General features: G+C 44.9%; 2 protein-coding genes across 5 annotated transcripts; both read right to left on the bottom strand.

Moving 5' to 3' along the window:
- Positions 1 to 12,240: 12,240 nt before the first annotated feature.
- On the bottom strand, positions 12,241 to 39,957 carry SLC37A3 (solute carrier family 37 member 3). Of its 4 annotated transcripts, none has more exons than XM_075855908.1 (16): positions 39,783 to 39,957; positions 39,171 to 39,296; positions 32,345 to 32,508; positions 30,491 to 30,605; positions 30,139 to 30,231; positions 28,989 to 29,072; positions 27,726 to 27,871; positions 26,426 to 26,522; positions 25,912 to 25,996; positions 25,645 to 25,829; positions 23,667 to 23,808; positions 21,959 to 22,060; positions 21,413 to 21,460; positions 20,232 to 20,383; positions 19,059 to 19,124; positions 12,241 to 17,942 (listed from the first exon to the last, which is right to left on the bottom strand). In XM_075855908.1, exons 3-16 carry the CDS (start codon positions 32,443 to 32,445, stop codon positions 17,850 to 17,852), a joined length of 1,509 nt encoding a protein of 502 aa, XP_075712023.1. In that variant the 5' UTR covers positions 32,446 to 32,508; positions 39,171 to 39,296; positions 39,783 to 39,957; the 3' UTR covers positions 12,241 to 17,849. The 4 variants fall into 4 exon arrangements, with proteins under 4 accessions (XP_075712023.1, XP_075712025.1, XP_075712024.1 ...); XM_075855910.1 differs by having other exon boundaries at positions 39,807 to 39,957; XM_075855909.1 differs by lacking the exon at positions 39,171 to 39,296.
- Positions 39,958 to 43,824: 3,867 nt separating this feature from the next.
- Positions 43,825 to 53,578, bottom strand: LOC142750838 (hemagglutinin/amebocyte aggregation factor-like). The gene is made up of 6 exons (XM_075859814.1): positions 53,492 to 53,578; positions 53,336 to 53,365; positions 51,018 to 51,114; positions 49,529 to 49,720; positions 46,589 to 46,741; positions 43,825 to 43,963 (listed from the first exon to the last, which is right to left on the bottom strand). The coding sequence occupies exons 1-6, from the start codon at positions 53,532 to 53,534 to the stop codon at positions 43,924 to 43,926; spliced, it is 555 nt and encodes a 184-aa protein (XP_075715929.1). The 5' UTR covers positions 53,535 to 53,578; the 3' UTR covers positions 43,825 to 43,923.
- Positions 53,579 to 72,089: the final 18,511 nt, after the last annotated feature.

Below are 72,089 nucleotides of genomic sequence, written 5' to 3'. Positions count from 1 at the left end.
GCTTTACTTGGAGACTTCGTCAGCAGTTCCGTCATGTACGACATATGGACACCGCAATGGAATCCCAACAGACCCCATTATAGCCAATGAGCACTGTTGGACGTCGTGGTGTCTGTTGTGTGACTGATGCGGCAGGACCGCCATGGTTTCCATTATAACGGAACAGAGCCTTACAATAGCTGTAGGCCAAATGCTTGTTCGGCCGGCAGCTATTCCACACGACTCCCCCATACACATGCACGCTAGACTCAGTCAGACTCTTCTGGCAGCGGCTTATCTCCTGCGAGAACAAAGGATCGGGCGAGTTGAAATCCATGCCGATCCTTCTTACCCCCAACGTCTGCCATCGTGGGAGGGTCGGCACGGGAAGAGCCGTAACTAGGCTTGTTGCCCTAGCCCTATACTTAAATATCCTGTCCAAGGCAAAGTGGCTTGTTGGCATACCCCCTGGCACTCAGCACATTCTCCGGTAGCCCCCCTAGCTACACCGCTTGGGATCGGACACCCCCATACACATCAGAAATCTGAAGCTTTCATCTAATTTGTAGGGGCACCCTTAGATTTTCCATTACTTTCCGGCCAGCTAGTAAAGAGACACAAGCTGTTTTATGATAAACTGTAGCCGGTGCCACTCACACACTACAAGTTGTCTGCTGACAGTGCTTGCTAGGAAGGAAAGTGACATTTGCTCTGCAGGTTTCTATTGGTTGCTCACACTAGTTAAAAGAACTTCCTTTCTGTGTGGTGATGTCACCTGAGCAGGCCAGCCAATCACAGGCTGCTGCAATGCCACGACAACCATTGTGATGTCACTCCAGTGGGCCATGAGTAGCCGTCCCACTCAAAAGACGTATTGTCACTATATACATCACGCCATTATGCACACATATAGATGAGATATGGTGGGGGGACCCGAATAGGTCCTTATATTAAGAAGTTTATTATTTTATCATTTTGTGCTGAATGAAAAGTTTTTAAAGAGGCTCTGTCACCGGATTATAAGTGCCCTATCTCCTACATAATGTGATCGGCGCTGTAATGTAGATAACAGCAGTGGTTTTTATTTTGAAAAACAATTATTTTTGAGCAAGTTATGAGCAATTTTAGATTTATGCTAATTAGTGTCTTAATAGACACCTGGGCGTTTTTTACCTTTTGACCAAGTGGGCATTGTAAAGAGAAGTGTATGATGCTGACCAATCAGTGACCAATCAGCGTCATACACTTCTCTCCATTCATATTCATTTGTACTCAGCACAGCGTGATCTAGTGAGATCTCGCTGTGCTGTCACATACACCCACATTAACTTTACTGAAGTGTCTTGACAGTGAATAGACATCACCTCTAGCCAGGACACGATGTCTATTCACACTATCAACACTTTGGTAAAGTTTGTGTGGGACTTAATCACACAGCACAGCGTGATCTCGTGAGATCATACTGTGAATGACAGCACAGCGAGATCACGCTGTGCTGTGTGAGTATGTCCCACACAAACTTTACCAAAGTGTTGATAGTGTGAATAGACATCGTGTCCTGGCTGGAGGTGATGTCTATTCACTCTCAAGACACTTCAGTAAAGTTAATGTGTGTGAGATCACGCTGTGCTGAGTACAAATGGACATGAATGAAGAGAAGTGTATGACGCTGATTGGTCACTGATTGGTCAGCGTCATACACTCCTCTGTACAACCCCCACTTGGTCAAAAGGTAAAAAACGCCCAGTTGTCTATTAAGAAACTAATTAACATAAATCTAAAATTGCTCATAACTTGCTCAAAAATTATCGTTTTTCAAAATAAAAACCACTGTTATCGACATTACAGCGCCGATCAGATTATGTAGGAGATAGGGCACTTATAATCTGGTGACAGAGCCTCTTTAAGGCTTGTAGGTTGATCTTTAGGGGTTCCAACAACCAGACCTGCGGAGATCAGCTCATCACTGGGGTTGCGGCTGAATGAAAAGGGATTTTGCGGGTGATAAGCTAACAACATGCACCGACATGATCAAAAATACAAAAAAGGAACAAAAAAAATTGATTCTCAAAAATTTATTGTGCATTTGATTTTGCAGATAAACCAAAAACAGACCCTCTATTGTCCAGACACAGAAAAGAACTAAAACCCACAGACTAAACATAGACTCACGGATATATATACAAAGATAGGCCGAGACCCCACCAGGTACCCTCAGTCCCATATGAGTGCATTTTATATCTCCGTCCTGGAGATAACGTTTAGGAAACAATGACCTGTACAATAAATGAGTGGGGACATAACATGACTACTAAAGCTGCGACTATCACCCGGTGGCCATACACCTAAGATAGTTGTCAGCCAGCGCTCCCTCGGCTGACAGCTATTCATCCCGAGCCCCATACACATGCACTCTCGAATCGGCCAAACGTCATGTGTTCACAATAGGGAGAGGGGAATAAGCAGGTATCAGACACCTCTGGGGGCGGCTTATCGCGTGAGAACAAAGTATCGTCATGTTAAAATCCAATATTCCCTATCCTTCTTTCCCCCGACATCTGCCGTTGGGGGAGAATCGGGACACTCCCATACACATTAGATGGTCGTCCGCTCCCGCCGATATCTACGGCCTAGTTATCCCTGCTGACCACTGTGTTCCCGCTATGTCACAGAGGCAACTAAAACAGCTCTACAGCGATAAGACATCCAACAGCCCCCATAACTCAGTTTCCTGGACCCATTTGATTTTTATGACTGACATGGTAGTGAATTATTGGTAATTTTCAGGTGATGAATCGTTCGGCGGGGGTCCCGGGAGTCGGACCCCCACTGATTTGATATTGATGACCTATCTTATAGGTCCTTTTATACGGCCTGACAAGGGCTGTGTAAACGAGCACCGATCAACGAGACAGCCCATTGATCGGCGCTCGTTTGCTCCTTTCAGGAGGAGCTATGTATGGGGACGAGCGCTCATTGCTCCGATCACTCGTCCCCATACATTTCTATTATATCGGCAGCACATTGTTCACACAGGGGGATGTGCTGCCGAAAACTATAATATTTTCGGGGGCAAAAACGATACAATCAGCCGATGAACGAGCGTTTACACAGGGCAATGATCAGGAATGAGCATTTTGTGAACTCTCGTTTGCCCGATAATTGGCCGGTGTAAAAGTGCCCAAAGGATAGGCCATCAATATGAAATGACTGGAGATTCCCTTTAAGCAAGTTTAACCCTTTGTGAAATATATGAAATCATTTACCTAAAAATGTGAACACAGAAATGGAGGCGGTCATGATACGCTGGCTTTTAGCTTCACCTCCTATGGGGGATAGGGATTAGCCGAATGGATTAAAAAATAAATGTTTAACACTTTTTTTTAATGTGGCGGATTATTGATCCTGGAAATTAATCCAATTGCCACATCTGAGATCAACGTGGACGTGTTTCCCTCCTGTTGTGTTAACGCCGCTGATGTCACACTAGGGAAATTGGCCGCTTTTCTGTGGATCAATGCAGAGCGAATATAGGAAAAACTCAACATGGTCAAACATGGAAACACTACGCCGACCTGCGCATAGGCAAAGGTTATGCCGGAAGTCCTTCTTTACCTAAATTCCCTTCATTGCATAACTCCTCCCATTTAAAGGGAAGCTCCGGTTTGGGGAATCGTAAAAATATTTACGTTTTCTCCATTTAAATTATTTATTAGGTAGGGTTTCAGACAGCTCTGATGTTTGGGCCGTTGATACAGAGGCTACATCCATTGGGTGACACCACAGGATCTCCATAATCTCATGAAGATCCACATTGCAGAGTGCAAGGGCTGGGGGCACAGTCTCAGCTGCCGGAGAGAGGTAGATGGCCATACCGGACACTACTAGATCATGGAATTTTTGTTTAGGAGGGTCATCAGAGCGGACAGACATGGGGACTTTGTGTCTCCCCACCATAGTGTGTTTATAGGGTTTCTCCTATTTTAACAACTTATTTCCATGTTCATTATAAGGGCATGTGGACGTCATAGAGTTGTAGAGTCCCCCCTTGCTCGGGATCCCCCTCTATGAGCCAGAGCAGAGGGCTGCTGCAAAGTGTAGACTCAATACGACTATGTATTACATGCTCGCCCATTGATTTGAATGGGCACTATGTCATACTAATGATTGTCCCCCCAGAGATAACAGCTGATCGCTAGGGGTTAAAGAATCTGGACCCATGGCGATCAACTGATTGCCGAGCCAGCTTCATTCTAAGGAGATGGCGTCCATGTGAGTTAGAGGGGTTCTACAGGATTAGAAAAACATGGCTGCTTTTTCCAAAAACAGCACCACACTTGTCCATAGGTTACGTGTAGTATTGCAGCTCAGGCCAATTTACCTTAATGGAGCTGAACTGTAATACCAGACACAACCCATAGATAGGTGTGGCGCTGCTTTTGGAACTAATCCTGTACAACCCCCTTTAACTATTACATAAGGGAATTGTATTATGAGCCATTCCCCAGAATAACATCATCCGAATCTCTCTCTCTATAAAAGAGATTCTGATAAAAGAGCAGCAACGGCAAAAAACGCTGATCCGTCTCGCTACCGACTGCGTTTAGACATCTAAGCGCAACTTTTTCTTGTAGTGTGCCCCTGTTGCTGGAGCTTTTCGGCCTTATTATACAACACAGATTATAAATCATCTGAGCTGGTATATGAAAACGTACTAGATAGGGTGCGACGTGGGGTTTGATTATGCGCAACACGTGTCAACAAAGGGTTAAGTTATCCAATCTATGCACATGTCAGGATCGGCCCTATACTGATAGGAAGTGGCAGCACCCGCTTTGGCTTCTTGAAATATCACCAGTGAACCGGAGATGTTGGCATCATGTCAAGTAGGCAAAGCATGCCAGGAAAGTGAGTTCTATAACTTTGATACCCTAAAGATAAAAAGGTGGCAAAAAAAAATAATATATATATAAAAATAATAATAATGTTTTTTTGGCACAGAGTTAGGTGAGGGTGGGTGACTCCTATATTAAAATCCAGAGCAGCCATTATATGCTTTTTGACATTTCTCTCCTAATTATAGTCAGTACTGATGTGATATGGAATGGTTTCTAGCGACATAATTGCACAGATTACCGTTCGCTGCTTGGAGACCTCAAGTGACTGTGAAAATACTTGTGAAGATTGACTTCAGGTATTTTTTCAATTTTAAATTGGGATAAAATTACAGGATTGGATAGATAGATAGATAGATAGATAGATAGATAGATAGATAGATAGATAGATAGATAGATAGATAGATAATAGATAGATAGATAGATATGAGATGAGATAGATAGATAGATAGATAGATAGATAGATAGATAGATAGATAGATAGATAGATAGATATGAGAGAGATAGATAGATATGAGAGAGATAGATAGATAGATAGATAGATAGATAGATAGATAGATAGATAGATATGAGATAGATAGATAGATAGATAGATAGATAGATAGATAGATGTCCCCCATCCTTCCACTGGGACTCAGATCCTACCTGACCCCTTATCGCCCACAAAAGTGCTTATCCCTCTCCACTGAAGTCTATGGAAGTTACAGGGACAGCTGAGCCAGCAACTCCCTTAGAGTTCAATGGAGAGAGCTACAGGGCTCCCCAATGCCCAATTTGGTGAATGGCACCGTGCACGTGCCCCTTGTACCCTTCTTATAATCTGTCCCTGAGATAATAGATCCAAGATGCCCTAACATTAGTAGGTTCGACCACCGAGCGCATCCAATCCATCAAACATCCATGTAATCTCGATAGACGCACAGAAGTAAAAAGTACTCAATAACTTTCAGCATGGCACTGTTACCAGAGGCCACCGGACGCAAGATCAATACAAGAACTGTTCATGGGGACTTCATGGATTGAGGTTTCCATAGAACACTCCCACACAGGCCTGGGATCACCATGCCCAATGCCAAGTGTTTCCTGGAGTACACAGTTATTGGACCCACCCGTGTAGCGCCAACCAAGTTTGATGAAGGAGAAATAGTGATTCATGTTTTTTTTTTAATGGTTCGGGACCCTTTATTGCAATAAAGGGAAATTATTCCTGAGGGCCATGTTCCAAAACCTCATGGAAAGTCTTCCCAGATGATTGGGCTCCCAGGCTGAGACTAGTCATGTCACCAGGCCTTCTTTGACCATCAACTGGTGTCAAAAACTTCTCCACTGACACTATAAAGCCGAGACCACTACACATTTTTGTGATTGGATGGAAATGGGGCTTGGAGATCTACCCAACTGCTTGATCTTTGGACCGACCCGACTGTCTTTGAAGAGCTTCAACCTTTTCCCCTTCTTAAATCTACTTCCTAAGAAAAGGCACAAGTAAAGCTAGTGTTAAAAAAAAAACCACTGCACCACCAGTGATGTCATGTACAGCTCCAAGCGATGACATCACTCTTGTATAGGATCAATATACACTGTAGACATGAAGTATGTGTACAGTTATATAACTCCATCCACTTCCTTAGATTGAAGATCTGTCTTCTCCAACCCGTGGCGACAGCTATTACATGGTGCCCATTAATTTGTCGTGTCGAGTCTGCCAGAGCAGGAGCTTTTCGCAGCCCCCGCTGTAATTACCATATAGCCTAATAGAGCATATGGGCAGAGGGCACCTCAGCGCTGACCCCTCCAGCTCCTGTAACCCTTTTTGCTATGCTGGGTGACAACCAATATGGCTGCCATTGCAGCTACTTCAGGGGTTGTCACCAAACTTTCATAGGCCAGTTTCAGACCCCTAATGTGACGATATGTAACCCAATAGGGTTCTATAGTAGTTCAGTAGCAACGTGGTGGGTCAGATTGTTGTGGCCATACTACAGACACTGGTGTCGCAATAGGGACATCAGAAACTGGCCTTCATGTACGGAAGCAGGGGATGTACACAACAAGGCAAATTTTCCGTTCAGTGGTCTAGGAAAGCTGAGTGATAATCCCTAGGCTGGACAAATTGGGTAAAATCATGTTGCAGCATTGATAGGGCGACTATACAGAATGAATAGTTAAGCCCCTGTACCCAAGAGCTTGCAGTCCAGTTGGCGATACAGTTTTGCACTGAGCAGCCTCCCAATATGTGTCTGGATTTAAAATCTTCCCAAAAATTTGAAGCCCCCTCCCCCAAATAAAGTCTATTAATAATATATCTTTATTTCATAAGAACGTTGCCTACAATCTGTCAGCTCTCCCTCCACTGCTGCAGGAGCTGGCATAATGTGCAGTAACGACATTTCGGCATGCAAGGAGTTAAGTGCCGGAGGCATAGAATTTGATAACCAGCCATGCCCAGTGACAGGCACGGAGCCGGATAATATTATTGCCACAGCAGTTTTGCAGCTGTCTAACAAGCGTGGAAGCCCGTCTCACCTGCCTGTAAAGACTGCGAAACAAAGGGGGGGGGGGGGTGATCACTGACGAGCTCAGGCACCGTTCCAAGTCGGGGGATTGGCATCAGGATCGGCGGATACATTACTGGCGCGCTTTATTCTACAGATAATTATTGCTGACTGTATAGACGATGGTGTCGTCTGCGGAGTTGAGCGCCGTCTCGTTTAGACATGCAAGTGACAATCGGGGGCCCCCCCAAGACTCATCTACATTAAAGATGTCATGTCACCCAAGAGACTGTTCCGTGGCATTGTCTCATTAATCATACATCTGACGGGCGCTGGAAGAGGCCCCAGTGAGAGGAGGCTTCTCGCCATTCTTTGAAATAAGCCCCTCCAGTGCTAGATGCCTCTGATACTTTGATTGCGATGTATTGTGCGCCGCAGAACACGGGCGTACAAGGACGACGATCTAATCTTTCATGTTCAGGCCTAATTACTGTTGTAAACGAGACGAGGAAATTTGTTTCGACCCTTGTTATCTCTTCTTACGGCAAACTTTTCTTCTTTTTTTTTTAAAGTTATGGTCATAGAGGAATAGGAAAAATATTGGGGTGTGGGCAAGGGGCGATGGTCAGGGGCGGACACAGACAACATGGGCCCTTCGCTCTCCATCATCTCACTCAGGATCTTGCGTCGCTGCCTTATGTCAGGCCACGCTGGTAGTTACCCAGTTTATCCCGAAACTAGGAATCCACTGAGAATAACTTAAAGGGGAACTCTTGTCATAAAAACCATCCGTGTGCTGTCCGCATTTTGCATATAAGTTTTTAGGAAACACCTACAAAATCCGATCACGTGATACAGACCCCAAAATATGTATGACACACGGAAACAACACGACCGTAATATGTGGACATACGGAACGGTTGCGGAAGGATCTCGGAGCAATTACGGACCTAAATACGGACACTAGGATGTGTAGTTTGCGGCCCGATCAACGGCAAAGGTCGTGTTCATGAGGACTTAGGACACCCACCTACACCTCACTGGTGGACCGGTGCTACTGTAATACGCTGCGGAATTGCCACAAGGAAATTCTGCAGTATCTACGCTACGTGGAAGTTATAGTAGTAACCAAGCGGATTCTCCGGAAAGTGGGCCGACCACCTATCAGACTCTCAGGGCATAGATTTTTGTCATCAGAATACCACTTTAAGGATATTTACCGGTGATATATTTCAGGGGAAATGCCCTTTAAATGGAGACAAGCATTATAAACACTCTAGGGGTAAGGTCACACTAGCACTGACCCAGCCACTCTGGCACAATGTTCGGTGCGGCAGTCAAATCCCCTGTTAATGGCCATGCGTTTGTTGTGGATAAAACGGCCCTTAACCTGCAAATTCGTGTGGCCATTAATGAATACACCCTGCGTGGCCACCGATTTTGCAGGTAAACAGCCATTTTTCCCGCCACAATGCGTGGCTATTAGCCATGTGACAGCCGTGCTGAACATGGTGCCAGCGAGGCTGTTGGTCAGTGCCGCTCCATGTGGCCTTACCCTAAGAAAGTTATGTAACTTTTTTGGTAACCAACCAATATGGCTGCTCTCCTTTGGGTTATTACCATGGCCGGACTGGGACTTACAATCACCCCTGCTGTTTTTAAGCACACAGGCCCACCGCAGACCAGACGCTGCCGCCAGTGTCGGGCTGGGGTACGTGGGGGGGCACCTTTCAGCTATACAAAGATACCGGGGGAGATTTATAAAAACTGATGTGAATAAAAAATGGCATGGGGAACGGCGCCAAAAGCTGAGCCAACGTGCTATGAAGTCAATTTATTTTTTACAGTATTTTTCTTGCGGCCCCCATGTCTTCATTTCAATGAAGGAACCAGGTGGTGACAGCGTCTGTTTTCATGGCTGTGGTCTGGATGGCGGTTGTTTTGCTTTGTCCTTTTTGCAATCTGTGAGGAGCGGCCAACATTTCTCCCTACATCATCCCCTGTCCCTCCGGGACCCCCTTTGTGTGATTACTTACAGGTGTGGCCGCCTCAGCTGTCAGGGTTTTCTCACAGGCCAGACACCTGCAAAGAGGCAACCGAGAGGGCAGGAATGTGGCAGAATGGCCTCGTCTGGGTCATGGCAGAGCACAGGTGGGGGGTTGGGCATCCAGGTGGCCCACGTCTGCCGCTGGGATCATTGAGGGATTGTTTTCCCTCTATTCTTCTATATGTGTGTCTATAGCGGCCCGTGTACACAGGTCTGCGATTTTTCACAGTGTCACATTACGGAGGACATGAGATACAGGTATCAGACATGGGCCGATACGACCTCGTGACCCGACAGTGCCGATCATTTTTCAGTTTTAAAAAGTCTTCCGATCACTTCTGGATTCATTATGTTAAAAAGACAATAAATATCTCTATTTGCTGTGCGGGTGAATGGAATCTATTGTTCTCTGTTATCAGCCAATGCTTGGGGAGACGCTGACTGTCACGTTTTTTAGGCTGGGTTTTCTCGCTGCGTTTATGGCAAAATTGTGGCAAAAATGCAGCAGAACCGCAACGTGAAAACCCAGCCTTAGTTCAATGACCGACAGGAAGTCCATCTCTGCCCCCATGACAACTATTACTGGACAATCCTTCGCAAAAGTGGAGACTCTTATTGTGACATTTTATACGTAGATCTGGAGTGGATTTACATGTGGTGTAATTTCACGCCACAGGATTTGACCGCAGCAAATCCGTCGCAGATCTGCCACGGATTTAACCCTTTGCAATGCAAATTGAAAAGCAAGAAGTCCAAAGTAAAGTATAAATCCTCGTCATCCAGTTCAGCCAAATTCTATTCAGTCGTCTTTTTGTTTATCTCTTTCTGGGAAAGCTGGGTGGTAGCCAATATGGCCACCATTACAAGCCGCTGCCCTAAACTCCTGAATCATAAATATACTTCCCAATACAGTGTTACAGAAATAGGGGATGTAAAGCTACACAATGGGGCAGATCTATCATTATGGAGCCTGGGAAAGCTGGGTGACAGCCACTATGGGAGATATAATGGCAGCCATAATGGTTGTCACCTAGCTTTTCGAGAAAGAAACCACTAAATCTTTAACCACTTGACAGGACAAAACTCCATATGGCCGTCTTTTCAGGTCCTATATGTGTTATCACCCAGCTTTCCTAGAGCCCTGAATGGTAAAAATGCCCATCGGCTCTGGTATTACATCTCGGTAGAGTTGCCATCTTTAAAGCCCAGCCAAGACGTTCCTTACAGGACAAATTCTACATTTTAAAGTTGACAACCCACATAACAAATCCGCCATTCGTCGCTTGCGACAAGTGTCCTGTAGGCAGAACGACCCCTCTGTCAACACATCTGGGCATGATGTGGTCTGGTGCCCATTTCCATGTTTCCTGAAGCACTTCCACAAACCCTAAGGATACTCTGATAAACAAACACAGGGGACGGAAGGCATCCATCACCGGCTGCAGAGATCCTTGTCCTCAGTCTGTTCCCCTGTCTGGACCCAGAGGTCACAGGGATTTATTTTAGGAAGCTGCATAGAGCCGGTCAGAAGGCGATCCATCCTCTTAAGATTTTCTGTGTTTGTCTTCGGCCTCTGTTTGGACTGCGCCTCCCACCTTGGAAATCAGTCTGGGCCCTTAATTGCAGGCAAAGAAGAAACTGGTATTACCAGCTAAGTGGCCGTCAATGACCTCTACAGACTGATGTTTATGTCTTGGGTACTTCCCCCAGTGTCCAAAACCTGAAGCGGATACCCCAGGTCAGTCTAGGTAGGGAGAAAAAAAGAAAGAAAGTATCGGTCAGTATTTTCTTAGAAGTATTTTGCATAGTATCATCCCTCTGTTATTCCTCCTGGAAATGTATGACTAAATTGACAACTGGGTGTTATCATTCCCCTTGTCAATGAGGTGTGTCCCAATATACACGGACACTGTCCGATATGTGCCGATAGTGTCAGACTGTGCAAGGGGGGGGGGGATATTAACACCAATTTGTCAATTTATTTATATATTTACAGGAGGAATAACAGAGGAACGGCAACAGAGTTTGAAGAAAAGATGATCCAGAATTTTTAATTGTATGGGAAATGCAAGTATTTACTAAAACAGATATCAGGAGGGATGACGGGTCTTCTTTAAAGGGGTTGTCGGTTTAGAACACCCAATCTTCAAATAGCGTATTTGGGAATTCTGCGTTAATAAAGTGGGGAGGCCCGTTCAGGACCCTCTCCTATTAGACAGAGCGGAGGGAGGGCTGCTATAAAGAAAGTCTTTCACTCTGGAGGACCTGATTTTTCAATGCATTAGCCCTTATGCAGATGGGGGTATGGTACCCACGTTGAATCCCCTCCCCCATCAGTTTTACTTACCTTACAAGAAAAAAAAAATGGCGGCATGCTGTAAGATAAGGAATGAATTGGGAGGCATACATTGGTACAGTTGGGGCCTATAGATCGCTATAGATGCCTTATTGCGCCAAATTGGAGGTTGTACACAGTCCGTAATGTGCAAACACTCTAAAAGCGGTTAAATACAATAACGTGTAGTCAATGGCTTAGGTGCCAGATCCGGCTATAACCTCTGACCCAACGCCGTAATGCACAAAATAACGAGTTTTTATTTAGATTACATTCGAATCGTATTGGATTTGTCACTAGAACAAGCAAATATCTGCTCCCGATGTAATACTCCCTCTACTGGCCACACCGACCAACTACACACACATTAAACTCAAATCCTTTGTTCTCGTGTGACAATGGTCTGGAACAGAATACATGAGAGATAAACACACGAAGTGCACCGTTATATTATCACCCTGGATAAGAGACGGATACGGTACAATCACAGTATATAAAATATATTTTTATTGAATATTTCATGATTTCCATTCACATACAGTCATTTGTTAGCAACCAAAAGGAAAAGGCAGCACGGCGGCCGGGAGACAGTGAATAGATATTACATATCAAATATGGACGTACATTGTGGATGGCATGAGACAACTAGGATTACACTAGATGTGGTTTATAACGAGGAATATACGGTAAAGCTTTGATCAAACCAAACGATGCATATATACGAGGCACATCCAATCTCGGCTGAGAGCTTCTGCCCCTTCGTTTCAGCGATCGGCGGGGGTCTCAGCACTTGGTCCCCACCGATCAAAATGACGGGTTACTCTTTAAATAAATAAAAAAATAGATTGTTTTTTTGTCTACAGCTCCTATGCAGACCTATGTGTCTCCATGGTAACAGACTACAAACAAACCCTGTGTAGTCTAATCCTGCAGTCACATAACCATCCAGCGGTCCCAAATTTCTTGCTAACCTACCGAATGTTTGTTAGTAAGAAGTAGGGGGTAGATTGAAGAAAATGTGACTACAATATCAGACTACACAGGGTTTGTTTGTAGTCTGTAACCATGGAGACACATAGGTCTGCATAGGCGCTGTAGACAAAAAACGATAGGATATTTTCAAATTAAGACCATTGGGAAAGTAGCTTAATTATTTTTTAAGATGCATTGAAAAAAAGTTGGATGCGATGGTAGACCGTCCCTTTAAATTAGTCATATATAGCGGACATTGTGGCCTGACTCAATAATCGGGTCAGAAGTGGGTGGTTTAAAAAGGAAATACCAACAAGGGTTTCCGATTGAAAGGTCACGCGCGCTCCTCTTAGGGTCTATTCACGACATGGCGTGACTGCTGACAAGTTGTTTTTCCCCTGGTGCCGATCCGGACTGGTTGCTAGGGATACACGGCCTAAGGATTTTATATGGGATTGTCAGGCATATTATTCCTAGCAACCAGTCTGTCTCAAATTATACAAGTCTTCAGCTCAAGGGCCACAGCACTAAACTGAGGGGAGAGAAGGGACTTCTTACTCAGGCCACAATTACCTCTTATAAAAATAAACATAGGTAGAGAACCCCTTTAATAATGATCAATACAAACAAACTAGAACAAGCTCGAGATTAGCCTTAGTGTAAACTGTGGTCAGGAGTGGGGTTCCCCTTTACACAAGCAACCAGTAATGTTACAGGAGAAGCAGTATGGCTGTCCCGGGTGACTTCTGAATCTATACTGTAATGTATTATAGAGCTACAATCAAAGTTAATTTGAAGGGTGTGCACACTTTTGCAATTTTTCTATTGCATCCATGTATCTAAAATCAAAAACGAAGAAACTTTTCAAATAGTTTTGATTCAAAATCCATTGTATTGTGCATACAGCTTCTATGCAGACCTATGTGTCGCCATGGTTACAGACTACATACAAACCACGAGTAGTCGGATTCTGCAGCCACACTCCTGTCTCCTAGCGAAGGACATGAAGACAATACCTTTTCAGATTGAAGCTGCCCCGGCAATCAGGTCATCTTTGCAGGTACAGCTTCAGAAACCTGCGGGCAGCAAATACAGTCCTGTCAGCGGAGCTCCCTGCCAGCTGCTTTGCAGGAAGCTGCAGCACTGATTTCATTGGCTCCTATGGGAGAATGTAGTGAGCATGCTCTGTAACATGAAGAGGTTACTGTGCTAAGAGGGGGAGGAGCTGAGCCGCTCCGATTACATATAGTCAATGGTGTGAACCTGGGTTATCTGCCTCCAGCTTTATAACAGAAGTGGTACCTTTAATTTTAACCCCCGCCCTCTGATAATGAGATGACGCACTGACCCTGCCCCCTGTGTACACAGAAAAAGCCGAAAAATGACAAAGTGTTAGCCTATTGGGAGGGCTCAGTGGACAGCATGAAAACTGCAAGATTTCGGGATTCTTTTTTTTTACAATTTTGAAATACAGACATTGACATTCTAATAAAAAAATTTAAACAATGGGTCATTTTCTGGCGATAGATTCCCTTTACGCTATAAATATGACACCTTTCACTTTTTATTATTTTTTTTTTATATATTTTTTAAGCAAACAATAGAACGGACTTATAAAAAGCATAAAAAATGTGTTTATAAATCTACACGTCGTAGACCCTTCTCCATGTTCCATACAAGTCTATAGTCCAGACAGACCCATGTCAGTTTACCGAGGTATAATACACAGCAGACGATAAATTCTAGCATTATAAGGACAGCAGACGTCACCACAGTAAAGGGTTTGTCCAGTCAAGTGAAATCTTCAGGATAGGCGATCAATATCCGACTCCGGGCACCCCCGATGATCAGCTGTTTTGAAGGGGCCGCGGCTCTCATATGAGCGCTGCTTCCCCTTCACTACGGTCACTGCTCGTACTGTGAATCGCCGACACACTTGTAGCGGCGGCTCGCAGTATTAGGCCCTGTTCACACTGAGTTTTTTTGCAGGTGGAAAAATCTGCCTCAAAAACGCTTTCCCTGCCTGCCATTGATGTCAATGGGAGGTCAGTGACAAACGCTTGCCGCTTCTTTTTCAAAAAGCACCTCAGCCTCCCATTGAAATCAATGGGAAGTGTTTCTGGAAATTTTTTGGCACGGCTTCAGACTGTTTCCTCGTCAAAAAAACCTCTTGTATGAACAGGGCCTAACAGTCTGTACACTTGAACAGGAGAAGGATGTAATACTGTGAACCGCCACTACGGGTGTGTCTGCGATTCACAGTACGAGCAGATAAGGAATGAAGGGGAAGCAGCGCTCGTGCCCGCGTGGCAGCCCCTTCAAAACAGCGGATTATGGGGGATGCCGGGAGCCAGACCCCCTCCGATCAGATATTGATCGCCGATCTTGAAGATAGGCCATCAATTTCTTATGACTTAGACAATCCCTTTAACCGTTTGTGGACTCATGACACATTAATCAGAAGCTGAACGCTCCAACGATCGCCAGGATGGGGTTCTGTTCCTCGTTTTCAGTAAATATACTGTTCATTGAAATAAATGAGACAGATTTGTTGGTTCAAGTCCCAATCATTTCAATAGGGAGTGAGTGTAAATTTGCAACTACAGAGCCCGAATATTTCACTGGATAGTTGGGAGGTTCCAGCTTCTGAGCTTTCACACATTAAAACTTTGCGAAAAAATGCACGCAAAAAAAAAAAAAATGTAAACATTTTTATTTTAAAGGAATACTCCAGGCAAGACTAAGGCCATGTTCACACGCTTAACAAAAAACGTCTGACAATACGGAGCGGTTTACAAAGGACAACAGCTCCTGATTTTCAGCAGTTTTTTAAGCAACTCGCGTTCTTCGAGCTGTTTTTCTATTGAGTCAATGAAAAACGTCTCCAAAAGCGGCCGCGTAAAAAAAACGCCCCATCGGAACAGAACAGTTTTTCCCACTGAAATCAATGGACAGATGTTTGGAGTTGTTCTGCCTCCGATTTTTCGGCCGTTTACGGCCCCAAAAATAAGCCGTGTGAACATAGCCTAATACGGTGTTATGCCTAGTGCAGAGCCTGAGGGGGCGGAGCATGACACAAAGATTCAAAGAACGCTAAATAAGAAAGTCATACTCCACCCCGTCAGGCCCTGCAACTAGGCATAACGCAATGTATCAGGTTTTAATGGAGTGATCCTTTAAGCCCGGGTTTAGATTTTTATGTAAATGATTTCACGATGTAAGGCCCATCAGTGTGATTGTGCGATATTGGCCAAATTACCGATTGATCTGCTGTATCCTTAACCCCCCCCATTTAGGAAAATACAGCTCTCCCCATGATTTTCAGTCAGTGACACAAAAAAAAAAAAATATATACAAAAACATAATCCCTTGTATAATAGAAGACAGTGATGATCTATATTCCCTTTAGCTGCTGACTATATACAGTATATAGACTCATGATTGTATGTGTGCGGCTTCACAAATACCGGCCATAGACATGAGATAAACGCCGGCCAAAATGCCAGATTCGATACGGCTTTCTTGCCATCATCTAATAACCGATAAATAATCGGCCGAAATATCGATCCGTCACATTGGACTTCTTTTCAGTCGGCCATAACCGCAGTCAAATAACAACCAGACTTACTTTTTTAAAACGTGGGGTTATTTTTGTTTTTTTCCCCCTCCACACGGGATCTGACAATTTTTGTCGTTGCTCGATTGTGAAAGTCTGTAATGCTACCGGCCAAAATGAACGATCGGCGGTTGAAATCTCATGTCTACGGTCCGTTTTACAGTTTCGGTAGAATTCAAATTGTTTATGTAAATCAATAACTCTCTACTAGTGTAATCACAAAAAGATAAAGGATTGTCCAAGTGTTAAAAAAACATTGTTTCAATTAAACTGGCAGTAGTAAGTTTTATTTAAAAAAAAAACAAAAACAATAAAAAAAACACACAACGCCACAACTACTACAGTTGGATCCCTTGCCACTCCAGTGCCAATGCTCCTGTGGGCTTTGTTCACACTCAATAAGGGATGACATGCCGTACTAACACATAATTGCTGCAGCCAATCACAGATGGTACCTATTGGCTTGACCACTGAGGCCGGTGATTGGCTGCAGCGGTCACGCCATTGCTCCTGGAAAGTAAACAAAGACCATGGCAAAAGTAAACCAGCGGCAGATTTAACAGGAGAGTACTGGGATTTCTTTTTTTTTTTTATAACAACATTTGGGTTCCCAGTTTTTTTTTATTGTTTTTTGTAGTTTTTTTTTTTTTTAACTCTCAGACGACCCTTTAAATATGCAAAACTGTTTTGTTTTATTTTTGACTTTACAATCAAAAATTAATACATTTGTCTGTCTAAAGATGTGATTTGTGATGTGCAATGAGGTAATGGAATAAAAAAATAAAATAAAATAAAAAGGCAAAAGGCGAAAAAAGGCAAAACTTGGCACAACTTATGATGGTTGTTCCTCCTCCTCCTCCACCGCATACAATTTGATTTTGTAGCTTTATAAGAAAATGTATAGAAAGCGCGCAGGTCACTTAACAGTATAGAAGTCAGTCCAATAGACCAATCCAACGTCAGAGTCACGGTCTCGTACCAAAGGTGAAACATTTAAATAAAGCATCGCTGAGAACTCGTTCCTTCCAGAGCAAACAGAATAGTCAGTAAAAATGGGAAAAATATAAAGTTTCAATAATTCAACAAAAAAAAACACCTGTCAGAAGTTTCGTTTTTTTTTTCTAAATCAACTTGTGTGTCTCCAGGCACAGAATTTAGGATTTAAAGTCTCAGGAAATTAGATCCCAAAAAATTCCAATCCTACAGGAAGAGAGTCGGCAATGAAAGAAGATCAACTGACCGGAAAATCCATTCTCTGATCCATAGACCACGAGGAAAAATATAAAATAAAAATTGAGAAAAAAAAAAAAGTAAAAAAATAAAATTAAAAACAAAATCTGGACGGCATCAACTTATTTTCAAAAGAACCATCCGATAATCTGCTTCCCAAACCGACAAAAATAATCCGCAATTCGTCATCCGTTTTTCCTTTCTGCGACTTTTGACTTCACCTCAATAAGGACTCCGGTCGTCATTTATTGGTATTGACATCAGTCATTGAAAGTAATTGTCACCCTGCCAGCCGAGACATCCGCCGGTCGCTCCCTGCCGGCCTCATCTCCCGGACAATAAGTGGAATGATGAAGAGGATAGTCAGGAAAGTCTGTCAAAATTTACAAAAAAGTTGCGAGTCATTCACAGGCTGTAACACAGTTCTAAAAAAATGTCAAATAAACTAAGCCAACCATATAGGGGCGGGCGCCTGCAGCCGGTGGGCCCCAAAATCTGCCATATTGTTATATACATAGTTCAGATGCACCCCTGGGGAACCTTTAAGAAAAATATTAAAAGGGGTTGTCCAGAATTAGGAAAACATGGCTGCTTTCTTCCAAAGTCCAGCGCCACACCTGTCTGCAGGTTGTGTGTGGTATTGCAGCTCCGCTCCATTAAAGTGAATGGGGTTAATACCGGACACAATCTCTAGACAGGTGGGGCGCTGTTTTTGGAAAAAAAAGCAGCTACGTTTTTTTTAATCCAGGACAACCCCATTAAGGAATTCCTTAAAGGGTTTTTCCAGTTTTAAAAAAAACCTTTACAGTTCATAGATCATATAAAAAGGGGTTCAAAAACGCTATTAAGGCATTCTCCTCCGCAACTTCCATCAAATAGCCGATGTAGAGAGCAGCTCCAAAAGAGTGTCTTGCTTTTTAGGACCCAACAGGTCAGTGCTTCATATACACCGCATGATATTACATGATTTCCCAAGTGGTGGCGCTGCAGGAGAATTGAACATTAGTCAGGATCCCTTGCAGATTACAGCGGATGACTGAGGATCCCAGAAGCGGGACAACCTGTGATCAACTTATTTTTGAGGGAACAACCCCTTAAGACACCTGACCAGTCCAGGCTGCAGAATACCAATGTCTTATGTGTGTGTTTATTACGGCCAGAGGTCATGGACAAACGTGGTCAGGTGATGACATCACATGACTGGTAAATGATGACATCATATGGATGGGATCCAGGCTAAACTAAAACCCCACAGACTACTGGAGGGAAATTTGAAGAATTGATATTCCATGCAGAACTATATATTATTGGGTTGTCCCCACAGTCAAAAGCAGAAATACTGGGATAATATTATGGAATCGGTACTTCAGCAGTTCCCAGCTATTCTCGGATAGGTCAACTAAGTAACCAAGTCTGAACGGATCTGTAGGGAATAAAAAAAAAAACATAAAATATAATAAAAATGGTTAATAATAAATCCTCCTCTTACCATAAGAATAAAGAAATAGAAGACCCACATCCAGCCCAGGCCTCCCTGGATCACAGACACCAGGACCTGCAAGTAATAGCAGAATCATATAACCAGAACAGTCCACGTTGCGACATGACAAGAGACATAAAAAGCTACGAAAAAGTAGGGACCAATCACATTTTGCCGTTTTAGTAAAAGGACAGCTGTATTCTGATTGGCTGTCGAGGCTAACCCCATTAGCACTAGTTTTTAGGACTTTAGTTGGCTCAGAGGAGTCTTCAACTAAAAGCTTACTCAAGCAGGCAAGTCATTAAAGTGCTCGTCCATCCCCTTTACATATACCCTATTAAAGAATACGGAGGTAATAGAGGAGGGAGGCGCCCCCAATCTGGACCACCACAATAGCCAGAGCAGCTGTGCATTACACAGATTGATGGGCAGTTCCCCCAGTGATCGTAGCTAATCGCGGGAGATCACAGTGATCAGCTAGCTGCCGGAGGACCTACCACTAAAATGGGAGGGTAGAAGTATTACAGGAGGGGTGTCCAGTTGCAGGAACTCCCACAATTTCAGAGTACAAGTAGGACCCTTTTTTACATATTCTATTCTCATGTGCCTTCTCTTTGTTTACACCCCATAGCTCTTGAAAGGTACGGATTCTCCTTGCGGCGATCCACTTGGCAGGGAGTCCTAAGGGCAATGCCCCCTGGGAAAAAGTATGCAAAATAGCTCTTCTCTAGTGCCACCTACAGGTGACTACCCTGTATGTCAACATCTGACCCTTTATACAGCCTTGAAACATGACTCGGGTGAATAGTCAAACCATAGACACACATCAGTAGACAGCACTGTTTCAGAGTTGTTGCTCCTCATCAGTACAGAATAGGGTTCTGATTCAGCCAATCTATAGGTGGCACAAGATACATTTTTCTTCCTTATGGAGGAGACCATACATTTGTTTACACCCCATACATGGTTATAATGTGCAGGTTAGGAGGGGTTAAATGGCATATTTATTGCATATTCCATAGCATTGATCACGAAGGTTGGTTTGCCGAAGCGGGTGTTATCGACCACTGTAACGATTGCTTGCTATGGCATTTCTCTACAGATTGGGACCTTAAAGTACGGTCACAGACACATGATTTTACTTCAGAGAACATCTCATCGGCCCTATAGACATGAATGTACCTGGCCTAGAGCGGCTCCAACGCTGCCGGTTCCGTCCACAATGCCGGTGACTGTGGCCAGGGCCTCGCTGCTGCCTCTTACCATCTCCTGGCGCCCGAGATCCGCAGAGATTGCCGAACTGATCATGTTGGAGGGACCCCCGATGAAAAACCCTATGAACACAAACACACTTGTAACCAGGATATTGCATGTAATGTCGATGCTTTAGCTGCTGGGAAACTACAACTCCCAGCATGCCCTGAAAGTCTGAGGATGTCTGGTTGAAGACCACCGGTCTATAGTGCACTGGACTGCAAGCAGAACAACAAAAACATCAACGTGAAACACGGCTGACGTAAAGGATTGGGACTCCCTAGGATACGTCCTATGTACGCCTGTCCTTACCACAGGGAATAGTCCTACGTAGTTATGAACGTACCTGCATAGGACGAATCCAAGGGACGCCGGACCGATCATTGCCTTCACAACACTGAACTACCTCGTTTTATTAGATGGCGGACTGGAGTCGTCTTTGTATTAGATCTGAATGGTCGCCATGTAATACTACATCTTGCCTGGCTGGCCGTGGCATCCCTTTAGCAAAATGTTTTCCGGGGGTGTAAAAAAATGGAACCTGGGGCGATCAGCAGATCGCCGTAGGGGCCACCAGCAGATCGCCCCAGGGGCCACATTCTGAAAGAGACACCAGAGATGACCCCTTTAATAGGATGACACGTATGATGTAACTGGACAACCTGCTCAGCTTCATGGTACTAAGACTGGTTACATATCATCTCACCCATTGCACCAATCTGAAGGGCAAATCTGATGGCAATTTTAGGAAAGCCATGGGTGGGCATTAGGGTAATACTGTATTTTTGCTGCCCTAGGCCTGCATTGAAATACTGTGTCGGAGAGGCTTGCTGGCAACCTCCTCCTCCAAATGAGCAGTCAGGCCCCCTACTACACCCCTGGGTGTACCCCTGAAACATGCACAGCCAGCCCTGTCCCCTTCTCTACACCCCTGGCACTCACAGCCAGCCCTACACCCTTTGCCACATGCATCAGCCCCATCACCTTCACTACACCCCTGGCACATGCGCAGTAAGCCCCCCACCCCCTTCACTAGACCCCTGGGCATGTGAAAAGTTGGAGGCAAACAAAATCTGGAAGCCCGGGGAGGTGGGATTGGGAAGCCGTACCTGTAATAGCCATGAGGACAGCGTTGATTGGTTTACTGTTTGGAGAACCTGCACACAGAGAAAAACCCATAAAAAAACTGCAATTCACTTTTGATACAAACAGCAAACAATGTAAATACGAATATCTAATACAAGATCTACACAACCAATACACTACAAGATAATGACACGCTGAACCAAACACACAGCCTAGGTAGGAAGTCATTCTCACGGCTCTAGACAGACCTAACAGAGATCAGGCACTAATGGGTTAAACCACAAAGTGAGTGACAGGTGCAGAGACTTCTCCGTCACCCAAATCAGATCACAGCAATTCCTAATCTCTAGAGAAACGACAACCGGCCCTAGACAACAGGCCCTAGACGTGATCTGCTTCCCTTATCTCGTTACCTCAGCAAAACACACACAGACATGGACACGGAGAACAATTAGTGATTTCACCAATATCAACCAGTTTGCCCGTACGATACCAGTATCCGATCCGTTGTCCGGTTACCGGGACACCTCCGACCACTAAGTACCAACCCAGCGGCTCAAAAAACTCACGGCTGTATCCAAACAGAGAGCCCAAGGCAAACAGCAGACTTATGGCCAAGACAGGGGACCTCTTCTTCATCAAGTCGGAGATAAATCCTTGGATAGTGCCACCTGCAGGAGGGTAAACAAAAAACAGGGCATTTTTTTTTCTATTCCGAATTCCTTATATATGTGAATGTACGCAGTTTACATCCAAATATAAAAAGGAAAATTCCTTTAATCTGAAATCAACAGGACCACGAGGTGCCGGATTATGCTGGATGACTGGAATAATTAGGAATATAAAATCCATGTAAAATTAAAGGGGTATTCCAGCCTTTAGCATTTTTTCACATATCCACTGGATAGATGAAAAATGCTAGATCGGTGGGGGTCCGACTGCTGGGACCTCCAACGATCGCCAGAACAGGGGACTCCGGTCCCCGTTCTCCCCCAGCCGCAAGATGGCGGCTAGGAAGAGTCTGAATAGGAGCAGAGTTGAGGTACTGAAGCACGACTGCTATACAGTGTACGGAGCCATCTTTTTTTGACATGACCATTGCAGAACATAAGGTGCCCGGAGACAGCCGGAACAGCTGATCGGTGCAGGGTCCAGGTGTCAGACCCCCACCGATCATATACGGATGACAAATCCTGTGGATAGGTCATAAGTATGGACAACGCCTTTGAGCACTGGTAATTTTTTGATGATTTTAGGGGGAAATGCTCTTTAAAAAGGGGATGTCCTGTTTAGAAAAAGTATTTTCATGCACCCTATTAGGGAATTGTGAGTTATTAGAGGGGGAGAGGGGGGTCCTCTGTTCAGGATCCTCATCTCTTGTCCAGAGTGCAGAGCAGTCACATAGAGGACCTGTCCTGTCCTGCATTACACAGATACATTGATTTCAATGGATACTGTATAATGCTCAATTTCCCCTGTGGTGGCGCTGCAAGAAAATTGAACACTTGCTGCCAGGTTCCACACAGATCACAGCTGATCGCTGTAATAGTTAGTGTAGGAATATTTATGTAAAAACAAAAAAAACATCCCAAAAATGTTGAAGTCATATTTTAGTCCTATAATCCATAAATTAAAAAAGGTCTAGTACGTATGAGCAAATATCTGCCCCCCTCTCCAGAGAGTCGCTGAGCAACAATCACCTTACAATTAGTCTGGGGTAGTCAGAGCAGATGCTGTGTGATGACAGACGACATCGGTATGGCCCACCGGAGCAGTCTATGCCATACAGGGGAGTGTGTTATGACTACTACCCAACAACTCATATGGGAGGCTGTCTGGTATGGCAATATTTAAATGAATAGGACTAAACTGCAATACCAGACGCAGCCTATAGTCAAAAGTGGCGCTATTTCTTAAAAAAAACAAGTTGCTTTCCTGTCTAATCTTTTATAACTTTTTATTGAGGATCGTAGCATTAGACATAGGACATGTACATTACTTTTACCTGGCAATCTATGGCATGTACGGCCCCTTAAAACAATCGTATTTAAGGGGAAAGGTTGTAAGAAAAACGCAACATTTGACCGACCAGCGCTGTGACGTCCAGCTGTAGGGGAACGAGAACCCGCTAGGTTGAACATTTACTGGTCAGATTCAGAGGTGTCTGGCAGCCGCTTATCTCCCCCCCTCTATTAAAATAATATACATGTGCGGCCGCACAGACCCCTGTTCATGGATGATCGTTTGATTGAATGCCGGATAATGATCGTCACTCACCTATGATTCCTCCAATGTCGTACCAGATAGACAGCTGGTCGGCCTCGGCCTCCTTCCAGTGGAAGTTAATGCTGAGGTAGAAGGGGAGCCAGAAAAAGAAGGAATAGTTGACCAACTTCAGACAGGCGTAGGCCAGAGAATACTGCCAATGACACGCAGGAGAACAGTGAGCAGAGGACATTATACATATTGGATTATACATATTGGACGCTGGTTCAGATCATGGAACCAGCCGAATGCAGTTGTCACTTAAATGGTTGTCCAGGACTAGAAAACAGCGCCACACTTGTTCAAGGGATCTGTCCGGTATTGCAGCTTCAAGTGAATGTGGCCGAACTTCAATAGTGACACCTAAATTATATCCATAAGTATAGGAACAAAGCTGAGTGATGACTCTTGGGAACTGTAATGGCAGCCATATTGGTTATCACTAATAATAGGATAGCCTGTATTACATCCCTATGGATCTGCCTAACAGCTGCCACCTGCTGGTCACTGAATGAACACGGAGAAAGATAGGAATTCGGAATCTTCGTTAACCTTGGTTGCAGTATAGACTTCTGATACATCTAGAAAGCTAACCCTGGCTGTACACATAACTATAGGTAGATCCTGACAAATCAATGGAATCTGGTACAGGTTGACCCCCCCCCGCCCCAACATCTCCCCTAGTGAACAAAGGTTGGATATTATCCTGTCCGATCACTTGTTTCCACTTGGGGAGTCATCCTCATTGAAATATTATGTACACTCAGCCGAGTTGAATGTGCAGGTTTATGGGGGTGGGGAGGAGTGCGAGAACATAATTATAAACTCAGGATTAGCAGAATAGTGAATGCAGCTCTGGAGTATAATACAGGTTGTAACTGATATTACATTACTAATCCTGTACTGATCCGGAGTTTCAGCCTGTACTATACTCCAGAGCTGCGCTCACTATTCTGCTGGTGGAGTCACTGTGTACATACATTACATGACTTATCCTGAATTACATCCTGTATTATACTCCAGAGCTGCACTCACTATTCTGCTGGTGGAGTCACTGTGTACATACATTACATTACTTATCCTGTACTGATCCGGAGTTACATCCTGTATTATACTCCAGAGCTGCACTCACTATTCTGCTGGTGTAGTCACTGTGTACATACATTACATTACTTATCCTGTACTTATCCTGAGTTATATCCTGTATTATACTCCAGAGCTGCACTCACTATTCTGCTGGTGTAGTCACTGTGTACATACATTACATTACTTATCCTGTACTGATCCTGAGTTACATCCTGTATTATACTCCAGAGCTGCACTCACTATTCTGCTGGTGGAGTCACTGTGTATATACATTACATTACTTATCCTGTACTGATCCTGAGTTACATCCTGTATTATACTCCAGAGCTGCACTCACTATTCTGCTGGTGGAGTCACTGTGTACATACATTACATTACTTATCCTGTACTGATCCGGAGTTACATCCTGTATTATACTCCAGAGCTGCACTCACTATTCTGTTGGTGGAGTCACTGTGTACATACATTACTTATCCTGTACTGATCCTGAGTTACATCCTGTATTATACTCCAGAGCTGCACTCACTATTCTGTTGGTGGAGTCACTGTGTACATACATTACATTACTTATCCTGTACTGATCCTGAGTTACATCCTGTATTATACTCCAGAGCTGCACTCACTATTCTGCTGGTGGAGTCACTGTGTATATACATTACATTACTTATCCTGTACTGATCCTGAGTTACATCCTGTATTATACTCCAGAGCTGCACTCACTATTCTGCTGGTGGAGTCACTGTGTACATATATTACTTATCCTGTATTGATCATATGTACATTACATAAGTAATGTAATGTATGTACACAGTAACTCCTCCTTTTATGTAGACTATTGTATATAAACTGTAAAATGGAGTACAAAGGTGGCCATATCCTTATATAAAACAAGAGTCACCCTCACCAGTAACACTCCCGGCAAGCAGCAGGCCTGTACAAAGCCGATCGCTTTGGTTTGACTGGTGTGGTCAGGAGCCTGAATGGAATAACTTGGCTCGCTGTCCCCCTCATTGTCTCCACTCATCAGGGGCCGGTTTGCTTCCTCCTCCTCCTGTTCTACGCTCTCTTCTTCTCCAGCATCGGGCAGACCTGTGAATACACGGACAAGATTTAAAACGCTGCACAGTAACATACATTGCCAGTCAGTGGTCAGAACTATTTCACCACTTACCCAGTTCTTTGGGTGAAGTCACCAGACCAAAGAAGATCACCAACCCCCCAGCAAACTGCACTGAAGCCGTCACCAGGAAGGCATACTGAGGAGACAGATACAACCGCATTGTCACATATACATTCCCCCTGATCACAGCCGCATCCCAAGTGAACATTTTGGATTTCCTTCCCCCATGTGACCATTTTGGATTTCCTTCCCCCATGTGACCAAAGACGCCGGACTACATGTTCTATTACCCTGTGTTTCTCAGATATCAGCTTTACAAGTATACACGGGCGGCACAGCTCCATGCTACTGAGACAGTCCATCAATGTCTGACCTCAGAGGAAAGAGGGATTGGACAGGTTTAATCTTGACCTGCCCGATCCTTTGGAGATAAGCGGCACAATATGCGTCTGGCGGCCACTTATCTCTGTTATTTAAATAAACCACACACTTGGGACTATACGAACGTTCAGGTGTATGGTGTTGGGGCCACATGATTGCTGAGAGGAAGGATACGTCTACGTACCTCATACCCGTATTGTAGTACCGATGATGCAAGGAAGGCCCCTAAAATATTTCCAACAGAAGCACAGGCGCTCCACAATCCAAACACCACGCCTCGCCTGCATGGGAAGACAAAAAATAGAAGACTATTCAGGAAAACGTCACCTACTCACACTACAGGTAGCCGTTTTGTTTGCCGGATCATAAGCGACGAGGGCTACGAATAAAAGTTCTATTCAGCCATTTTCTTAGATCTGTTTCTGGGAAAGCTGGGTGCAAAACTAATATAGATGCCCACAGAACCCAGAAACGGTCTAGATAACAGGGTATTCTAGTCATTGGATCGACCAATGACGAGGCGGTGATCCTCTCTGGAGCACTATGGCTCCTTCAGAATCATGTTGTGTACAGTGCCACTGCCGGTCAGGCGCTATACAGGTACTGGATCTCAGCCACATTCATTATAATAGGTCTGAACAACTGAACGGGAATGGCCCTGTGCGGAGAAAAGGCCGAAAGGGCCTTGGCCCCTCCATTCTTGTGATGGGTCGGAGTCCATTGTTCAATAAGCGGCGGTAGGTCATAGTGAAACGCTGTCACTTAGGCCCCTTGCACACAACCATATTTTTGATCCATCCGTAAATACGGAAACCGTAGTCATCTGCAAATCATCCGCCTATACGGAAGGGTGTCCGTAAATACAGTCCGTAGTGGATTCATATCCGTAGCGGTCTGTAATTACGGAAGTCCCCATAGACTTCTATGGGGGGTTCGTGCCGCCATTACGGACAAAAACAGGACGCGTTCTATCATTTCTACGGTACGGAGACCCATTCGTAAAAATACGGAAAGGTGTCCGTAGCCCATAGAAATGAATGGGTCCGTAATTACGGATGAAAAATACGGTCGTGTGCAGGGGGCCTTACCGTAACAGCTCTTTAAAGGGGTTGTCCGGTTGACAAAACCCATGGTCACACACCCTATTAGGGATTTCGGGTTAATAGAGGGGGGTCCTCTGTTCAGGATCCTCATCTCTTGGCCAGAGTAGAGAGCGGTTATAAAGAGAGTCTCCCTCGCTCTGGAGGACCTGTCCTGTATTGCACAGACTACACACTGATATGAATGGGCACTGTGTAATGCTTCATTTCCCCTGTGGTGGCGCTGCAGGGAAATTGAACACTTACTTCCCCACAGATTACAGCTGATCACAAGGGGGGGTCCCAGTAGGGGGGACACTTTCTGATCTTGTTGTTGTCAAGGTACCCTTCTAACAAGTAGGGATTGTCCAAAGTGGAGAACCCAAATATTAGATGAAAGCATACCCGGATTTTCCGAACCAGTTCCCCATGACGGCCACTACGCAGGGCCATCCTGTCGATTGCAAAAGCCCATTAACCACCCACAACAGGCAGTAGAAGATCTTGTTGTAGAATTGCAGCCATTCAGTGACCGTGCCGAACACAAACATCTGAAAAAGAAACGGAGAGATCGATAGCCAATCAGAAACCAGTCACATCACGGGTAGAAGGAGACCAATATGGCGCCTGCTCATCATACAATTCCATCATTTACTTCGAGTTCAATCTTGAGCTTGATCAATTTGGTGCCAAATTATTAATCGGCGGTCAGTCTATTGGATTAAATAACGGGACGGAGATCTAGAAATGCGCTGGGAAATCTTTTGAGGAACAGCGTCCTTTTTACTATAAGATACAGGCACCGACCACCTGAGATCATGACACATCAGTCCATCTATGGCCGCCTAAGGCTCCGCTCACATCAGCGTGCTCGTCCTCTATTTTTCTGCTCCGTCAAACAGCGCCACTCTTGTCCATTGACTTTACCTGCTGTTGCAGATCAGCCCAGTTCAATTAATTGAAAGATGCAGTACCGGACATAACCAATAGACAAGAGTGGCGCTGTTTCTTAAGGAAAATAAAAACAATTCATAAAAGCAGGCCCTATTTTTTTAACGGACCGCACATTTCCAAAATATTTATTAATGATCAGACACTCCCTGGTGGTATAGTAGGTATATGTTCTGATTGAGCCGTTTACTACACGCAGGCGAACTTTGTTCACAGAGATAACGAGCCCTGGAACACATAACTACAGATCAGCACCGTCTTATATACAACCTTATGGAGGTTTGTCTTGCAGATAAAAGTGCCCTTAAAGAGGACCGGTCACCTCTCTTGACATACCTATTTTAGTAAATACTTGTATTCCCCATGAAATAAAAATTCTGAAGCATTTTTTCTTAGAATTCTGCATTGTGCCATTCCTCTGTTATTCCTCTTGGAAATGTATGAATAAATTGACAACTAGGTGTTACCATTCCCCTTGCCAAAGGGGCGTGTCCCTACAGTCTCACTATGTCAGCGCTGATTGGACATTGTCAGCCTGTGTAGGACACACCCCCAACTGGTAACACCCAGATGTCAATTTGCTCATGAATTTCTAGGAGGAATAACAGAGGAACGGTGCAACGTAACGGACGAATATTCCGCTCGTCTGAATGAGCCCTAGGAGTTTACCAGTCATCCCATAACTACGAAAGTAAAAACCAACCCCGAGCCACTCACCGTCACTGCAGACGAGCACATGCCAAAAGTAAGGACATAGCGCATGTTTAACCGGTCCCCGATGATCCCGCTGACAAAGAGACCCTGTGTCCAGACAAAGCAGATAAAATCTGAAAACCAAAAGCATAATGCAAAAGCAAAAAAAAAAAAAAGAAAAAAAGATCCCCAGTAACTATAAATCCTATCTTATCCAGCATATATGAGTAGATCAGCTTTTAGACGTCGTCTTGTTTAGGCCACGATCACACACAAAATTTTGTTGCAGTTTTTGACTCAAAAACAGCACACACAAAAAATTAGCCAAAAACTGCGAGTAATCATGGATTTAAAAAAAAAAAAACTTTTGCAAATTAAGTTAGGCTCTGTTCACACTTGCGTCATGACTTCCGTTTTTACAGGAGCCATGACTGATGCATTATGATCCGTCATGATGAGTATTTTTTTTCCCCCATTGACTTATGATGGATCCGTCATGTTTCCGTTTCTAGTTGGATACAATACTGCAGCATTTTATGCTATTCTGACTGTCAAATAGCAACTAAAGCCTGATGGAAAAGAATGGAGGTGTGAACAGAGTCTTAATGGTGGGGGTTCCCTCGTTCTGGACGACCCAGTACATCTGTACATTACATTGATTTCAATAGGCACTGGGTAATGTTTACACTCCGAAATTCACCTGAAAACACAGCATGTGAACATGCCCTTATACGTTAAAATCAGTGATCTCCAGAATGTTGCATGACTACAACTCCCATCATGTCCTTACAGCTGCACCTAAGGTTAGGGCTACACAGCGTCTTTGGCCATGACAAAGAACGCGGTGTCAACCTACCTGCGCAGGTGACGAAAGTCAATGTGGTCGCTTTGCGACCTGCAAGTCGCCACAACACCATAGTGGCAAGTAGTCCAGCGGGTTTGGCTTTCTTGCGACTATGGAGTCGCGGTGACTCGCGGGTGGCAGTGTGACCACATTGAGTTTCATTACCTGTGTCGCGGCCAAAGTCGCCATAACCGGCACCCAGCTGCCAGACCCCACAGATGGGATCTTCTAATTTGTAGGATTGAGATGTCAAGACCCTATAGTAGAAACATCCCACACCGCAGCGACTGTACCCTACAGCGAAGACATCGGATAAGAACGGAAACTCACCATTGCATACGAGAAAAGGAAAATGGTGTCCAGTAACCCCAGAAAGATGGTGGCGGACTGATCATTAGGAAAGAGATCATTGTCATTCCACGTCTGAAAAAAAATAAAAAATATTTCACATAGCATCTGCTTCTGGGAAAGCTGGGTGACAACCAAAATGGCGGCCATCAGAGGTGTAGCTCTGTTTTTGGAATTAAGCAGCCATGTTTTTCTAATCCCTGACATTCTCTTTTAAAATCGCACTTTTATAATTGAACCCCTGGACAACCCCTTTAAGCAAAAAAAAACGGCATGTTCCATTGTTTTGGGGTGTTGCCGGACTATCGGAACTTGGCTGGAATATCGGACTTACCGTGTTTGGCTCCACATCAAACACGGAGGTATTTAGGTCGGACGGGGTCCACTGGTTAGTTATGCTGACCTTCACGTTACTAAACGCCTTCCTTGATGCGTGGAGCAGAGCGTAGCTGGGGAGGGAAGAGATAGATGGGATGAAGGTCACCTCAGGTCGTCTACTGACATGAAGAAAACATTGTTGGCGTTCCTATGAAACAATTGGATACTAGATATACAATAAAAATTCCTTTAATCTGGTATCAAGGGCCGGATTATCAAATATTCTGGATTATCAGATGGCTATATAAGCCTATATTAATTGCACTTATAAAAAAGGTAAAGATTCAAGAAAAAAAGCCCCAAAAATATTCACACAATCTACTAATAATCACAATTTTATAATGGATTATATTACAATTCTGTACTGGAAACAAGTGCCGGATTATCAGATTTGCACCGGCTTGTTGAAGTGTATCTGAGCAATGTTTTGTACCAAGCCCTGCACTTATGTATGAAAGAAAGTCAGGACAGATTTTTCTGCCTTTGAATGTAAACAATGTATGTTCCCATTCACTGACAGCAAGCAGAGTTCTTGAAAATGGCGAGGAATTGATACACAAAAGTATATAAGAAAGTTGCACAACCGTTTCAGATTAATGTAAATATCTCCTTATATAAGTAAAACTCCATTATCTTTAGTGTCCCTTTACATCTCAAAGATTTTAATGTCCCTCCTATAACTAACAGAATATCTGCGCTCCCTTGCAGTGAATAGACTCTAGCGTGACTTTTCCTTGACATTGCAACTTCAAGCCAAACTCAATACTAATGTTTGATATGGACGGTCTCGTGTAAACTGCATCCTGGAAACTCCAATATAAAAACCCGTAATTCAGGTCAGATTGGACAAGCAAGTTTGGGAAATGGGCCAAACTCTAACAAAAAGGTGTCTTGATATTCTACACCGCCCATCGTCAGACAGAAGTATGGAAAAAAACTATTTATAATATGAAATGTTGTTAATCTGGCATCCAATAATCCAGAAAGTCTGATAATCCAGCAACTAACAGGCATGTATATAATTAATTTTTTCATTTGAATTTTGCATTGTGCTGCTCCTCTGTTATTCCTCCTGGAAACGTATGAATAAATTGATAGCTGGGCGTTACCTTCCGCTTGTCAATTGGGTAAGTCTGATACTGTCCAAACATTGCCAGACTATGTAGAGAGGCACTCTACCGACAAGGGGAACAGTAACACACAGTTGTCAATTTAATCACACATTTCCAGGAGGAATAATAGGAGGGACAGCACAACAAGAAGAAAAAAAAGACACTCAAGAATTGTTATTTCATAGTAAATACAAATATTTACTAAAACAGACATGTCAGGAGAGCTCCTCTCTAAGGCCATGTTCACACAACGTTTTTTGCAGGCAGAAAATTACTCCTCAAAATTCCGTCTGGAACACCGTTTGCCGCGTTTTTCGCCCGCGGCCATTTAGCGCCGCAGGCAAAAACGTCGCAAATTACGCCTTCTCTGCCTCCCATTGATGTCAATGGGAGGTCAGAGACGTAAACGCCCGAAGAGAGGGCATGTCGCTTCTTTTTCCCGCGAGACTGTTTTTCCACTCGCGGTAAAAAAACGCTTCCGCGTCCCATTGAAGTCAATGGGAGGCATTTGCAGCATGTTTTCCGACGCGGTCTCCACATAAAAAAACCTCAGTGTGAACAGGGCCTAAATGAACATCTCTGTACACTCTTCTAATCTTGCAATTTTCTAGATTATCCTCTGTTGCCGGACCATCAGAATTGATCAGATGTGGGATTTACACAGTAGTGAGAACGGCCTAACTATCTGCTTCACCCACCTGAAAAACGTCAGAAGGAAGACCACCAGATGGTGATGTGTGTACTGTGCAAAAAAACCCCGACCGGTGGCTGCTCTGCGGGGCGACCCCGGGAAGTCCATCGCTGCCGATACCCACAAGTCAGACTTCAAATGAGATTCTTCATGAGGTTCAGTTTATTGATACTGGAATTAAAGGGGCAAAAAAAAATATAAAAAAGGACAGAAAAACACATCAAATTTTTTTTCCTAATAAACCAACATTTTTTTCCAATATGGGTGCCAAGTCCTGAAAGGGCTTCTCAAAGAGGTTTGGCCAACCTGTTGTTAGAGAAGTCCACTGACAAAAAGTTGACAGTTTCTGAGTCTTATGTAGTACCCATCAGCTCTCCTGTGTGGTGTAGTATAGAGGAGCTGTGAGCTCTCCTGTGTGGTGTAGTATAGAGGATCTGTCAGCTCTCCTGTGTGGTGTAGTATAGACGAGCTGTCAGCTCTCCTGCGTGGTGGAGTATAGACGAGCTGTCAGCTCTCCTGTGTGGTGTAGTATAGAGGAGCTGTCAGCTCTCCTGTGTGGTGTAGTATAGAAGATCTGTCAGTTCTCCTGTGTGGTGTAGTATAGAGGAGCTGTCAGTTCTCCTGTGTGATGTAGTATGGAGGAGCTGTCAGCTCTCCTGTGTGATGTAGTATGGAGGAGCTGTCAGCTCTCCTGTGTGATGTAGTATGGAGGAGCTGTCAGCTCTCCTGTGTGGTGTAGTATAGAGGAGCTGTCAGCTCTCCTGTGTGGTGTAGTATAGAGGAGCTGTCAGCTCTCCTGTGTGGTGTAGTATAGAGGAGCTGTCAGCTTTCCTGTGTGGCGTAGTATAGAGGATCTGTCAGCTCTCCTGTGTGGCGTAGTATAGAGGATCTGTCAGCTCTCCTGTGTGGCGTAGTATAGAGGACCTGTCAGCTCTCCTGTGTGGTGTAGTATAGAGGATCTGTCAGCTCTCCTGTGTGGTGTAGTATAGAGGAGCTGTCAGCTCTCCTGTGTGGTGTAGTATAGAGGAGCTGTGAGCTCTCCTGTGTGGTGTAGTATAGAGGATCTGTCAGCTCTCCTGTGTGGTGTAGTATAGAGGATCTGTCAGCTCTCCTGTGTGGTGTAGTATAGAGGAGCGGTCAGCTCTCCTGTGTGGTGTAGTATAGAGGAGCTGTCAGTTCTCCTGTGTGATGTAGTATAGAGGAGCTGTCAGTTCTCCTGTGTGGTGTAGTATAGAGGAGCGGTCAGCTCTCCTATGTGGTGTAGTATAGAGGAGCTGTCAGCTCTCCTGTGTGGTGTAGTATAGAGGAGCTGTCAGCTCTCCTGTGTGGTTTAGTATAGAGGATCTGTCAGTTCTCCTGTGTGGTGTAGTATAGAGGAGCTGTCAGCTCTCCTGTGTGGTGTAGTATAGAGGAGCTGTCAGCTCTCCTGTGTGGTGTAGTATAGAGGAGCTGTCAGCTCTCCTGTGTGGTGTAGTATAGAGGATCTGTCAGTTCTCCTGTGTGGTGTAGTATAGAGGAGCGGTCAGCTCTCCTATGTGGTGTAGTATAGAGGAGCTGTCAGCTCTCCTGTGTGGTGTAGTATAGAGGAGCAGTCATCTCTCCTGTGTGGTGTAGTATAGAGAAGCTGTCAGCTCTCCTGTGTGGTGTAGTATAGAGGATATGTCAGCTCTCCTGTGTGATGTAGTATGGAGGAGCTGTCAGCTCTCCTGTGTGGTGTAGTATAGAGGAGCTGTCAGCTCTCCTGTGTGGTGTAGTATAGAGGAGCTGTCAGCTTTCCTGTGTGGCGTAGTATAGAGGATCTGTCAGCTCTCCTGTGTGGCGTAGTATAGAGGATCTGTCAGCTCTCCTGTGTGGCGTAGTATAGAGGACCTGTCAGCTCTCCTGTGTGGTGTAGTATAGAGGATCTGTCAGCTCTCCTGTGTGGTGTAGTATAGAGGAGCTGTCAGCTCTCCTGTGTGGTGTAGTATAGAGGAGCTGTGAGCTCTCCTGTGTGGTGTAGTATAGAGGATCTGTCAGCTCTCCTGTGTGGTGTAGTATAGAGGATCTGTCAGCTCTCCTGTGTGGTGTAGTATAGAGGAGCGGTCAGCTCTCCTGTGTGGTGTAGTATAGAGGAGCTGTCAGTTCTCCTGTGTGATGTAGTATAGAGGAGCTGTCAGTTCTCCTGTGTGGTGTAGTATAGAGGAGCGGTCAGCTCTCCTATGTGGTGTAGTATAGAGGAGCTGTCAGCTCTCCTGTGTGGTGTAGTATAGAGGAGCTGTCAGCTCTCCTGTGTGGTTTAGTATAGAGGATCTGTCAGTTCTCCTGTGTGGTGTAGTATAGAGGAGCTGTCAGCTCTCCTGTGTGGTGTAGTATAGAGGAGCTGTCAGCTCTCCTGTGTGGTGTAGTATAGAGGAGCTGTCAGCTCTCCTGTGTGGTGTAGTATAGAGGATCTGTCAGTTCTCCTGTGTGGTGTAGTATAGAGGAGCGGTCAGCTCTCCTATGTGGTGTAGTATAGAGGAGCTGTCAGCTCTCCTGTGTGGTGTAGTATAGAGGAGCAGTCATCTCTCCTGTGTGGTGTAGTATAGAGAAGCTGTCAGCTCTCCTGTGTGGTGTAGTATAGAGGATATGTCAGCTCTCCTGTGTGGTGTAGTATAGAGGAGCTGTCAGCTCTCCTGTGTGGTGTAGTATAGAGGAGCTGTCAGCTCTCCTGTGTGGTGTAGTATAAAGGAGCTGTCAGCTCTCCTGTGTGGTGTAGTATAGAAGATCTGTCAGCTCTCCTGTGTGGTGTAGTATAGAGGAGCTGTCAGCTCTCCTGTGTGGTGTAGTATAGAGGAGCTGTGAGCTCTCCTGTGTGGTGTAGTATAGAGGAGCTGTGAGCTCTCCTGTGTGGTGTAGTATAGAGGAGCTCCTGTGTGGTGTAGTATAGAGGAGCTGTCAGCTCTCCTGTGTGGTGTAGTATAGAGCATCTGCCAGCTCTCCTGTGTGGTGTAGTATAGAAGATCTGCCAGCTCTCCTGTGTGGTGTAGTATAGAAGATCTGTCAGCTCTCCTGTGTGGTGTAGTATAGAGGAGCTGTCAGCTCTCCTGTGTGGTGTAGTATAGAGGAGCTGTCAGCTCTCCTGTGTGGTGTAGTATAGAAGATCTGTCAGCTCTCCTGTGTGGTGTAGTATAGAGGATCTGTCAGCCCTCCTGTGTGGTGTAGTATAGAGGAGCTGTCAGCTCTCCTGTGTGGTGTAGTATAGAGGAGCTGTCAGCTCTCCTGTGTGGTGTAGTATATAGGAGCTGTCAGCTCTCCTGTGTGGTGTAGTATAGAGGATCTGTCAGCTCTCCTGTGTGGTGTAGTATAGAGGAGCTGTCAGCTCTCCTGTGTGGTGTAGTATAGAGGAGCTGCCAGCTCTCCTGTGTGGTGTAGTATAGAGGAGCTGTGAGATCTCCTGTGTGGTGTAGTATAGAGGATCTGTCAGCTCTCCTGTGTGGTGTAGTATAGAGGATCTGTCAGCTCTCCTGTGTGGTGTAGTATAGAGGAGCTGTCAGCTCTCCTGTGTGGTGTAGTATAGAGGATCTGCCAGCTCTCCTGTGTGGTGTCGTATAGAGGAGCTGTGAGCTCTCCTGTGTGGTGTAGTATAGAGGATCTGTCAGTTCTCCTGTGTGGCGTAGTATAGAGGATCTGTCAGCTCTCCTGTGTGGCGTAGTATAGAGGACCTGTCAGCTCTCCTGTGTGGCGTAGTATAGAGGATCTGTCAGTTCTCCTGTGTGGCGTAGTATAGAGGAGCTGTGAGCTCTCCTGTGTGGTGTAGTATAGAGGAGCTGTCATCTCTCCTGTGTGATGTAGTATAGAGGATCTGTCAGCTCTCCTGTGTGGTGTAGTATAGAGGAGCGGTCAGCTCTCCTATGTGGTGTAGTATAGAGGAGCCGTCAGCTCTCCTGTGTGGTTTAGTATAGAGGATCTGTCAGTTCTCCTGTGTGATGTAGTATAGAGGAGCGGTCAGTTCTCGTGTGTGGTGTAGTATAGAGGAGCTGTCAGCTCTCCTGTGTGGTTTAGTATAGAGGAGCTGTCAGCTCTCCTGTGTGGTTTAGTATAGAGGATCTGTCAGTTCTCCTGTGTGGTGTAGTATAGAGGAGCTGTCAGCTCTCCTGTGTGGTGTAGTATAGAGGAGCGGTCAGTTCTCCTGTGTGGTGTAGTATAGAGGATCTGTCAGTTCTCCTGTGTGGTGTAGTATAGAGGATATGTCAGCTCTCCTGTGTGGTGTAGTATAGAGGATATGTCAGCTCTCCTGTGTGGTGTAGTATAGAGGAGCTGTGAGCTCTCCTGTGTGGTGTAGTATAGAGGAGCTGTGAGCTCTCCTGTGTGGTGTAGTATAGAGGAGCTGTCAGCTCTCCTGTGTGGTGTAGTATAGAAGATCTGTCAGCTCTCCTGTGTGGTGTAGTATAGAGGAGCTGTCAGCTCTCCTGTGTGGTGTAGTATAGAGGAGCTGTCAGCTCTCCTGTGTGGTTTAGTATAGAGGATCTGTCAGTTCTCCTGTGTGGTGTAGTATAGAGGATCTGTCAGCTCTCCTGTGTGGTGTAGTATAGAGGATCTGCCAGCTCTCCTGTGTGGTGTAGTATAGAAGATCTGTCAGCTCTCCTGTGTGGTGTAGTATAGAAGATCTGTCAGCTCTCCTGTGTGGTGTAGTATAGAGGATCTGTCAGCTCTCCTGTGTGGTGTAGTATAGAGGATATGTCAGCTCTCCTGTGTGGTGTAGTATAGAGGAGCTGTCAGCTCTCCTGTGTGGTGTAGTATAGAGGAGCTGTCAGCTCTCCTGTGTGGTGTAGTATAGAGGAGCTGTCAGCTCTCCTGTGTGGTGTAGTATAGAGGAGCTGTCAGCTCTCCTGTGTGGTGTAGTATAGAGGAGCTGTCAGCTCTCCTGTGTGGTGTAGTATAGAGGAGCGGTCAGTTCTCCTGTGTGGTGTAGTATAGAGGATCTGCCAGCTCTCCTGTGTGGTGTAGTATAGAGGATCTGTCAGCTCTCCTGTGTGGTGTAGTATAGAGGATCTGTCAGCCCTCCTGTGTGGTGTAGTATAGAGGATCTGTCAGCTCTCCTGTGTGGTGTAGTATAGAGGAGCTGTCAGCTCTCCTGTGTGGTGTAGTATAGAGGATCTGTCAGCTCTCCTGTGTGGTGTAGTATATAGGAGCTGTCAGCTCTCCTGTGTGGTGTAGTATAGAGGAGCTGTCAGCTCTCCTGTGTGGTGTAGTATAGAGGAGCTGTCAGCTCTCCTGTGTGGTGTAGTATAGAGGATCTGCCAGCTCTCCTGTGTGGTGTAGTATAGAGGATCTGCCAGCTCTCCTGTGTGGTGTAGTATAGAGGAGCTGTGAGATCTCCTGTGTGGTGTAGTATAGAGGATCTGTCAGCTCTCCTGTGTGGTGTAGTATAGAGGAGCTGTCAGCTCTCCTGTGTGGTGTAGTATAGAGGAGCTGTCAGCTCTCCTGTGTGGTGTAGTATAGAGGATCTGCCAGCTCTCCTGTGTGGTGTAGTATAGAGGATCTGCCAGCTCTCCTGTGTGGTGTAGTATAGAGGAGCTGTGAGATCTCCTGTGTGGTGTAGTATAGAGGATCTGTCAGCTCTCCTGTGTGGTGTAGTATAGAGGATCTGCCAGCTCTCCTGTGTGGTGTAGTATAGAGGAGCTGTGAGCTCTCCTGTGTGGTGTAGTATAGAGGAGCTGTGAGCTCTCCTGTGTGGTGTAGTATAGAGGATCTGTCAGTTCTCCTGTGTGGTGTAGTATAGAGGATCTGTCAGTTCTCCTGTGTGGTGTAGTATAGAGGATCTGTCAGCTCTCCTGTGTGGTGTAGTATAGAGGATCTGTCAGCTCTCCTGTGTGGTGTAGTATAGAGGATCTGTCAGTTCTCCTGTGTGGTGTAGTATAGAGCATCAGTCAGCTCTCCTGTGTGGTGTAGTATAGAGGAGCTGTGAGCTCTCCTGTGTGGTGTAGTATAGAGGAGCTGTGAGCTCTCCTGTGTGGTGTAGTATAGAGGAGCTGTCAGTTCTCCTGTGTGGTGTAGTATAGAGGATCTGTCAGCTCTCCTGTGTGGTGTAGTATAGAGGATCTGTCAGCTCTCCTGTGTGGTGTAGTATAGAGGAGCTGTGAGCTCCCCTGTGTGGTGTAGTATAGAGGAGCTGTGAGCTCTCCTGTGTGGTGTAGTATAGAGGAGCTGTCAGTTCTCCTGTGTGGTGTAGTATAGAGGATCTGTCAGTTCTCCTGTGTGGTGTAGTATAGAGGATCTGTCAGTTCTCCTGTGTGGTGTAGTATAGAGGAGCTGTGAGCTCCCCTGTGTGGTGTAGTATAGAGGATCTGTCAGTTCTCCTGTGTGGTGTAGTATAGAGGAGCTGTGAGCTCCCCTGTGTGGTGTAGTATAGAGGACCTGTCAGCTCTCGTGTGGTGTAGTATAGAGGAGCTGTGAGCTCTCCTGTGTGGTGTAGTATAGAGGATCTGTCAGTTCTCCTGTGTGGTGTAGTATAGAGGAGCTGTCAGTTCTCCTGTGTGGTGTAGTATAGAGGATCTGTCAGTTCTCCTGTGTGGTGTAGTATAGAGGATCTGGCAGCTCTCCTGTGCGGTGTAGTATAGAGAAGTGGTCAGCTCTGCTGTGTGGTGTAGTATAGAGGAGCTGTGAGCTCTGCTGTGTGGTGTAATATAGAGAAGTGGTCAGCTCTGCTGTGTGGTGTAGTACAGAGGATCTGTGAGCTCTCCTGACATATCTGTATAATATAGCTGACCCCGCTCTCTCCATACACAGGGGGGGGGGGGGGGGGATACTAGTGGAGGGATCATCAGACATTTACAGCATATTCTACACATCATAAATATCTTTGGCTGGAATACCCCTTCAAAATAATTTTCTGGTTTTCGGCTCGTGGCCGCGTCTTCCAGCAGAGTCGTGACGGATGAAGACGCAGCCAGGAGAGCGGGCGGTCTGTTTGTCTGGGTAACTGACGCCTGAAGCTTCTCCTGCAGATGAGATTGAGTTGTGGCCCTAAGCATTACTAGATTATAATCATTGTATAATGTCAAAGTTTCGCAACTTTCTAATAGACTTTGCTTTTAAATACCTCACCATTTTCAAGATCTCTGCTTGCTGCCAGTGAACACACAAATGATTGCCTAGCCTGGATACAATTGTAGCAAACCCCAAGCTGTGACAACTATTAGACTTTCTGACTGTCGCTGCAAATAAGGACGTCCACATTCCCTGACAGCAAGCAGAGGCAGGATGGCTACACATATGGCAGGCAGCTCTCAGGCTTTATCCATTACCATCAATACAGAAAACAGTTGCATGAAGAAGGGCGGGAATGATAACTCCCCGCAGTCCGGCAGCCATACTGTAGTGTCTATACAAGTCTCGAATAGGTTAGCGTGTGTACCCCTTTAAAAATTCCCATGAACCCCTACTGAAGCATTATAAGAATAATACTTTATAATGGTAATACGTACAGATGGATATAAATAGCGTCCTACCAAGAACTGCACAACGAGGCGGCAGTACGGACACCACACCCGGCCGCACACACCACAGCTGCTTCCCCGGCACATCCAGCAGACCCGGCAGCTGAGGACGTCAACACTGGAGCGCTACCCCATCACGTGATACTCCTCCCCTGCAAGGAGGAAGCCGGGAACTGTAGTCTTTTGCTGTGTGCAGGCGGGGTCTGAAGTCCGTAATAGTAGGCGACCCGGACGGTGTGCGGCTGTGACCAAACTAGTAATAAAGACAAAGTAATGGTGCTTATATATATATAAAATAAATTGGAAACCACAGCCCTCAGTGTTTCATCACACAGTTCACGAACTATTATAGGGGGCGTAGCTGCATTGGGTTCCCTTCACATGACAGGTAATTCAGGAAAGCTGAACCTTTTAAAAGAAATGTCTAACCTTGAACACCTTTGATTATTTATTTTTTTAATAGATCCAAAATGATATGCTGATTATTTTTAATAGGGGTTTAGAGATCTATTTTTCCGATACAGAGCTTCAAATCCCCTGCATTGACATAGACATAGAGGTAAATGATAAAATTCTGTCTGTCTGCAACCACAACTAGGGGGAGCTAGACCCTGCACTGGGCAAAACACAGTGAATATGTTTAGAACGGAGTGTTCTCTTAAGGTAGGATTTGGGGGGTTAATGGGGGCAATTAGGTGGAGAATAAAACTAAAGAACGACTCCCATCATAGAAGACGTCACCTGTGAGTCACTGGATTTATAGAGGAGATGTCACCTCTCCTGACATGTCCGTTATAGTAGATACTTGTATTCCACATGAGATAACATTTCTGGAGCATCTTTACTTAGAACTCCAGGCCTTACCTACCTGGAGACCTTTTGTAACGCAACGAAATAATTTTACATCAATCAGCAGTGCTACAGAAACTCTCCGGTCTCAGTGCTCGGACCCCCACCGATCAAAACTTCTGACATGTTACTATGATATGTCAAAAGTTTTTTAAAAGTTTAGTTATACTTTAAGGAAGTGACAAGGGGCGTGACCAAATAAAGTGAAATTTGTAGCAGCGCACGGTTATTTCTCCGCCCCCTCCTAGATTTCAATCCTGGACCCACCCCTGTTTTAAGGCAAAGTATGGTGAAACAAATATTAGTGAACACAGTGGTTGAGTTGATGGTTGAGTTTTTTTTGAGTGACCCTTTAAGATGTTCCTGGTATGTAAATGATCAAATTGTAGGACTGTCCGTATTGATGGAACTGATGGAAACCCTCTTCTTCCAGGCAGAGTCTGATGTCACCATGGCTGCCTGTTGATGGTTTCCATGCCTCAATGTTACATCTCTGTCAAAGGATGTCCTTTATGTATACATTGAGCCGGTATATGTCAGAACACAGCAGCCTCAACTGTATCAAAAAATGTATATCACACAATACCACCAGGGATGCTGACATTAACCGTACGGGGGTATGTCTCGCTGTCAAACTAATTCTGAAGCAGGGAACCATCAGCTCCCTGCATCAGAATTAGTTAATAGCGGAGGAGCAGAGGGAGCTCCTCCGCTTGCCGAAGACTCCCCAGACACAGCGCTACTTTAAGCGCTGTGCTCGGGGAAGCCCTTGACGGTACTGTCCATTTATGAGCGGAATCTCCGGGTAGAGTAGGCAACGGGGATTCCGCTCAAGGATTAGCCACTGACGTCACTGTCCATATATGGACAGTACCGTCAAGGGCTTTTCCCGAGCACAGCGCTTAAAGTAGCGCTATGTCCGGGGAGTATTCGGCGAGTGGAGGAGCTCCCTCCGCTCTGACCTAATTCTGAAGCAGGGAGCTGATGGTTCCCTGCTTCAGAATTAGTGGCTACTCCTTGAGCGGAATCCCCGTTGCCGATGATCAGAGAGTTACCACAGCACTGAACCGCCAGGAGGGTGCACGCCTCTTCAGAACCTGGTCCAAGGTCCTCAATATCAGGCAGAAAAATGGACAAGGAGGCAGCACTTCCAAAATGTAGAAAAACCTTTATTCACCCATGCAACGTTTCAATCCCTCAGGATCTTTCTCAAGCATGCTTGAGAAAGATCCTGAGGGATTGAAACGTTGCATGGGTGAATAAAGGTTTTTCTACATTTTGGAAGTGCTGCCTCCTTGTCCATTTTTCTGACTGTCTATATATGGACATTGACGTCAGTGGCTCCTCCTGGAGCAGAATCCCCGGCCAGAGTCAGCAACGGGGATTCACTCAAGGAGTAGCCACTGACGTCACTGTCCATATATGGACAGTGACATCAGGGCTTCCCTCTAGGAGCGGAATCCCCGGCCTATGCTCTGGTTGTGGATTCCGCTCCTAGAGGGAGTCCCAATGTCGCTATCTACAGGGCGAGGGTAGCGCTATCTACAGGGGGGGTGGCACTATTAACATGGAAACTGTGGCACTATATAGGGGCACTATCTACATGGGCACTGTGGCACTATGTAGAGGGCACTGGCACTTTATATATGGGCACTGGCACTAGGGGCATTTTGGGGGTATTATACTGTATAAGGGCAGGTAGGGGGCATTATACTGTATGAGGCAGCTATCGGGGCATTATGCTGTAGGGGGCAGCTATGGGGCTTTATACTGTATTGGGCATTAGACTGTATGGGGCAGCTATGGGGGCATTATACTGTATGGGGGTATCTGTATGGGTATTTTACTGTACGAAGCAGCTATGGGGCATTATGCTGCATGGGGCATTATGCTGCATGGGGGCATCTGTGTGGGCATTATACCGCATGGGAGAATCTATGTGGGCATTATACTGTATGGGGGCATTATACTGTATGGTGGCAGCAAGAGAGCGATATACTGTGGCACTACCTACATGGGCACTGTGTCACTATCTACAAGAAAACTGGAACTAGGGGCAGCTAAGGGGCATTATACTGTATGGGGGAATTTGTTTGGACATTTTACTCCATGGGGGTATCTGTCTGGGCATTATACTGCATGGGAGAATATGTGTGGGCATTATACTGCATGGGAGAATATGTGTGGGCATTATACTGTATGGGGGCATCTGTGTGGGCATTATACTGTATGGGTGCATCTATGGGGCAGTATACTGTATCGTGGCAGCTATGGGGGCATTATACTGTGTAGGGGCAGCTATTTGGTATAATACTGTGTGGGAGGCACTATGGGAGCATGATACGGTGTGGGCTGAATCGGGTGTGTATGGGTGGGGATTGGCTGGGATCAGAGGCGTGGCTTAAAAGAAAAAAAATTGACGCGACGTGCTGCGCGAGCTGCATCAGTTGTCCCTCTTTGTGATACTTGAAAGTTGGGAGGTATGATTAACCCGAAACTGCTACAGACAAAAAAGGGTGCTTACATTAACCCGCTTCACTGCCCTAGACCATCAGGGATTTTGGCATTGACCTCATCGATACCCCAGACCACCAATGATGTTTGGCAATGACTTTTCAATTACCCTAGACCACTAGGGATGTTATTCTTAACCCTTTCCTACTCTAGACTCTAGGGATATTAGGTTTTAAAAAGTCTTCACGTGAAGTCACACTCCCCTGTTTATGCGGGCAGACCTTTTTTGGTGGAAAAATTGATAACCCCGACCTTACACTCATAATGTACAGCTAGATTTTCTAGATTCTGATAATACACAGAAAGGCGACACAACCTTCTATAATAGTTTCGCATAAATTATGAGGCATATATTACAATTAATTTCCTAAATCCATCAAATGTGTATCATTATTAAAATTGATCTTCAGTGAATAACATTTATTGGCTCAATACCTACTATAACCACTTGGTGGTGCTACAGAGCCATGATCGCTCAATATATGGGATCATATGTATAACAAAGAGGAATCTGCTGGCCGGTCCTAATGGGTCAGTCCGACTGTCTTGTGGGGTCCGACCTCATAATAACCTCATAATAACACCTAAAATAATCTGGATTAACTACATGTTAATCATAAAGGAAAGACTGCAAAATAACAATACACAACACTCCAACATGCTATGATTTATTATATGTGAATATAATGACCAGCCGCCGGTTATAGATATAGAGAGGAATAATAAGGGATCAATAGCGGATATGTGGTAGAGATGTTGCTGCAGATTATTTAGATTTGCAGTATTGGTACTTCCAAATCCTGTCCCTGTATTATAAGAAAAACACAATAAAACGTTAAATGACCATAAACACCTAGTTATATAGGTACATGATAAAATTCCAGCTATATAAAGGCGCCACTAGAGGACTAAGCTCCCCCTAGTGGTGGCTACAGGCAGTCAGAATTGTATCATTTAAAGGGGTTGTTCTAAAGAAGTCCCTAATAGGGTATATGGATGTCATAGAGCAGTGATTTCCAATGTTTATAGCATTGGGGAACCCCAGGGAAAATAAAATCCTATCTCGGGGACCCCTACCAATTAATTCCATAATTTTTGTGCGTGGCTGACTTGCTAAAGTTTTCCACCACTATTTTCTGTGCTTTAAGGCCGGGTTCACACGAGCATGTTCAGTCCGTAAAAGACGGACCATATGTCGACCGCATATCCCTGACTGAACAAACTGCAGGGAGCCGGGCTCCCAGCATCATAGTTATGTATGACACTAGGAGTCCCTGTCTCGCTGCGGGAAAGTGTCCCGTACTGAAAACATGGCTCCCTGCAGTGTGTTCGGTCCGGGAAATGCGGCCGACATAATTTTACAGACCGAACATGCCCGTGGGAACCCGGCCTAAGGGTTATTTCTTTCAGTGTTGATTTAGTGACCTTCTGTTCAGGGCCCGCTTGGTGCCCATTTGACATTTATTGGTCCTTTTGCACCCTTCTGTCACTGAAGGGCACTAAAGAGGCAATGAATTTAAATTAGACAAAAAGGGGGCACTGAACGCACGGACACTAAAGGGGCAATAAATGGCAAATAGGCAGAGAATTTAGTGCCATTTGCTATTTATTGCCCTTTTAGTGCCCTTTTGTTCAGTGCCCACTAAATGCCAATTTGCCATTTATTGCCCCTTTAGCACCCCTGTCACAAAAGGGCAATAAAAATGCAATAAATGGCAAACTGAACTAAGGAGGCACTGAACATAAGGGCACTAAAAGGGACAATGAATGGACACTAGGGAGGCATTGAATTATCTGCCCCGTTAGTTCTATTCAGTGCCCGGTGCCCCCATTTTATCTCTTAAAGCCCACAATCACAGAGCTGGGCTTTGTTTTTAATTGACCTGGGCTTTCTGGGTGTCGGGGTGTACCGGGTACCAGAGACGGACTGCTTCATAGTAGTGCTGGGAACCTCATTACTGCTCCATGTGGCGGAGCTCTGCTACAACACCCAGCTCGCTAACGTGGAGCTTCCCATCAGCTGGAGAACGCTGGCTTATTCCTCTCTGCCCGCTGACGCCGCTCATTGGCGATTTTTAGATAAAAAGAAGCCTTCTGAACGGTGCCCCGTTTTGCGTCCGGACTCCTGATATAGACCGGTGTGATGACATCATTGTACTTATCTGAATCACTGTTTAGGAGACCAGACACAAGACTGAAAGCAGCGAAGACCTTCTCTTCCTCTGCAAATCCGCAGTGAGCTGTTGTCGCAGGGCAGAAAGCCGAGGGTGCTCATCACGGCCTGATCGCCGCAAAATCCCTGTCATGGTCCCAAAGCACGCTGGTTGGGAAACACTGTCCCCCCCCCTCCCCGCTGAAGACTTTCCTCTATTATCTAGAGTTGGAAGTCACGAAAAAAAGTGGTTTTCACTGCGGCGGACATGGCCCATCCACGTTTTTGTAACTACTCGCGTTTTTCGTGGCGTATTTTATTGGAGCTGTTTTTCAATGGAGTCAATGAAAAACGGTTCCAAAAACGTCCCAAGATGTGACATGCACTTCTTTGACGCGGGCGACTTTTTACGCGCCGTCTTTTGAATTAAAATTACACCTCGTGGGAACAGAACATCGTAAACCCCATTGAAAGCAATGAGCAGATGTTTGAGGTGTAATGGAGCCGTTTTTTCAGGCGTAATTCGAGGCGTAAAACGCCCGAATTATGTCTGAAAATAGGCCGTGTGAACATACCCTAACACCACATACACCCCGCTGCGGCCGCTGTCATGTATAGTCAGCTGTAGCGTCCCGTAGGTATAAAAGCTGGGGGGGTTTCTATAGAAGCTGAAAGCCGAACCTGCTTAATCGACGGAAAAATAAAAAAGTTACGGCTCTCGGAATTTGGCGACACAAAATACATTTTCTTTTTTACACTTGTAAAAGTAGTAAAATATAGAAAAAACTCTATATATTTGGTATCGCCGTAATCGTATTGACCCGCAGAATAAAGTTAACATGTTGTTTTAATTGCACAGTGAATTCCGTAAAAACGACGCGCAAAAAACCATGGAGGAATCGCTGTTTTTTTAATTTCCTACCCCACAAATAATTTTTTTCCCGTTTCCTAATACATTATATGGCACAATAAATGTCGCTACGAAAAACTACAACTCGTCCCGCAAAAATCAAGCCCTCATAGGACTATATAGACGGAAAAATAAAAAAAGTTATGGCTTTTGGAAGTTGGGGAGGAAAAAAATGAAAATTAAAATCTGAACGTTCTTTACGACGGGAAGGGGTTAACATAAACGATAGAGTGCAACAGCATGAATACAGCTTCAGTAGTGTAACCCCATCACTACATCATCATAAAGCGGCAGGAGTCATTTTTGTTTTAGGATCCTGGAAATCATTTTATCTAAGAAATATAAAAACTGTATCATAAAGCCGCTTACTCAAAGTAATTTTGATGTTCGCTGAACGCCCCCACCAGGACATATCCGTCCGGTACAATAAAATTCATTCTACCATCAAACACGTTGACAAAGTCGCTCAGCTGGCAATCGACAATGTAATTTGAAGTTCCTCGGCAGCATGAAAATTTCCATCTAAAACAGAAGAACATGTCATTCCGTTAATGTGTTAGGTGTGAAGTAGAAGAAGAAGAGCATAAAATATTTATACTTTAAATGACCGCTCAGTTTTTGGATACCCAAGATGACGGCGCCCCACAAAATCCGGAACGACTTTAAAAGGTGTTGTCCAGGCACAGAGAACTGATACAGGACAGGTCATCAGTATATGATCGGTGGGGGTCCGACATCTGGGCTCTGCACCTATCAGCTGCTCCGGATGCCTTCGAGCACAGGGTGTCCATGGCGGAAGTAGACGGCTCCGGTCATGGAATAGCGGCCGAGCTGCAGTACTTTAGCACGGCCACTATGCAGTAGTCGGAGCCATCTGCTTCCGACTCCGACTACTGCCCTTCATAACATCCGGTGCCCAGGATAGGTCATCAGTTGTCTGTGCGCGGATAATCCCTTTAAGTTGGAGGATTTTAGTGGGATTCTGGTAGAGCGGAAGTTAAGCAAGACTTAACCTGTGATGCGCTCGTGGTTAGATTTGTCCACCTTCATTTAAAGTGTCTTAACCAGAGAGTGCCCCCATGTATAGGGACACACTAAAAAGTTCCCCAGCCATAGAGCCCCCATATACACTGTATCAGCCACAGAGCCTCCTTATACAATGTATCAGCCAGAGAGCCCCAATATACAATGTATCAACCAGAGAGCCCCCATATACAATGTATCAGTCAGAGAGCCCCCATATACAATGTATCAACCAGAGAGCCCCCATATACAATGTCTCAGCCAGAGAGCTCCCATATACACTGTATCAGCCACAGAGCCTCCTTATACAATGTATCAGCCAGAGAGCCCCAATATACAATGTATCAACCAGAGAGCCTCCATATACAATGTATCAGTCAGAGAGCCCCCATATACAATGTATCAACCAGAGAGCCCCCATATACAATGTATCAGCCAGAGAGCTCCCATATACAATGTATCAGCCAGAGAGCCCCATATACAATGTATCAGCCAGAGAGACCCATATACAATGTATCAACCAGAGAGCCCCCATATACAATATATCAACCAGAGAGCCCCCATATACAATATATCAACCAGGGAGCCCCCATATACAATGTATCAACCAGAGAGCCCCTTATACAATGTATCAGTCAGAGAGCCCCCCCATATACAATGTATCAGCCAGAGAGCCCCCATATACAATGTATCAACCAGAGAGCCCCCATATACAATGTATCAACCAGAGAGCCCCCTTATACAATGTATCAGCCAGAGAGCCCCATATACAATGTATCAACCAGAGAGCCCCCCCATATACAATGTATCAGCCAGAGAGCCCCATATACAATGTATCAACCAGAGAGCCCCCATATACAATCTATCAGAGAGCCCCCATATACAATGTATCAGCCAGAGAGCCCCCATATACAATATATCAACCAGAGAGCCCCCATATACAATATATCAACCAGAGAGCCCCCATATACAATATATCAACCAGAGAGCCCCCATATACAATATATCAACCAGAGAGCCCCCATATACAATGTATCAGAGAGCCCCCATATACAATGTATCAGCCAGAGAGCCCCCATATACAATGTATCAACCAGAGAGCCCCCATATACAATGTATCAACCAGAGAGCCCCCTTATACAATGTATCAGCCAGAGAGCCCCATATACAATGTATCAACCAGAGAGCCCCCCCATATACAATGTATCAGCCAGAGAGCCCATATACAATGTATCAACCAGAGAGCCCCCCCATATACAATGTATCAGCCAGAGAGCCCATATACAATGTATCAGCCAGAGAGCCCATATACAATGTATCAACCAGAGAGCCCCCTTATACAATGTATCAGCCAGAGAGCCCCATATACAATGTATCAACCAGAGAGACCCCCCCCCTTATACAATGTATCAGCCAGAGAGCCCCCATATACAATGTATCAGCCAGAGAGCCCATATACAATGTATCAGCCAGAGAGCCCCCATATACAATGTATCAACCAGAGAGCCCCCATATACAATGTATCAACCAGAGAGCCCCCTTATACAATGTATCAGCCAGAGAGCCCCATATACAATGTATCAACCAGAGAGACCCCCCCCTTATACAATGTATCAGCCAGAGAGCCCCATATACACTGTATCAGCCACAGAGCCTCCTTATACAATGTATCAGCCAGAGAGCCCCAATATACAATGTATCAACCAGAGAGCCCCCATATACAATGTATCAGTCAGAGAGCCCCCATATACAATGTATCAACCGGAGAGCCCCCATATACAATGTATCAGCCAGAGAGCTCCCATATACAATGTATCAGCCAGAGAGCCCCATATACAATGTATCAACCAGAGAGCCCCCATATACAATATATCAACCAGAGAGCCCCCATATACAATATATCAACCAGGGAGCCCCCATATACAATGTATCAACCAGAGAGCCCCTTATACAATGTATCAGTCAGAGAGCCCCCCCATATACAATGTATCAGCCAGAGAGCCCCCATATACAATGTATCAGTCAGAGAGTGCCTCCATACACATTCTCCAGCTAGAGTGCCCCATGTACAGCCCCCAAAAACTTACCTCCTCTTGGTTTCCATGCAATCTAGGAAGAAGTGACTTCTTGGAAGAGTATACGGTATCACAGGACAGGGGGGGGGCTTGGGGAACAGTAATTTCAAGGCTACAAGAGCAGTCCAATATATCACCACTTCTTTCCCCAATCTATTTATTCCAGGCCATCGAGATCTGTAATAAATACTCATCCCATGCGCTGACTTACCTTCGGTCATTATAATAATTGTCGTTCTCGCTTTTCATGCCTGAGAGAACTTCACCCAAAGGGCAAATAAAATCTAAGACTTCATCATAGTCATTGACATAGTGAGGAGTCCAGTAGCATTGTCCAGCTGACGGAAGAGTTTTCTTACATGTAAATGCCCAAACTCTGTCCTCATAGTAACTGTTATGCTCACTAAAGAGAATACAAAATATTATAATCATAGTAAATTGCGAGGAGACATTTTTATAAACTATAGGCGTCCATTACTTTGAGCTGCCCCAAAGTTCAGGCATATCAGGGATGTCTGATATTCATCTAAGATACAGATCAAGTCTCTAGAGATTTCTAGTTAATGGCTAAGTACGCCTTTGAAATAGTTAAGAAAATAAAATTATAAAAAATTATAAAAAATAAATAAATAAATACATATATATTTAGATTTTATATATATATATATATATATATATACATACACACACACACACACACACACACGCACACACATATGTATATATATATATACACACACACACACACACACACACACACACACACACACACGCACACACATATGTATATATATATATATAATATCTATCTATCAGTGTGTTTTGTGCGTCTTTCTAAATGTTCCCTTAGTAAAACAACTCCTAATAAAATAAATAAGTTCAAAAAACCTCCTACTCTTTTTCCCATAAAAAAATGAAAAAATAATAAAAACAAACAAACTTAATTAGTATCGCCGCATGTGCTAAAGTCTGAACCATTAAAATATCACCGTAGTTAACCTGTAAATGCCATAAGGAAAAAAATTCACAATACCAAAAAGTGCAGTTTGTGTACATTTTGCTTCCCAAAAAAAGCCAATAAAAAATTACCAAGAAATCATTTGGACACAAAAATTTGATTCCGCATCACACTCCGGTAGAGCAGAAAGCTAATGCCTGGTTCACATAGCGTTTTAGCTCTACGATTAGCGTGTACCTCAGGAAAACACCTGACATACACGCTAAACATGTCCATAAGGCTCCATTAGCCCAATGGAGGCCAAAAGAATGTCCCTTTGGCCTCCTTCGGGCTGGTATACGTCATTTTTTTTGGAGGATGGAAAAACTACGCTATTTCATCCTGAGGGATCCTGCAAGAAAAAAAAACGTGTACCGTCTATATATGGAGAGTGATGTCAGGGGCCCCTCCAGTTCCGGAGTCCCCAGACAGAGCGGTTTCGATGCTCTGACCAGGGAGTCCATAGTCTAAGCCCCTGACATCCCACTGTATGACTATACACTGGGATACGTCGCTACTTTCCATCGGAGGTATGTGTCGGGACTGCCGACGTATACCTATGATGGAAGAGAAATAACGTGATGTGAATCACCCTAAGACTGGTGTATGAAACGCCAGTCTTAGTAGATCTGCACCATAGAGTAAGTACGCCTCATATACATATCATATACCGTATACTGAATGCTCATTTATATCTTATTACCTGCTGATTGAGTTGATGGTTTCTCGACTCTGGCACTCAAATTCGAAAGGATCTTCAAAGCAATTTTGCCATTTTCCTTTTCCAGGACAACGGATTGCTAGTGTTTAGAAAAAAAAAATTGACGCATCATGGTATTTATAGCATTCCTCAAAATATAAATGACACCGCCATAACATGACCATTTATAACCACCATACACCTGACAGGTAATACAGGACTGATCCACCGCAGTCAGAGAATAAACATGACTTACAGGAGACGTCTTCCCTAATTGGAGTCAGTGATTGGCTGCAGCAGTCACATGGGATGAAACGTCATCCCTGGAGGCCGGGCTGGACACAGGAGCAGAGAGTTCTGGGTAAGTATGAGTTTTGTTTTGCTTTCCTTCTTGCAAAAATCACAACATCTGCTATTTGTTGCGGATTTTACCTCCCCATTGAATTCAATGGGAGAAACCTGCAACAGGAGAGCAGCGATTCTACAGCATAAGTTGACATTCTGCGAATTAAAAAACCGCACCACACGTCAATTTATGAACGTTTTTTTCTTGGCGGGTTTTTACGCAGCGTGTGGATAAGATTTGTTCAAAGTCATCTACTCTGCTGCTACTGTATTAGGCGAAATTCAGACAAGCGTATATCTTGTCCGTGTGATGGGCGTTAAAAAAGACGGACACATGTATTTCAATGGGGCCGTTCACACGGCCATTCTTTTAACGTACCGTGTGAAGGGCCCGTGAAAAAATAGGATATTTTTGTCCATTTTCATGGATCCCTCCATAGACTCAAATCTATAAGGGATCTGTGAAAACGGGTTCCGCACAGGTGGAACTTGGATGTGAAAAACGACCTTTTTTTCGCGTCCGTGTTTGCATTCGTTCGTGTGAATCAGGCCTTACGCTGTGGTTTTTCATTGCGGAAAATCCGCAGTATTTACTTTACGTGTGAACCCAGCTCGAGAGAGAAAAAAACGTTTTCTACTTTAACATAAAAAAACATACTCCGATCGCCTGGCACTCCCCTAGCGACGCTCCCTTGATCCCCGGTCTGAGCGGACATCCTGGGATGACGTTTTTGACGCTTGTGACCGCTGCAGGGAATTACAGGCTGCAGCATCACATGGGCTGCTACGGCAGCGCCAGGGGAGGTGGGCACCGATATCAGTTAGGCTCCGTTCACACCACGTTTGAGTCCTACATTGGAGGTATACGTCGGGACATCCGTACAGTGGCTCTTTCATACCACAAAATTTTATTCCAACCAACACTGGCCGACGTATATGCCTAAATGACACTCTTTTGGCACACGCCAGGGATGATATGGCAGTGCCAGCGGAGGTGGGTATGTTTGTTTTTTTAATTCCATTTGCACTCCACAGCAGGGCATCTGGCCAAAAATCTGTGCCAAATCAAATATGATTTGGTGCAGACTTTCAGCTGTAATTCCCTGCAGTTTTTGGATCTGATACGCTGCAGACTTTTCCGCAGCGTATCCGACTGGTGTGAACATGTCCTTGTAAGCATAGAAAATATAGCAGCAATGCAAAGCTATGAAATGTATATATTATATCGTGAGAGAGAAGAAACAACCTAACAACAGATACTGATAAAGATTAAAGTAGTTACCTGTAAGGCCATGTTCACACGCTGAGCAAAAACCGTCTGAAAATACGGAGCTGTTTTCAAGGAAAAACAGCTCCTGATTTTAAGCAACTCGCCTTTTTCGCTGCGTTTTTTACGGCCGTTTTTGGAGCTGTTTTTCTATAGAGTCTATGAAAAACGGCTCCAAAAAAACCTGAAGAAGTGACATCCACTTCTTTTTCACGGGCGTTTTTTTACGCGACCGTTTTTCAAAACGACCGCTTAAAAAAACGGCCCGTGGGATCAAGAGCGCCGTTTTTCCCATTGCAATCAATGGGTAGATGTTTGGAGGCGTTCTGCCTCTGATTTTCCGGACGTTTACGGCGCAAAAAACGGCCGTAAATAGCCATGTGAACATACCCTTAGATGCGTCATCTTTGTCTGCAATAACTTCCCACTGATTTCAATGGGAAATACATTGTGCGTATTTGTACGCTGCTGAATAAAAAAATACCTCGTACAAATACGCTTTGTAAAAAAGGTGACGTTATTTCTTAAAGCGGATTTTTCTCGTTTACCATGACGCTGCGTCTCAAAATCAGCTCCAAAAATTCCTGGATTCAGAGGCTGTTTCTCTTCAGCCTGAACCTATGCTGTGTGAACATGGTCTTAGGATAATATATCAAGACAGAGAAGAAACAACCTAACAACAGATACTGAAAAATATTGAAATAGTTACGTTTGTGACGTAGAAACATCTCTGCTCCACCTGCAGTGACGACAGAAAGAAGTATGAATACAATGTTCATGATGATCCCAGTGACCGACCAGAAGGAAAAATCACATATTAAAAGTAGGAAATAGGGATTTGTTAGAAAAAGTGGAGAAGTTTTACCGATCAGGAAAGATGCGCAAAAGAATACGGTGAAGACGTCCATGGCGCTGAGCTACGGTCTGCGGCCGTCCGGTGCCCAGTGTATTTACTGTTCTGGAAAACTTCACAAGAACTTTATTTATATGGATTGCTAATAAAAAAAATGTTCTTGAACTTCTTGGGAAGTGACTGTGTAAACGACTTCACTGATCCGTATAAATTGGCACATTCAGCATTTAAAGGTCAAATTATGTACAAATAAATAAAAAATGATTGCGAAACTTATCACATGAAATCTGGATTTGTTAGGGTATGTTCACATGCTGAGTTTTTTAAGCCACTCGCGATTTTCACGCCGTTTTTTACTGCCATTTTTTTTAGGTGTTTTCTATAAAGCCAATAAAAACCGCTCCAAAAACGTCCCAAGAAGTGACCTGCACTTCTTTTTCGCAGCCGTTCTTTTACGCAGCCGTTTTTCAAAATGGCCGCGTAAAAATGGCCCATTGGTACAGAACGCCGTTTTTCCCATTGAAATCAATGGGCAGATGTTTGGAGGCATTCTGCTTCCGATTTTTTTTGGCCGTTTTTCAGGAATTTACGGCCCGAAAAACAGCCAAAAATAGGCCGTGTGAACATACCCTTATGGAGTCATATTTGAGGGCTAAAGGTTTGTACACTTTTGCTATCAGCTATCCACAGGTGATAAATGTTAGATCGTTGTTGGACTGAACATTGGGACCTGTATTGGATCACTAGAATGGAGGACGCAGACAGAGCTGGATTAATAAAGTTGTTGTCGGTCCATTGGGCAAAAAATTTGGTGACCCTCATCCTACCGCATGGACCCACCTGAATCCCTATTGCAGCCACATTGAGGAGAGGTGGCCATGAATGTGTGCGACCCTCTCCATTGAAGTCTATGGAAGTTATGGAGACAGCCAAGCCACTGACTTCCATAGGTTCCAAGAGAGCGAGCCACACGCATGCGTGGCCAATTCTCCACCGCTTCCCAACTGGATAGGAACGACCATCATTGAGTGCACGTGAAGCTACAGGGCAGGTGCCCTATGTTTCCTCCCTTTAATCCGGCCAGACAGGCCCACCACAATACCAGATTATCCTCCAGAGGGCCCTAACTCTGACACATTAATGCCTCAAGGGTCCAGCTGAATAGAACCACATTTGGAACTGACTTTGGAGCCAATCACTTGCCCTAGGGCAGAGGTCAGCAATCTTTGACACTCCAGCTGTTGTGAAACTTCAACTCCCAGCAAGCCCTGAAAGCCTGGGCCTGTCAGGGCATGCTGGGAGTTGTAGTTTCATGACTGGGGTATTGCATATGTCTAGGACTTCTTAAATTACACCCTGTAACACCCACCAAAAATAATGATTCTGACAAACTGCGTGACGTTGGAAATTTGCTGGCCACAGGAGTCTCTTTATTAACAAAATAAACTATAACATACAGATATAAATACCATAAATAACATCAACATTCTTAAACAATGAGCAGTGCTGTCATATACATGGAGGATTGAAAAGGCCTTCATTTTTTTTGTACCAGATATCCTCCCCAGTCGGACCTTGCCAACTCGGGGCAGTCAAATATGTCATGGTAGTGAAACCACCGGTTCTTTTTAATCTGTTCCCCGGGACCGCCCCCATCGGGAACCACCATTTACCATGATCCATGACAGGGGTCTCATACCTTCAGTGGGCCCCGACTTCCTCAACAAGTGCCATCCTAGACTTCCTCACCGCCAACCACTCTACAAACCTAGTCATGTCTGGGCCTACCCTAAGGGTATGTTCACACGGCCTATTTACGGACGTAATTCGGGCGTTTTTGCCCCGAATTACGCCCGAAAATAGCGCCTCAATAGCGCTGACAAACATCTGCCCATTGAAAGCAATGGGCAGACGTTTGTCTGTTCACACGAGGCGTATATTTACGCGCCGCTGTCAAATGACGGCGCGTAAATAGACGCCCGCGTAGAAGAAGTGACCTGTCACTTCTTTGGCCGTAATTGGAGCCGCTATTCATTGACTCCAATGAATAGCAGCGCTAATTACGGCCGTAATTGACGCGGCGTTCAAGCGCCTGCACATGCCGGTACGGCTGAAATTACGGGGATGTTTTCAGGCTGAAACATCCCCGTAATTTCAGCCGTTACGGACCCCCGCCGTGTGAATATACCCTAAGGCTCAGCCTGCTCCAGCCCTTTTCTTAACAGCTGGAGTGCCAAAGGTTACTGACCCCACCCTAGGATCTATTATTGATGATGTATCCTGTGTATGCAATGGGGACAACAAAGTTGTAAATCAAGGTACTTCTTATAGCCAACCTTGACCTTGACTTGTTACTGCATTCTGCTCTCGTTTTGCTCCGTTGGATTTGACTCCTGGTACACGTGTTTGATCTGGTTTGACCCCTGACTTGTTTTTGGATCTCATCTTCGCTTCCTCTTCTGGCTTGGCATATCCTGACCACTCTCTTGGCTTCGTTCCTGGCTTTGGATCTGATCCCGATATGCCTAGCAGCTGTCAAATGGTGCCCATTCTGAAGACCGCCACCTGGGAATCCAACCGGGAAAGTCCATACCTTCTTGTGGGGGTTAAGGTTAAAGAAATGGAGATTCCTTAGACTCAGTTTAGCCAACGCCAAACCAACTGCAGCTAAAGGAATCACTTTTTGGGTGAGAATTGTAACATGTAGAAGAACAAGTGCTTTCATAGACGTCTGGAAGGGTCAAGAATAAAGAGAAGCTCGAGTATAGAAGGGACTGTAAAAATGTCTTACATAGCAGTGAGAAGGAAAATTGTGACAGCAAGTGTTGAGCTTCTATCTTGTAGCAGAAGATGGACAAAGTGTTAACATTGTTAGTGAGGTGCATCATTGCTGAGTTTCTTTTTCTGTGCAAATGTTTTTCTTGAATTGTTCTAAAATGACTTTCAGCAGATTTATTACCACACTTGGCTTGCTGACAGCAACTGCAAGATGTGTGATAATTATATAGGGGTGGACAAAGACATATATGGACAGTGACTTCAGGGGCTCCTCCAGTCCCGGAGTCCCTGGCCAGAGTGCTTCCGATGCTCTGGACGGGGACTCCATAGTTGAAAGCCGTTGACATCACTGTCTATGCATGGACAGTGACGTCAGGGGCTTCTCCAGGGCCGGAATCCCCGGCCAGAGCGTTGCCTACGCTTTGGCCGGGGATTCTTTCATTACATTGCCCCTAACGTTGTCAGGGTTCATTACTATGTATATTGTTTGCAAAAATATTATCCTCGCATATATGTATGTATATATCAGTATATTACACAAAGAACTGGAATCTAACAATATGGAGAATATATCAGGGGCACGCCTATGGAGATACCGCTACTGCCCCTTCCCTTGCTTGTTCCCTCTTTGTATTCCCTTGCACTTAGTCAGCGTAGGGACCGCCGCCCAGTTGTACCCCGTCGCCTAGGGCGGGTCGTTGCAAGTAGGCAGGGACAGGGCGGTGGGTAGATTAGGGCTCACTTATCCCCTTCCCCCTCTTCCGGCCATAACAGGAGCATGCTGGTATAACCTGGGTATCTTCTGTATATAATTATATATGTACAGCTGGTATAAGTTATACATCTTCTTGTATATAGTGATATGGAGCACGCTGGTATAACCTGGGTATCTTCTGTATATAATTATATATGTACAGCTGGTATAAGTTATACATCTTCTTGTATATAGTGATATGGAGCATGCTGGTATAACCTGGGTATCTTCTGTATATAATTATATATGTACAGCTGGTATAAGTTATACATCTTCTTGTATATAGTGATATGGAGCATGCTGGTATAACCTGGGTATCTTCTGTATATAATTATATATGTACAGCTGGTATAAGTTATACATCTTCTAGTATGGGGTACAGGACGGGGGGCGTATAACCTTATCCGCATCAAAGAGGGGGATGAGTGGAAGACTGCGTTCAACACGCCCGAAGGTCATTTCGAATACCTGGTCATGCCCTTTGGGTTGTGTAATGCCCCTGCTGTCTTCCAGAATTTTATTAATGAAATTCTGAGAGATTACCTGGGAATTTTTCTTGTAGTGTACCTTGATGACATACTGGTGTTTTCCAAGGACTGGTCCTCCCACGTGGAGCATGTCGGGAAGGTGCTCCAGGTCCTCCGGGAAAATAATCTGTTTGCGAAAACCGAAAAATGTGTGTTTGGGGTACAGGAGATACCATTTTTGGGTCAAATCCTCACTCCTCATGAATTCCGCATGGACCCTGCCAAGGTTCAGGCTGTGGCGGAATGGGTCCAACCTGCCTCCCTGAAGGCGCTACAGTGTTTTTTTGGGGTTCGCTAACTATTACAGGAGATTTATTGCCAACTTCTCGGTCGTCGCTAAGCATCTTATGGACCTCACTCGCAAGGGTGCTGATGTCCTCCACTGGCCTCCTGAGGCCGTCCAGGCTTTTGAGACCCTCAAGAAGTGATTTATCTCGGCCCCGGTGCTGGTTCAGCCCAACCAAAGGGAGCCATTTATCGTGGAGGTTGACGCGTCTGAGGTGGGAGTGGGGGCTGTCTTGTCCCAGGGTACCAGCTCCCTCACCCATCTCCGCCCCTGTGCTTACTTCTCCAGGAAGTTTTCGCCCACGGAGAGTAACTATGATATTGGCAACCGCGAACTTTTAGCCATTAAATGGGCTTTTGAAGAGTGGCGTCACTTCCTGGAAGGGGCCAGACACCAGGTAACGGTCCTTACTGACCACAAGAATCTGGTTTTCCTAGAATCTGCCCGGAGGCTTAATCAGAGACAAGCTCGATGGGCGCTATTTTTTACCAGTTTTATCTTTTTGGTTACCTATAGGGCTGGGTCCAAAAATATTAAGGCTGATGCACTGTCACGTAGTTTCATGGCCAATCCCCCTTCGGAGAAGGATCCTGCTTGTATTTTACCCCCTGGTATAATCGTTTCTGCCACTGATTCTGATTTAGTCTCTGATATTGCGGCTGATCAAGGTTCAGCTCCCGGGAACCTCCCTGGGGACAAGCTGTTTGTCCCCCTGCAATACCGTCTAAGGGTACTTAGGGAAAACCATGACTCCGCACTATCTGGTCATCCTGGCATCCTGGGTACCAAACACCTCATTACCAGAAACTATTGGTGGCCTGGGTTGCCTAAAGACGTTAGGGCCTACGTCGCCGCTTGTGAGGTTTATGCTAGGTCCAAGACCCCCAGGTCCCGACCTGCGGGCTTACTACGTTCTTTGCCCATTCCCCAGAGACCTTGGACCCATATCTCCATGGATTTTATCACAGATTTGCCTCCATCTCAAGGCAAGTCGGTGGTGTGGGTGGTAGTAGACCGCTTCAGCAAGATGTGCCACTTTGTGCCCCTTAAGAAACTACCTAACGCCAAGACGTTAGCTTCTTTGTTTGTTAAACACATTCTGCGTCTCCATGGGGTCCCAGTCAATATCGTTTCTGACAGAGGGGTACAATTTGTTTCATTATTTTGGAGAGCCTTTTGTAAAAAGTTGGAGATTGATCTGTCCTTCTCCTCCGCCTTCCATCCCGACACTAATGGCCAAACGGAGAGGACTAATCAATCCCTGGAACAATATTTAAGGTGTTTCATCTCTGACTGTCAATTTGATTGGGTCTCATTCATTCCCCTCGCCGAATTTTCCCTTAATAACCGGGTCAGTAACTCGTCAGGGGTCTCCCCGTTTTTCTGTAATTTCGGGTTTAATCCACGGTTCTCCTCCGTTTCTCCTGGTAGTTCCAATAATCCCGAGGTAGAGGTCGTTCATCGGGAACTGTGCACAGTCTGGGCCCAGGTTCAGAAGAACCTAGAGTTGTCCCAGAGCGTACAGAAAATTCAGGCTGATAGAAGACGTTCTGCTAACCCCCGGTTTATCGTCAGGGATCTGGTATGGTTATCATCTAGGAACTTGCGCCTTAAGGTCCCGTCCAAGAAATTTGCTCCCCGATTTATTGGGCCTTATAAGGTCATTGAAGTCCTCAACCCTGTATCCTTCCGTCTGGAGCTGCCCCCATCCTTTCGCATACACGACGTCTTTCATGCCTCCCTCCTTAAACGCTGCTCCCCCTCGAGGAAACCTCCTGTTCCCATTCTCACCCCTGAGGGGGTGGAATTCGAGGTGGCCAAGATTGTGGACAGTAGGATGATCCAGGGCTCCCTCCAGTACCTGGTCCATTGGAGAGGATACGGGCCGTAGGAGAGGACTTGGGTACCTGCTCGAGATGTTCACGCTGGGGCATTGGTCAGGAGGTTCCACCTTCTCTTCCCCACTAAACCAGGTCCTCTTAGTAAGGGTCCGGTGGCCCCTCATAAAAGGGGGGGTACTGTAAAGGATCTGCCAGGCACTACTTCTGTGGATACTCCCAGGATTAATCAATCGACACCTGAGGCCGGACCTCTTAGACTGACTCCGGCTCCCACCAATCAGGGTGGCAGGCTCAGGAGAGGGAGAGCCTATCGCGGCCTGGTCAGTCGGAGTTAGCTCCGCCCCCTGTCCATTTACTCCTGCTGTTTTCTCTCCCTCATTGCTTGTGATTCTTCCTCTTTTCCTGGCCTTGCTACAGCCTTGCTCCAGCCTGCTACTGCCTTGCTCCAGCCTTGCTACAGCTTCCGCATATCCTGCTTCGCTCTGACCCCGGCTTGCTTTCTGCTCCTTGCTCTGCGTTTGTATACTTCGTGACATCCTATTCTGACTGGCTAAGTGACCACTCTGGTTTCCTCACGGTGTTCCGTGGGCTACTGCCCCTTCCCTTGCTTGTTCCCTGTTTGTATTCCCTTGCACTTAGTCAGCGTAGGGACCGCCGCCCAGTTGTACCCCGTCGCCTAGGGCGGGTCGTTGCAAGTAGGCAGGGACAGGGCGGTCGGTAGATTAGGGCTCACTTATCCCCTTCCCCTTCTTCCGGCCATAACACACCGCCCCTGGAATGCAAGAGGAGTGTACAGATGGACTCACAGCTGAGGAGCCAATGGGGCTTAAGCACGTCCCAAATATCTAGGGAGGAGTTTTGTGTTTCTTTTCTTTGTTCAATAAAAAGTTTCAGTACACTTCCTACTTGACTGAGGGAAAGATGTCTACCAACATTTGTCTGTCTGGTGTACTTTTTCCATGCATGCATGCTTTCAGTTTTCAATTTACAGAGGTGGTTATTCGGTGTGAGATAACAGGGAAAAAAGGAAGTTTACCCTGTCAACGTCACTGTTCATATATGGACAGTGATGTCAGGGGCTCCTTCTAGGCCCCTGGCCAAAGCATTACCAAAGCCGTGGCTGGGGATACTCATATTACAAAGCCCCTGATGTCACTGTCCATATATGGACAGTGACGTCAGAGGCTTCTCCGGGCTCAGCGCTTAAAGTAGCGCTGTGCCCAGGGAGTTCGGGTGATGTATTCCACTGTATCCCTTTACAGTGAGATACATTGGTGCCTTCCATTAGAGGTATACGTCAGGACTCCTCCTGTTATATACCTCAGATGAAAGGAAAAAACGTGATGTTAACAAGCCTTAAAGAGGCTCTGTCACCAGATTTTGCAACCCCTATCTGCTATTGCAGCAGATCGGTGCTGCAATGTAATTACAGTAACGTTTTTATTTTTAAAAAACGAGCATTTTTGGCCAAGTTATGACCATTTTTGTATTTATGCAAATGAGGCTTGCAAAAGTCCAACTGGGCGTGTTTAAAGTAAAAGTCCAACTGGGCGTGTATTATGTGTGTACATCGGGGCGCTTTTACTACTTTTACTAGCTGGGCGTTCTGACGAGAAGTATCATCCACTTCTCTTCAGAACGCCCAGCTTCTGGCAGTGCAGACACAGCCGTGTTCTCGAGAGATCACGCTGTGTCGTCACTCACAGGTCCTGCATCGTGTCGGACCAGCGAGGACACATCGGCACCAGAGGCTACAGTTGATTCTGCAGCAGCATCGGCGTTTGCAGGTAAATCGATGTAGCTACTTACCAGCAAACGCTGATGCTGCTGCAGAATCAACTGTAGCCTCTGGTGCCGATGTGGCCGACACGATGCAGGACCTGCGGCAGGAAGTGAGTGACGTCACAGCGTGATCTCTCGAGAACACGCTGTGTGTCTGCACTGCCAGAAGCTGGGCGTTCTGAAGAGAAGTGGATGATACTTCTCGTCAGAACGCCCAGCTAGTAAAAGTAGTAAAAACGCCCCGATGTACGCACATAATACACGCCCACTTGGACTTTTACTTTAAACACGCCCACTTGGACTTTTGCAAGCCTCATTTGCATAAATACAAAAATGGTCATAACTTGGCCAAAAATGCTCGTTTTTTAAAAATAAAAACGTTACTGTAATCTACATTGCAGCGCCGATCTGCTGCAATAGGAGATCGGGGTTGCAAAATCTGGTGACAGAGCCTCTTTAACTCTGGTAAGCCACAGGCTGTTTTAGGCCTGCGGTCTACTAGAGGTTACTGAAGACACTGAGGACATCAGCCTGACGTCTTGGTGAAAGTGATGTGATAATATCACTGCGTCGCACCTCCTGCGCCGGGCAGCAGGCCAAAGATGCAGAAGTTCATTGCGGGAATGAGGTTAGGCGAGTTTCATTTATTTTCTATAACACCAAAGGGGGCACTAGTAATGGAGAAGGGGCCTAACTACTATATGGGGGCACCTATTTACTATATGAATGCCTATCTACTATATGGGGGTCACCATCTACTATATGAAGGCCTATCTACTATATGGGGGTCACCTATCTACTATATGAAGGGCTACCTACTATATGGGGGTCACCTACAGAATTTGTACTGGGGCCCATAGGACTCTAGTTATGCCACTGTGTCAACTTGTGACTACTTAGGTAACAGGTTGTGTCTTTTCTGATGAAATGGAGAAGGAAGTTCATCCCCAGGTTGCATTCTTCAGAGTAATAATAATCAATTTTGTGCCAATTCCCGGACTCGGTTCCCAAGTACCTCCCCTCACACCACAGTATCTGCTAACTATTATTTTAACCTTTCTTCTTCTTCTTCTACTTCTTCTTCTTCTTCTTCTTCTTCTTCTTACTATATGCAGGTAGTTACTATAGTCACTTGTTAAGTAACCCTTTCTAAACACAAAAAGTTTTTTCGTTCTATTATTACCACATTCCAAGAGCCATCACTTTTTTTTCTTCCGTTGACGTACGTGTACCTGTATAAGGGCTGTTTTTTTTTTTTGCCGGACGAGTTGTATTTTTTTATTGGTTATATTTTTCACACTATTCACCATACTGTATAATTAACAATTTAATTGTATTCAACGTGTCCTTCCATTTACCGATACCAGATAGGTATTTTTGTACATATATATTTTTGCATATGAGGGGCTGCTTTTTTTCAAGGAAACAAAAGTTCTGCAGACTGCACTTTTGCTTATGTCAAAAAAAAATGGAAGCCTAGCGAACGGAGACAAACAGAAAGCAACTGAAACAAAAGAGTTACCATTGAAATCTACGGTCATTTTTTTTTTTTTTAAACAAGAAATTTTTATTGAAATTTCAACGTTTTATACAAACAGTAAAGATATAAACCCATGACCTCTAAACAGTTCGAGATCATCGAAGACAAAACGTACAAAATCATGACTACCATGTCACGAAAGCCCTGTGCCAATGTACATAGCAAAAGTACTTAGACAATTCTGTGAAAAACAAGTAAAGAGGTTTAAAAAAGAAGGTAGCGGGAGGTAGTCCAAGGCCGCCAGGAGTTCACCACTTTCCCATGTAAACTAACCGAGTGAATAAGTATAGTTTCATGATTATAATTACTATTGACTCTTCTCAGTACTTCAGACATGAGCGGAGAGCTGGGAGATTTCCAAGATCTGGCAATTGAAATTCCGGTTGATAATAAAATATGATGAGAAACCGTCCTAAATGCCGAGGGGATATTTTCTAGTACTATGTCCAGAACGGCCAGTTCCGGGCTGCTTGGTATAGGAATACCAGCAATTTCGGAAATCAATTTAAACACTTCTTGCCACAAAGGAACTACTGTCGGGCAGGACAACCACATATGAAGAGCAGAGCCAAGATGGCCACAACCCCTCCAACAAATATTAGAAGGTGTGATACGCGGGACTGAGTCAAATACCATCGGAAGTGGTTTTTTACGAGTGAGGTCTAAATGACTAATACATTTAGTATGCTGGAAAATTCCATTTAGACGCCTTAGACCATTGATCCACAGAAAAGGAAACCCCCAGCCAACATTTCGTAGGATTGAATAGACCCATTTACATAAAAATCGGAGAAAGACTCAATCCCTGCCCGCTGCCTGCGAACTACAGGTATATCGTCTGCGTACAGTCCAATTTTATGTTCTGATTCACCTACTTTAATACCCGACACTGTTGGGGAATTCCGAATCATTTCTGCCAGGAGTTCCATACACAAAGTAAATATGAGAGGGGATAAAGGGCAACCCTGACGTGTACCGTTTCTAATCTGGAAGGGTCGCAAAATAAATCCAGAGGAAAGAACCCGAGCCGATGGCAAGGAATACAGGGCTAGAACAGCGTTCTTTATAAAAGAAGCAAAACCAAATTTGTCCAATATTCCCTCCAAATACCTCCAGTTAACCCTATCGAATGCTTTTTCAGCATCAAGGGAAAAAAAGACAGAGGGATTCAGGGATTTCTTAGCTATTTGTATGAGATCTAAAATTCGTCTAGTGCCGTCACTCGCCTGGCGACATTTCACAAATCCCACTTAATCCAATGCAATCAAAGAAGGTAAACAGTCCTTCAGTCTAACCGCTAAAATCTTAGCATAAAGCTTTATATCACAATTCAATAGAGATATGGGACGAAAATTAGCAGGTGTGTCTGGTGTTTTGCCGGGTTTAGGTAAAGTAATTATAGTGGCTTGTAATAACTCTGGAAGGGGCCGTAAGTTAGAAGTTATTTGTAAATGAGGGAGTAAACTTTCAGTAAAAGTCTTATAATATTCGTTAGGCAAACCGTCTGGGCCTGGAGATTTATTAGGTTTAGATTGAAGAATGGTTTTATGGATTTCATCTATGGAAATAGAGGCATTTAAATGGGATAGTTGGGAGTCCGAAAGAGTAGGAAGATCCAGGGCATCCAAAAAAGCACTAACCTTATCTGTAGTAATGACAGGAAGGGAGAGGTCATCCTTAAAGGGAATGTGTCGCTAGATTTTTTTTTTTTTTTTTTTAAAGTTGAACAGTTAGTATATAAATGATTACACATTGTTTTAATTTTTTTTTATTTTTTCACAAGTCAGGAAATATTATAAATTAGATTCTAATTTATAACATTTCCATGTGCTGGTCACTAGAGGGAGCAATTCCCAAAATGTGGTAAAGCAACCTCATTGCTTTATGCTGCAAATTTGGAGTAGACACACTCGCTCTAGTGTCCTCACGCAATCCCCCCTCCTTTATCCTGGCTAGTGCCAAGAGAAAAGAGGGGGTTGAATGTTCAAACCTCCTACACTGTGTGCCGCCATTTTCTGAGCGAATGCACAGTGTAGGAGGATTAGATACAGTGGTAATCAGACAGTATAACACTAACATAATACACACATCACATACACAAACATAACTTACCTGCTCCTGCCGCGCCTGCCGCCGCTCCTAGTCCTTGCGTCTGCGCTGCCTTGAACATATGGCCAGAAGCCGCGACCGGAAGTCGTCATCTTACTGTCCGGCCGCGGCTTCTGGTCCACATGAAAATGGCGCCGGATGTCGCTCTACCAAAGACCTTTTGGTCTGTGTGGGAGCGGCGCATGCGCCGTTCCCACACAGACGGCGTACGCTATAGTGAATGGAACGGCTCCCGTTCGCATTCTCTATGGGGATGTATGTGCCGAATTCCATCTCTGTATGCGTCGTTAATCGACACATACAGAGATGAAAAAAAAATGGCAGCCCCCATAGAGAAGTAAAAGAAAGAAAAAAGTAAAAAGTACAACACAAAAACCACAAATAAATAAAATAAATTTTAATGACATACTAAAAGCAATATTATATAAAAAAAAAAAAAATTTCGTGACACCTTCCCTTTAAGGTTATATAAGGAGCTGTAATACTCAGCAAAAGCGTTTGTGATTTTCTGAGGATCATAGATCTTGGACCCATCCCGAGAATTTAGGGAAGAAATTTTGGACTTTGCTATGTGTTGTTTGACCCGATTTGCTAAAACTTTTCTCGGTCCATCCCCTTGAACATAAAAGTTCCAGTTCAATCTCTTTATAGTCTTTTCATATAAAAAAAGGTTATGTAAGCGGAGTTTATCGCGTTGTTCTCTAATCTCTCGTCTACACGCATCCGAGGGATGCGATTTAAGTTGTGATTTTGATCCTAGTAAGAAGAGAGTCCAAAGTTTTATTCCGCTCTTTTTTTTTGCTCTAGAAGCCGCCTGAATAAATAAACCTCTGACATAAGCTTTATGAGCACACCAAAGGACCCCCGGAGAAGAAACCGCGTCAGTATTAATCTCCAAAAATTCTTTCAGGGAATTTCCTATAGAGGACTGAAGGGAGGAGGATTTTAAAAGAAAGGAGAGCCCGGTGATGTGTTAAACTTGTCAGAAAGCATGAGATCAATTTGGAGCGTGATCCGACCAAGTCAAAAGCCCAATATTAGTCGATTGGACATTTAACAAAACTGTTCTATCTACCAGGAACAAATCAATTCTGGATTACATTTTATGAGGGGAGGAATAAAACGTATAATCTCTCTCGGAAGCATGGTGGTCCCTCCAATCATCATGAAGATCCTCCTCAGAGATGAAAGTCTGGAAATCTTGTATCAATCTACGGAAACTTACAGAACGGTCCAATACAGAGTTACAGACGACATTAAAATCCCCACACAAAATCAAACCCCCATACGGATGTCTGATGTCTTAGCCAACACTTTTTTGAGAAAAGGAAGTTGTCTTCTATTCGGGGCATATAAAGAAACTAAAGTATAAACTATGTTATTAATTTCACAAATTAGAATGACATATCGAACTTGCGGGTCCAAGTAGGAATTAAGGGATTTAAATGAAACCGTATCCCTAATTGCTATGATGAACCCCTGTTTTTTAACCTCTGCGGATGCAAAGAAAACATGCGGAAATTTCCTATTACGAAATAAGTGTATACCATGTCGAGCAATTTAAGAAAATAGAAACACAATTTTCCCTCTTTCAGGGAAACGGAATGAGGAAGCAAAAGTCTATCTGGTCACTTATCCCAAAGGGGTAAGTGAGACAAAAACGAGGACTCACAGCCGACTAGAAAGCTAGAAGCCTTCAGATATAACCTGTAAAATTTGACAAAATTACATCAATCATTAGGTCGTCTTCGTCCGGTCCCGCCAACTTTTTAGGTGTTAGAAATTCTGGACGAGCAGCAGTAGAACGAGAAGGACTATGCGGAGGAGAGTGGAGTATTCCCCATGAGTGTAGAAGCTGTTTCATCGCGGCTGGAGACATACACACGTGCTGAGTGCCATTTCTGGAAACCATGAGCTTCACCGGGAAACCCCACTTGTACAGAATACCACTGTCTCGCAGAATTTTTGTCAACGGAGCGTATTCTTTACGTCTCGGCATAGTGGCAGCAGACAAATCAGGGTACAGAGAAATATCCTTAAAGCGATCCGGCAAGTCAAGGAGAGGATTTCAATGCTCTGAGAAATCGTATCCCTAGGGAGATGAGCTGCAATATGGCGTGCTTTAGGAATCCGGTGAATTCTGTCGATCAGAAGGTCCATGGTGGATTTGTCAGGTAGTACCAGAGATATCAAATCCATAAGAGATTGGGAGAGGAGGTCAGGAGTGACCAATTCTGGAATTCCTCTAATACGAATATTATTCCGTCTTGAACGGTCCTCCAGGTCCAAAACTTTGTTAGAAAGACACACCACTTCTTCCTCCAGATTGGAGTTCGTGCCTATGAGTAAATTGTGAGACGTCGTAAATTGCTCCATTTTGTTCTCTATATGATCAGCTCTCGTAGCAATAGCTTGAATATCAGATCTTAGAGAGTCTCTGTCACCACATTATAAGTGCCCTATCTCCTACATAATCTGATCGGCGCTGTAATGTAGAGAACAGCAGTGGTTTTTATTTTAAAAAAACGATCATTTTTGACGGAGTTATGACCTATTTTAGATTTATGCTAATGACTTTCTCAATGGACAACTGGGCGTGTTTTTCTATATGACCAAATGGGCGTTGTACAGAGGAGTGTATGACGCTGACCAATCAGTGACCAATCAGCGTCATGCACTTCTCCCCATTCATTTATTCTGCACATAGTTATCCTGCGTTGTTCACTATGTGCAGTTACTCAAGTGTCCGGACAATGAATATACATTACCTTTGGTCTCCCGGACCTTGTTTCCTACCATCAGGCCTCCCACTTGACACAAATTTTGGACTTGTTTAGGCACACTGAGATTAAAGAGTGGGTGTCCATGACACAGGCCTTTCTTGAAGTCCAATTGCAGGCCTTACCTTGGTTTGGCAACCACGTTCCCCTTTCAGCGCAGACACACACCCGACTATCGGGCCCACCCTGGCGGTTGCGTCATGGCTATTTCCCCGGAAGGAGATTTCTCCGTCTCCCTCCCCCTTGTTTCCGATTTTGGGCAATCCTGCATTCCCACCGGGGCGGAAAAGGGGCCCCGTCCAGCTCAGGTTGAGGGCGGGTAAGGGGCATGCTGCACATTTTATACAGGATGAGACATGGATGACTAGCTCACAGTTGGAGTCTTTGTCTGAGCCTGTCTCCTTTACTACATGGCAGGCCACCCAGTTGAGACACTTCCTCGCGTCCCTAACTAACTCATCGGCATACTCACAAGATAATTCCCCTTTCGAACTCCTTTGCAAGGGCACGGTGCGTCACTCGTCCAGACTTTATTCTTTCCTGATCTCTCCATCCAATCTTTCCACACCTTCCTACTTGCTTAGCTGGGAGAGGGACCTGGGTCTAACATTCACTTCGGAACATAAGGATCGTTTGTTCACTATGACGCATAAATCCTCCATGGCTAGTAGATTTCAGGAGGCAGGATTTAAGATCCTGTCGCGATGGTATAGAGTGCCTTCCAGATTGCATGCGATGATACCTGCGGTTGACCGCAGTTGACCGATTTCTGGTCTGAGGTGTGGCGCATTTCCTCGAAATTTACAGATTTCCCCCTTCCGCGATCTCCGGGTCTCTTCCTGCTCCATCTGTGTGATGTTCCATTATCTACGTACCGACGCTCAGTGGTTCGCCATCTGGTGAATGCAGCTAGAGCGTGCGTCCCTGCGCTGTGGAGACAATCTTGCCCTCCGTCGATGGGCATGTGGTTTAGCAAGATCCAGGAGATTATGAGAATGGAGGACCTCACGGCATCAATCAGAGGATCCCATGCTAAATTCCTTAAAACATGGCGTGTCTGGATTAGGTTTCAATCGTCTGTGGAGTATAGGACCATCATGGCCTCTTGTGCATAATCCCTAGGCCCAATACCTCATGTCAGTTCTCTCCGATTCCTTTTTCCTTTCTGTCCCCTCTATCTCTTTCCTGTTCTCTTACGGGTTATTATGCATGGCTGCGGGCATACAAGAGTTTCTTTAACAATATTGATTTCAGCTGTACGTTGTTGTTCTTTGTGTTTCTTAGCACTCATTGTAATTACTTATACTGGCCTGTGGGCCGATGTCAGTGCTGTATATTTCCGCACCATTATATTTGTATGTTGGAAAACGGAAAAATAAAAGAATAAAAAAAAAAAAAAAAGAATATACATTACCTCCAGCCAGGACGGGATGTGTATTCAGAATCCTGACACTTTTCTCTAACGTTTGTGGTTGATTTACAGCAGAGCAGGCGTAGTCTCGATGTAAATGACAGTTTACAGCGTAATCTCGCGAGACTACGCCTGCTCTGCTGTAAATCAACCACAAACGTTAGAGAAAAGTGTCAGGATTCTGAATACACATCCCGTCCTGGCTGGAGGTAATGTATATTCATTGTCAGGACACTGCAGTAATGTTAGTGTTTGTATATGAGGCTGCAGATAGCGATATAGCTATATCACTATGTGGAGAATAAATGAATGGAGAGAAGTGTATGACGCTGATTGGTCACTGATTCGTCACTGATTGGTCAGCGTCATACACTCCTCTGTACAATGCCCACTTGGTCATAAAGTAAAACACGCCCAGTTGGGCATTAAGAAACTTATTAGCATAAAGCTAAAATAGGTCATAAATCTGTCAAAAATGATTGTTTTTCTAAATAAAAACCACTGCTGTTATCTACATTACAGCGCCGATCACATCATGTACAAGATAGGCCACTTATAATGTGGTGACAGAGCCTGTTTAACTGTTCCCATGGCCTGTCTGAGGTCAGCTTGCAGGGAAACTCTAAACGAGTTCAAAAGTTTCTTAAAGGGAAGGTGTCATGATTTTTGTTTTTTTTTGTAATTATATTGCTTTTTATATAATGTAAACAAAAAAATTATTTATTTGTGTTGTCACTTTCTACTTTGTTCTTACTTTTACTTCTCTATGGGGGCTGCCATTTTATTTTCATCTCTGTATGTGTCGGTTAACGACACATACTAAGATGTTATACGGCACATACATCCCCATAGAGAATGCGAATGGGAGCCGTTCCATTCTCAGAAGCGTGCGCCGTCTGTGTGTGAACTGCGCATGCGCAGTTTCCACACAGACCAGAACGAAGCTCGCTCGTAGAGCGAAATCCGGTGCCATTTTCATGTGGAACGGAAGCCGCTGCCGGACAGTAAGATGACGACTTCCGGCTGCGGCTTCCGGCCATATGTTCAACAAAGCGAAGGCGCAAGGGAGAGGAGCGTAGGCGGCAAGAACTTGTGTGTGTGTGTGTGTGTGTGTGTGTGTGCAGCAGAGCTGAGTGTGTGTCTGTATGTAGCAGAGCTAAGTGTGTGTCTGTGTGTAGCAGTGCTGAGTGTGTGCAGCAGAGCTGTGTGTGTGTGTGTGTGCAGCAGAGCTGAGTGTGTGTCTGTATGTAGCAGAGCTGAGTGTGTGTGTCTGTGTGTAGCAGTGCTGAGTTTGTGTGTGTGTGTGTGTGTGTGTGCAGCATAGCTGAGTGTGTGTCTGTATGTAGCAGAGCTGAGTTTGTGTCTGTATGTAGCAGAGCTAAGTGTGTGTCTGTGTGTAGCAGTGCTGAGTGTGTGCAGCAGAGCTGAGTGTGTGTCAGTATGTAGCAGAGCTGAATGTGTGTGTGTGTGCAGCAGAGCTGAGTGTGTGTCTGTATGAAGCAGAGCTGAGTGTGTGTGTGTCTGTGTGTAGCAGTGCTGAGTTTGTGGGTGTGTGTGTGTGTGTGCAGCATAGCGGAGTGTGTGTCTGTATGTAGCAGAGCTGAGTGTGTGTCTGTATGTAGCAGAGCTGAGTGTGTGTCTGTATGTAGCAGAACTGAGTGTGTGTCTGTATGTAGCAGAACTGAATGTGTGTGTGTGCAGCAGAGCTGAGTGTGTGTCTGTATGTAGCAGTGCTGAGTGTGTGTGTGTGTGTGCAGCATAGTGGAGTGTGTGTTTGTATGTAGCAGAGCTGAGTGTGTGTCTGTATGTAGCAGAACTGAATGTGTGTGTGCAGCAGAGCTGAGTGCGTGTCTGTATGTAGCAGAGCTGAGTGTTTGTCTCTATGTAGCATAGCTGAGTGTGTGTCTGTGTGCAGCAGTGCTGAGTGTGTGTCTGTATGCAGCAGAGCTGAGTGTGTGTCTGTATGTAGCATAGCTGAGTGTGTGTCTGTGTGTAGCAGAGCTGAGTGTCTATGTGTAGCAGAGCTGAGTGTCTATGTGTAGCAGAGCTGAGTGTCTATGTGTAGCAGAGCTGAGTGTCTGTCTGTGTGCAGCAGAGCTGAGTGTGTCTGTGTGTAGCAGAGCTGAGTGTGTGTCTGTGTGTAGCAGTGCTGTCTATGTGCACTTGTGCAGCAGAGCTGTGTGTGTATTGTGTCCTATTTTTGTGCAGCGGAGTATGCACGGGCTCCGCTGATCCTTCATAGCCGCTTATCAGCTGTTTTGAAGAATCAGCGGCGAGCACCCCCCCCCCCCCACACACACACAAATCCCCCCCCAAACATGCAAAATCAAGCGTAATCAAGCGTTTTTTGATCCGGTTTTTGGCACGTAAAATGCGCAAAAAAATGTGTCAAATACACACCGTGTGAACCTGTCAACTGAAAAGTCATTCACTTCACTTTCATCATTCTAAGGGTATGTTCAGACGCAGTGTTTTCAGCCATGTATCGGCCCGTAAACGTCCTGAAAAACGGCTGAAACATCGGAAGCAAAACGCCTACAAACATCTACCCATTCAATGGGAAATACGGCGTTCTGTTCCGACGGGGTGATTTTTACGCGGCCGTTTTCCAAGTGCATATCACTTCTTTGGACTAATAAAAAAAAGTAAAAATTAGTTAAATAAAGTTTTGTTTTGTGTAAAAAAAATAAAAATATTAAAAGTAAAAAAAAAAACCTTTTCCCATTTCCCCCCTAGAGCATAGTAAAAAAGTAAATAAATAAACATAATTGGTATCGCCGCGTCCGTAAAAGTCTGAACTAT

This window comes from Rhinoderma darwinii, chromosome 3 (genome assembly GCF_050947455.1).
Source record: "Rhinoderma darwinii isolate aRhiDar2 chromosome 3, aRhiDar2.hap1, whole genome shotgun sequence".
Classification (NCBI taxonomy): Eukaryota; Metazoa; Chordata; class Amphibia; order Anura; family Rhinodermatidae; genus Rhinoderma; species Rhinoderma darwinii.
Note: the sequence above shows the minus strand (reverse complement) of the source record. Positions and strands in the feature narration are given on the sequence as shown.

Excerpts from the sequence above, each read along its gene's own strand:
- SLC37A3 (XM_075855908.1), bottom strand. The coding sequence starts at position 32,445 with ATGGACTTCCCGGGGTCGCCCCGCAGAGCAGCCACCGGTCGGGGTTTT. Across the intron at positions 27,872-28,988 it reads TGTGCTCGTCTGCAGTGACG|ATGTTTGTGTTCGGCACGGT; the intron begins GTGAGTGGCTCG and ends TTTCTTTTTCAG. Across the intron at positions 21,461-21,958 it reads CTCTCTGTTTGGATACAGCC|GTTCTCCAAACAGTAAACCA; the intron begins GTGAGTTTTTTG and ends CTCTGTGTGCAG.
- LOC142750838 (XM_075859814.1), bottom strand. The coding sequence starts at position 53,534 with ATGGACGTCTTCACCGTATTCTTTTGCGCATCTTTCCTGATCG. Across the intron at positions 49,721-51,017 it reads ACCATCAACTCAATCAGCAG|TGAGCATAACAGTTACTATG; the intron begins GTAATAAGATAT and ends TATTCTCTTTAG. Across the intron at positions 46,742-49,528 it reads AATTATTATAATGACCGAAG|ATGGAAATTTTCATGCTGCC; the intron begins GTAAGTCAGCGC and ends CTTCTGTTTTAG.